The sequence below is a fragment of the Pangasianodon hypophthalmus genome, chromosome 26 (assembly GCF_027358585.1).
Source record: "Pangasianodon hypophthalmus isolate fPanHyp1 chromosome 26, fPanHyp1.pri, whole genome shotgun sequence".
Classification (NCBI taxonomy): domain Eukaryota; kingdom Metazoa; phylum Chordata; class Actinopteri; order Siluriformes; family Pangasiidae; genus Pangasianodon; species Pangasianodon hypophthalmus.
Window position 1 is genome coordinate 14,853,342 of NC_069735.1, and position 70,290 is coordinate 14,923,631.

Sequence of the window (70,290 nt, forward strand, 5' to 3'; positions counted from 1 at the left end):
TCAGGAGGATGCTGGTTCAAACCCCAGCCAGGTTGCAAGGATATGCGTAGCAATGCCCCGTCTAGTCAAGTTCCCTTGTGTTTGAATTTGTGCCAAAGAGAAGGTGAGAACTGATGGCTGTAATGCTTTAGCTAATTATATGTTGAGTGCTGATATCAGCTACTTGTATACTGAACAAATATTACTGTTTCCTGCTGTTAAGCCATCCTTTAAATCAAATGTGCATTATATGACCTCTACCTGTGTCCCTTGGTGTTGCTATGGTTAGCGTTGTCGTTCTTACAGGTGGCGGTTGTTGGGCCAAACTCCAGACATATTATTCTGGATATGTGTAGTGCCTCTAATTACTGTGTATAAAATATCTATTACTGATAATTAACCACATAAATATGTGCCTCCTAAAGAAAATATCTGTAACAAGCTGAATGACCATCTCTGTGTGAATAGAGGAAGCCATTTTAAACAGTTTCCAGAAAGCACACAGCTACAGCACAACAACTGGTCCATCAGTGATTTGGTGTGTGTTGCTTAGTGGTGTTCTCATAGCCACACTTTGTTACTGAGAGAAATTACAGGGGAAGTGATGAGCTAAACGTTAGTCGTGCACTGTTGTGCCGTGTATTAAGCCAGAAGTCCAAGAAGCCTTTATACCACCAGCAGTGTGGTGGATAGCAATGTGGTCTCTGGTGCTTGACGTCCCTGGTTCAAGCCTTTGCTTTTGCTTTAACTTTAGTTCAGGTGCAGTGAAAAGTGTTATAAAAGTAACTCCTAGCACGAGATCCTGTGGCTCTATTGGATGAGCTTTGCCTCTGGGTTGAGAGGTTGCTGGTTCGAACCCCAGCCAGGTCTCCAGGACATGAGCGTTAATGGGTCAGGCACAGTGGATGGTGATCGTGAGGTGGGGGGGTAAATATCCGGGCAGCTGCCCCCCCAAAGTCTGAGGAGGTGAACAGAAGGGGTTATGGAACTTGAAGAGAGTGTGTTGACTTAGTTTTGCATAGATCAGGAGTGCTGTAAAAAACTTATCACTTGCACTTTTCCTCAGTCACTCTTTCTCCACCCAGTCTTCTTTTCCTCTATCCATCATCACAGGGCCAAGCCTGATTCAAACCAGCAACCTCAGCATTCATAGGCAAGGCCTTTACCACAGAGCCACCAAATCCCACACAAATACAGTGGTTTTGTCAAACCTTTGTCTTTTAACATGACAACCACAAAAAAAAAAAAAAAAAACCCCACACCATTGAGGAAGGAACTGAATGTATATATTTTAGACTAGAGACATTAATGAAACAGGATGAAGCAGAATAAAGGCTCAACTAAACACTGAACTAACACGTCCAGCTTCTTGTAAAACAGGTCTACAACAATACCAGTGCGTGTTGCTGAATTTAGAATATTTCCATAGAAGGTTTGTTCACTGTATAAGATGTGCGTGTGTGCGTGTTTGTTTGTTTGTTTGTTTTTGTTTGTGTGTGTGTGGATGTTGGAAAGTTTGGTTATGACATGGAACTGAAATGGACTTAACTGGGATTTTTATGTCATGAATATAGACAAAATAGTCCATAATGCTAAAGTGGGTGGAAATCTATCTAGTTTGCGAAATTATTTCTTCAAATCTTTAGCTTGCTAATGAGCAATTACGTATCATTAGTACATTCTGACAGTAGCTGAGTTTATTGCTCTATTTTGCCCCCAAGTTCACCAACAAGGACTTTTAGAGATTCCTAATTCATTTGGTGGGTTGGATCCCAACCTTCATCAGGCTAGTCGTGGTCCATGGGCCATATGTTTGACGTTCCTGCTTTAAAGGATCTCCCAGAGGGACAACCTACAAACTCTAAACACTGAGGTGTGTAGCTGAAAGAGGGACGTGGATGGATTTTCTTGGCCCTTGCCTTGTGGCTTTGTAGTGTAGCGACAGTGTACTCTAGTGTTTCAGTTTTCCGGAGATTGCGTAGAGCAGGTGTGTTTCTGTACAGGTGCAAAGGGTTGATGAATTCAACAAACAACTTCCCGTCTCGAGGAAACAGGTTAACTGTGGGGAACTCAAGGCCACCTGAGAACAGAAAAAGGAGGCGGGTTTTATCCTTCAAGCCTTTAGTGTTGAGAAGAAAGATCTCAAGATGGGGGAAAAAAAACAACAACTCAACTTACAGGTAATATTTACTTCTTTCAAATAATTGAAAGAGAATATTTGTGATTCTGCAAACTCAGACTCATGTTCACCATCTCTGGCCTTCACCTTCACAAAGTACTGGTTGTACGCCGTATCCAGCAGCAGGTCAGATATGTTGTATCGAGGATACTTTGTACTAACAGAAATGTTTTTCCTGTGATGCCAATAAAGATGTACAAAGAAAACCAAAAAAGTTTGTGATAAGCCATTTTCCTCAGCAGTTTCAATATTCATACAATGTCTTATACTGCAAAAACTGACATCTTGGCAAGTGAAAATATCTTGAATATAGTCAAATGTATCTAGTATTTCCTATTATAAGACTAGAATTACACAAATATAACATTATTAAACCTATTCGGAGATATTTTTACTCATTTTAAACTCATGATTTCTTATTCTTATTCTATTGGCAGATAATTTTACTTCTTTCTAGAAAAATAAATGCTTGATGTATTAAAATGAGCAAAATTATCTGCCAATAGAACAAGACTTGAAAATTGCAAATAAAGTAAACCTAGAAATAGGGTTAGTAATCTTATATTTAGTTTATGGTAATCCTGTAAAAGGAAATACTACATAAATTTGACTATTTTCAAGATATCTGCACTTATTACGATGTAATTTTTTGCAGTGTATCATTTCAAGGATAGCAGAAATTGGGGAACATTGTCATTGTGAACTGTTACAACTCCTGTAATAATTATTAAAGAATTATTTAGTCAACTATATCATTGGTCTGTTTTTATATATGCTATATTAGTTTTAAATATGGACAGAAATAAAATCACTTCACGAGTGCAGACATGGGGAATGCCTCGGAACACCAGTAGAAAATCAGAATGACACAATAATTGAGACAAACAGAAACTTCACACTCTTCGTTAACATCCTGCATATATGATGATGTTTCATCCAAATTGTCTCTCGAGTTCTCTCTCTTTCAGTTCTACAATCACACCACATACCCCGACCAACATCTCAGGACAAAGCCACCTGCAATGATCATTTCTAGACATGGTCTGTAGACACAAAGTTTGATTCTGATTACTGTAAATGAATCAACCCTTCCAAATAATACTCCTGTGCCAGTGGCATTTGTTGTTAACTCTTCTAAAAAATGATATGTAAAATTATAAAATGGCCTGTTCTGATTAAAATCTTACAACACAAAGGTTTTATAAGTGGGCCATATCTCTGTCCATTCCCACGTCACGTGACCTGCGTTTGGACAATCCTGAGCATCTCGCTATAGTTCCAGTAGAGTGTGTTATACTCACCCGAAGTCTGGTTTGAGCTCTAACAGGAACTCAGCTTGTTCACTGAGACCAGCAGCCATCCACTCCACCACGACTCCATAACTGTCACACTTTACAGACACATCGAACGGAGCTGGAACTTAAAGTCAGAAAGAGACATTGAGAGAAAAATGTAAGACATCAGTCATGTTAGACAAGTAAAAATAATCCACGTTGTGCTGATGTAGGAAACTAATGAGGGGTGTGAATCGTGTCAACTCTGAAGTTGATGATTTTCCTATAACAGCATGTCCCGAAGTGTTTTATTCCTGATTTAAAATACTTTTAATGTACTCTTAATCCATTTCGAGTGCCTGGGATAAGTTACGTTATAGGAGCTATGAACAGATGTTCTCTCACTTTCTCTTAAAGTTATTTAGTTATTTCATTATTTAGTGAATAATGACGCTACTTACTGAGAAACCACAAAGCTCAACGTCCTACACATTTAAATGTACTTAATGAAAATCATCGTCTCTGACCGTTACACTGGAAACTCCTTTAATAAATGGTAAATGAGCATCTCCATACAGAAAACTTCATATCAAAGACTATATATATCTTTGTTACGGTTTTTCTCAATTGCTTACACACATTTTCTGAAAACTCATTTTTCTCAAAACTCTAAACACAAATATTCCATAACTCCAACAACAAATCCCTTGCAAAAGTAAACACTGCATTTAAAACAGTTATCTCTTCTCAAAAGGAACTTTTGTCTAATGACACACACACACACACACACAGACACACACAGACACACACACACCATCAAATGAACAGCCATTTCAGAAGAACCAGCTAAACACATGTGCTCAGGGAAAACACTATGCTGAGTGGAAAACTACTATGGTGATGTTATCAAGAGGCCTTCAGCATTTTCTTTGTTATACTACATACAGTACATACTGTAGTCTGTTGTAAAGTATGATGTTTTTACACTCAAAAAAAAAAACAAAACACGCAGGAATATGATTCCCTCCAAAATACTACAAGCATCTCAGCAAACAGTTGGATTTGTAACATGTTCTAGAAAGAAATTTCGTTTCTGTCTTGCCACATCAGGGGTCATGTCCTCCCTGGCCACGCACGCAGCAAGGGAAGTACCATCTGACATCATGATCACCACTGGACTCTCAGCTCTTCCTCCCTCATCGTCAGACTATGACTGACCACGTGGTCAAACAAAGTGGCCTGAATCTTATCAGAGATTGCTCTCCTTGCTTGTTATCTTGCTCCTCCTCCTCTGTGTCTCACTCCTCTCACTCTACCTCATCCATAGCTGGCGGTCAATGCACATGTAAGATCATTCATATTCAGAAGCGATAACACAAGTGACAGTCGAAAAAAAAAACCATACAATACACACTCTCTGCAATGTTGGCATCCATTGTTCTCACCATTTGTGTGTAAACACAAGAGATTTTATCAGCGAAGACTGTGCCAAGTGTTGAGAATTGCGTGTAGTGTTTTAGTGTTTTTGTAGTGGAGTGTGGAACAACAAGTGAGAAGCAGGAAGTGTGTTTTGTGTGTTGGTGTAGGATTACGTATATGAGTTTCAGGTTTTTGGTTATGGTGCGTGAAGTTTCTGTGGTAGTGTGTAAACAATCGAGAAAAACCGTAAATAAGATGTAAGCAGATGTTTTTTATTCTCTTTAATTTTGGGTTTGGATTACATGACACATCTGCCTTACAGGTCCCTGTGCACTAGTGTCAGAGCTGCTGTTGTAGACAATTAATCAACACCTTCTGATCAGTCAGATTTGAGAATTCAACAGCACTGTGATACATGGATTTTTGAATCATCCTAAACTGAGGAGGAAAAAGTAAAAGAAGGTTGTTGGTTTAAGGTTTGCATTTATGAAGAATAACATCTTATTTAAAAGATTATTTATTTTTCTTGTTACTTAAAATTAGTGAAAGTATGTACATAAATTTCTTAGAGTAAAAGATTTCAGATAGTCAGCTCACCAGCCAGCCACATGTACTTTACTGAAGCTGGAGGGGAACTTTGGGAATTTTTGTTACTATAGCAGATTACCACACACACACCCACACACAGACACACACACACACAGGTGACCTTGGTTCTGCATATATTGTGCAACATTAAAAAAAATCTTTTATATAGAGTATTTGTACAGGTAGAGAATCAATTGGGTGTATTGCTTATGTGCAGATAAGCATGAATGATGGGTTGGTCTTATTTAAGCACTGATGCCACAATATAAAACTAAAAAACTAGTGAAGTCTAACTCTTTTCTTCGTCTTTTTGTCTTTAGTGTGGGTTTCGTAAGCACAACAACAAATCCTGTCCAGGTTAGGAAATTCTATACTTCCTCAAATGTGTGTCTGTCAACTAGCGAAGTCTGTCATCGGTTAAACGTCTATAATCCATGTTTTGATCAAAACAGGACGCTTAGATTGGCAGAGAGGAAAAGGTTAAAAGATCCACCTAAGACGTTGTCATGTAACTAGACAAATTTGTTGCTGAACTTTTAACATCATTTAACACTGTCCCTACCCTGTCACAGAAAAGACTGCTTGTGAGAAATTCATTTAATCCTACACTGTATTTTCAAATGATTCTGGCTACCAAACCGATGAGGAAATAGAGGCCGGCTCTTCTTTTGGCCCCCTTTTATTATTGAAAGCCTCGATTTTCCTGTGAAACAGTTCATCTCTGTGGAAAGGCGGAATAAACCATTTACACCTTTAAGCGGGGGAGATTAACTCCACTAACTCCAGTAGGCCCTCTCTCAAATTATTCTTTAACACATGAAAAGCACAGACACTCAAACTATTTGTTTTGCTAATAGTATTATTATTATTATATGACTCTAATTATAGAAATCTAAAAAAAAACAATCCACACCAGGATTTCGGAAGGCTCCTGGTAGTCGGTTTCACTGAAGTGAAGTGAGTGGGTGGTGAAAAACACTCAGCAGGAATCTGCGTAGAGAGTGTAAGAAGCACGCCCATGTTGGTTTTTTGTTTGTTTGTTTGTTTTTTGTTTTTTTTTTGGTATCTGCCCTGTGCACATTTTTATATAACAGGTAGCAAATGTAATTTCCTTATGAGACACATGACACGTCAACACTGCCTTACTGAAAAAGGAAAGTATTAAAAGTATGTTAAAGAAGTATTCATTCATTCATTCATTCACTCATCAACTGGCCGATCCAAACATACCCTTTAACAAAGACCTCGGCAGGTTTGGATGGTTACTGATTATAATTTCCTGATTGTGTGCGACTTAGAACCTTTTCTATAAGAAGAACCCACTGTTGTAGAGGTCATTAATGGTTCTCCCAGTCGTACAATCTGAAGAACCTATTAGAATGCCAGGTAGAAGGGTAGTGCAATCTACAGAAGTTTGTCCACCATTATTCAGGGTTTGGACAACATCCACAGGTTTGTAGGCTAAATTCAAAAATTCATCTGCTCATGAATAATGAGCAACAGATCAATGTTAACATCATTATATCACTTGGATCGTACACCAGACTGCAGTATTACAGTATTAAAACCATCATCATTATTAGCACTGCGTAGTGTCCAGGGAGAAGAAGAAGAAGAAAGGAAACATTTATTTTAGATACACTTTATGACCAAAAGTATGTGGACACCTGACCATTACACCCATATGTGCTTGTTGAACATCCCAATCCAGAATTACGGGTATTAATATGGAGTTGGTCCCCTTTTTGCTGCTATAAATGTCTCCACTCTTCTGCGAAGTCTTTCCACTAGATTTTGGAGCATGGCTGTGGGGATTTGTGATCATTCAGCTACAAGAGCATTAGTGAGGTCAGGTACTGATGTTGGCGAGGAGGTCTGGGGTTCAGTCGGTGTTCCAGTTCATCCCAAAGGTGTTCAGTGGGGTTGAGGTCAGGGCTCTGTGCAGGACACTCCAGTTCTTCCACTCCAACCTTCACACACCATGTCTTCATGGAGCTCGCTTTGTGCACAGGGGCATTGTCATGCTGGAACAGGTTTGGACCTCTTAGTTCCAATGAAGGGAAATCTTAATGCTACAGCAGACAAAGGCATTCAGAACAATTGTAAGCTTCCAACTTTGTGGCCACAGTTTATGGAAGGCCCACGTGTGGTTGTGTTCCATTGTTAAAAGTGCTATACAAATAAAATTGAATTGAGTTGAATTGTGATGCTCCACATACTTTTGGCCATATGCGTATCTTATAATAAGTGTATTAAAATACTTCTTACCCCTATCTTTTATATGTGACTATTTTATTTAGTGTTTGTTTTGTTAATTTTCAATCTTTTAAAAATTATTTACTGAACTTTAAAAGACAAATTCTGTATCAATTGTCCTAATATTACCCTTACTAGAACGTACCCTACTATTTTGTCTTTACTGCTTTATATTTACTTAATGTACTTACTAATGTACTTGTTTTTTGTTACTTTCCTATGTATACTTTTTGCACTGTGCTGTTCAGTGGCTCTACTGATGCTATTTTCTTTACAGAATAATTAAGCAACCATCCATCCATCCATCCATCCATCCAGCAAGGTGTCGTGACATCATAAACATCGCAAGATTAGATATTTACTTAATATATAATCTGGTTTATGGATACATTGGACATCAAATTATTTCAATCCATCTGGATTCAAGATACAGGGCCAAGGTTAACAAAACAAAATATGTTCAGCTTTAAAGCAAAATGTTCCAAATATCCCAAATTAAATGTAAAATATACATTTTAAATATATATATAAAGTTTATATATATATAAACTTTTCCTATTTATGTCTTAGCTGTTTTATTACTTTACTGTTTTTACTTCAGTGTCATGTTTCTTTGCAATTTCATTTGTCAGTCAATCTCAGTGGGTGGAATTAGCTATTATCATGGAAAAGTAAGACCAAAATATCGTATCCATAATCAGTTTACTGATGGCATGGCTTGTTTATAATCTCAAGACCAAAGTTAGTTAGTCATTGAGTAAATATCACCGATGTGACAGAAGGACAGCAGTGAGTCACTCTGAACCAGGACTAAGAACATTCCTGGCTCATAAAGTTTCTATGTAGATCTCTACAACAGACTAAAGGTTTCAGTAAAGGTTCCCAGGCAAACCCAATTAGAAAAGTACAAAATCATGAATCATCCAAAAAAAAAAAAAAAAAAAAAAAAACCTAAAGGAATACACTTACTAAGAGCCATAAATCAATGATAAAAGTTAATCCTGCCAACGAATGTTGCCTGAAGGATGACCTTGCCATGGAATAAAACCATCGAGGTTAACATGTGATTAAACCAATAAAGAAATAAAATAGTCAGTCAAAAAAAATGTCACCTTAAAGTATCACCTTAAGTATTTATATCTCAATATTCACATTACGTATTCCATACATTCTGCACTTTCTACGTAGAATTTATGGATACATTTCATTTTGTTGAATTTGATAGATTTATACACTTTTGTCTTCTATAAAGTACAGCCTGATCACATGATCCAGGGTGATACTAATGTCTGAAGTCTGTCACGTCTTTCTTCTGTCTTGGAATGTGAGAGAAGAAATAACCATCAATCAAAGATCTCATTAGATCACCGTTTCCTGTACACGCAAAAATGTCCCTTACAGTTCAGTTCTGCTGCCAGGAAAAAGTAAAACCTGTTAGGCCTTTTTTTTTTTTTTTTTTTTCCTTTTGTATGGGCTATTTGATTTCTCAGTCTAGAGTCCTGCCCGCACATGTAGCCTAAAGCACGTACTACGCTTTCAGGAACAAACGTAATAAACTGTATACCAAATCAATCTCACTACACATTAATGGTATCTCACCACAGACAAGCAGAAGTACAGATAAGTACCTTTATTTTGGAGAGGGTATGTGCTTATTTACTGTACAAAGCTTTTTTTTTTGGTTTGGACTGAGTGTCATTCAATGAACCAGGATAGAAGTGTTTTACTAGTTATTATGAAAAGCCCTATAAATCACCTTCACACACTTTGCACATCAGTCAGAGGACTTGGGTATGTAAGGTTATATTCCCTGTGTATTTATACTGTTCATACTCCAGTGCTGCACTGACACTTCACACTTACTCACACGGCTTGTGGATATGAGGCTTTACTCACTTTATATCTAATACAATATTTGATCATTTTGTCTTGAATATATTTCTATTTATGTTTATGTTGAATTATTCTGAATCCTCTTGCTTGCACACTCTCCCTTTTGGACTGTTGGTGTGATCTTGGGATTAATAAAGTGATCTATCTCTCCATCTCTCCATCTATCTATCTGTGAAATCTGATTCAAATGACACCAGTTCGGACAGATTTAGCTCCTTGGCAGAGCTTTTCTGGGATGATTAGTGTGTAGTAAGTCTGATACTCACCAGCATGTGTAAGGCTTCTGAGTGCACTCAGGACAGTAAATCCAGTGACAATCCCGAGGATATGAAGGCGCATCGTGCCAAGCTGAAGCTCACCGGTACTCTCACTCAGGCATGGGTTCCTCTCATTCCACACTAAATAAATAAGCACGGATGAAGCGATGGCATTGTACTAGTTATCCAGAAAGGCGATCAGACTCAGAATAAATCCACTTGGCTTGGTGTTGAGGAGACGCAGACGCAGATGCAGACGCAGACGCAGCAGCTCTGCTCTCTCTCTCTCTCTTTCTCTCTCTCTCTCTCTTTCTCTCACTCTCTCACTCTCTCTTCCTCTCTCTCTCTCACTCTCTGTTTGTAAAGGTGTTGTTGATGATTGGTCACGTGTCCTCACTTCCGCGTGCTACCCCGCACATCACCGCACCCGGTAACGTGGAGACACTAATCTGAGCTCGTGTTTAATCCAGCACTATACCATCTCAACACCGAATCATTTTTAATAAAAAAACAAACCAAAACAAAACGATTTGATGGTTTCAGTCCAAGTGGAATCTCAGGTTCTAACCAACAGGTAACCTAAATGAAATGGCTCACCTGTGCGCATGCGCACTTGGATCACTCACGCCTGTGTGAGTCATGTGCTTATAATGTACTTACTGTAATGACATTTAATACAATACACTGATTCATTCATTCATTCACGTTCTGACTCATTTCGAAGTGATGAACTAGATTTATTTTTCTCCTGATAAGGATCTCAGTGGATCCAGAGCCTATCCCAGGAGTGAGAGGGGAATAACACACACACACACACACACACACAGCACCAATGCACCTACTGACATGTTTTTGGGAGGTGTAAGGAAACCAGAGAACAGGGAGGAAACCCATGTAGATATGTGCAGAAATGTGACACAGACTGTAACTCAAGCTCAGGATTGAACATAGAAAGTGGTGCCAACCCGTCGCAGGGCACAATCTCACACACACTACCGACAATTTAGAGATGTCAGTCAGCTTACGATGCATGTCTTTGGACTGGTGGAGGAAACCGGAGTACCCAGAGGAAACCCCCGAAGCACAGGGAGAACTAGAACCTAGACTTTTGTTTCAGTTTGATATCATAAATACAGTTTCAAGTAACACTTCTATTGCCAAAACATTTGTGTGGATGAGCATTTGATCGCCACTGATTTGTTTTCTTTATGATAAAATACAATATCCTGCATGGTGAGAAGTTCACTCGGCCAGTTTCAGTAAGCGCTCTATCCTGGTCAGGGTCACAGACATGAGGAGAACATGTGCAGAAACTCTGCACAGACAGTAATCCGAGCTCAGGATCAAAGCAGGGACACTGGAGCCATGAGTCAACAAAGCTACCCGCTGTACCACCATGCCACCATAATTTTACAGCCAGAAAGCCATCTTACTGCCGATAAAATTATGCACATGTGATGTTCAGCAGAGATTTAGGTCAAGTGCATATGAAAGGAGGAGCACCTTCCGTTTATCCTGCCACCAACTCAACCCCACCTAAGGAGATTGCTGAGGCAAAATTAGATAATGCTAAAAACAAGATAGTACTTCATACTGAAATGGATTGTTTCTTATCCTTTACTCTATTTTCAGTTGATTTAAAAGGGAATGATTGGGAGAGAGAAATATTAAGCCTCTTAAAGGATTACAGCAGCTGTCTGTGATTGGGGCAGATGTGAGGAGACACGAGTCTGGATGTGACCTCCAAATGTGTAAATTAACTGGTTCCCTCCCAGGTGTCTGTGTGTGTGTGTGTGTGTGTGTGTGAGTGTGTGTTTAACTGGAGACAGTTTTATCCTTATTACCTGAAATTCTAAAAATTCTGACCCAAAATATAAGGAGGTATTTGTCCAATGCTGAAACCTCCTGAACCACAAATATACTCACCTAAGACACAACAAACAAGGTTTGAATCATAAAGAAAGCCTAGAGTGTGTATAGGTTTGAGGTCATTTCCTGTCAGAAGTAGTCATATGTAAATTCAATGGCAAAATTTTACCTATATTTAGTTATAACATATATACATTCCTACTGATGTGTGCTACTATTAGCATAATTCCAATGGATCAATTAATAGATAACGTGTATTCTGTAAATACACACTGCTGCTTGCTGTGCTGAAAAAAAAAATACCCCATCAGTACACAATTTGGAATATGCATTTTGCATGTGGCTGCAAAATCCCCTGTGAGGGAAACAGCAGCACTGTTACGATGGGTCAAGGACACCAGAAAAGGTCAGAGCTGTTGGTTTCTCCATCCACTGAAAACCACCGCCAAATCAAATTAAAATCCCATTTGCTCATATGCTACAGATGAGCTTGTTTAGAATTAGGTGGAGAAGTAGGTGAAGGATTAGTTTGATTTAATTTCTCACCATTATCTCTAGCTAAAGGTTTTGGGTCCACATTGACTCAGTGCTGATGAGGCTGATGAGATGACGTAGAGCTTTTAAACATACCTGAGGTCACATAGCCAATCCCAAGCTGGAAACTTTAACCTAGATGGAGAGAAAATAAAAGCAATTTCCTGTGTGATGTGCATGTAGTGTACATAGACAATGTTGGGTTTTTACCATCATGCACGTTTGTGACGTTTTACGGGTTCATAATATTTGTTTGGGATAAAATATTGAAGTGTAACAGTCTGTAATGATGTAAATCAGGGGTGTCAAACATACAGCCTGTATCTAAACTTTCTAATTTAGCCCACTAGATGTGTTCTAAATTAAAGACTGAAAAAAGTGTTGGTGTCTGTTATTCCAATAGAGGGCAAACTAGAGCAATAAACTTGATGAAAGAGTAATTCTTCAATAGCAAGCTAAATATTTGACATATATTCCCAATTAACTCCATTTCATGTATAACCACTTAAATGAAGTCCATTTCAGTTCCAGGTTGTAGCATGACAAACTGTGGAAGAGTTCACGGCACTGCAAGACACTATATAATAAATATATAAAATGAAAAATTTGTAATGGATTGCAGTCTGTTCATATGTTTCATAAGCGATATACTGTACAGTATGTTCCATCTGTTTGTGCATTCAGAATGTAACCTTTGAGATAAATGCTGATAAATTAACACATTTAAGAGTTGATGTCTTATTACTCACTAAACTGATTTGTTTTGGTCCGACCCATTTGGGATAATGCACAAATCATATCGCAAATCAATGCACAAATTATTAAACAGTTATAACGTTCAGGCCAGGTGATGTTGATTCTGAGGCATAGTGGGTAGTTTTGGTGCCTGATGGCTCCAGGGTCTGGGGTTGGAACCTGACCTCCAGTCACTGTATGTGCACAGTTTCGCAATTATTTATCTTCAGTTTCCATAAAAACATGCCGGTAGGTGAATTGGCGTCTCTAAATTGTCTGTAAATGTGATTGGTGTGTCGGTCTGTAATGAAACGAACCCCACTCTTCTCCACTGCAACCCTACTCAAGCCAAGGTAACTAATGTAGCTAGCTAACGCACTTCATTTAAAATCAACTAGCTCATGTTATAAAAGCCTAATAGTCCATGTGCACAAACATTTTTTCATTGTCAACATGGTACATTTGATTTGCAGCATGGTTCGACAACAAGATTATCACACAGCTTACAAAGGACAAGCAACAATAAATACACATAAGTACAAATACAAATTAAGCTAATGAAGCATATTTACTGTACATACTTAAAAGGAAGCTATCTGTTGCTCCTGGCCCTAGGAAGTACGTCTGTGCTTTTGTAAGGCTACAAGGAAACATACACTGAGCTAATTAATATGTTCAAAACAGGAACAGTGCCATTTTTGGTGAATATTGTTGAGCGAAATGCATCTAGAGCAGTGAGTGGGGTTTAGCGATTATCTGGGCTGAAGTTTAGTTTTGTGGCTGCAGGCTTTCATACCAGCCACACAGGAGGCGCACTTGATAGCTGATAGAAGACCAAGGTGAACTGATTAAACAGGTGGAATCAGCTGTGGCTTCTGCCTGGTGGGAATGAAAACCTGCAGCCACACAGGCCCTTTGTGGATAAGACTGCAGACCCCTGGTATAACTGAAGGACAGATGTGGTACTTAGCTTGATGACTCTTCATGTTTTCCACAATAAATATTTACCCTGTTCCTAAGTCCACTAATCTGGTAAAAGCTCCTCCAACATCTGCTTGTTAAGGCCATGTGATTCCTAGACACACACACACACACACACACACACCTGAGAGGGTGCTTAGCATTTTGATTATCCTTCAGACAGTCGATTCCACGTGCTCTTGTTCATCATCGGTGCTCACGGTCGCTGTTGATTGATAGACAGCAGAGCCATCGCTCCCTTCTTCCCCCCTCCTCTTTTCACGCTTGACTAAAAGTAGGCCAGCTAGGCCAGCTGCAAATCCCTGACAGATGAGTTCGTCTATATATATTTATTTCACGCAACAGCTTTGGCTGATTGATGGCCTGGAAACTGTTGATCTGCACGTGTTAGCATGTGAGAGAGTGCTGCTTCACTCTCTCCCTCTTTTTTTCTCTCAGATTTGAGGCACAACCCAATAGCCTTCTCTCCTAAATCCCTGCTTGGTCATCAGGGACTCTGCGGCTCTTTTCTTTAAGCCGTTCGCTGTGGAGGTCTTTTTCTTTACTTGGTCTTGTTTTACTCAGTGAAAGAATGCGAAAGTTTCCAGAGAGCAGCTGGATGAAATTTGGTCCTGCTGGGAGAGGATCTTACGACTGGATGGCAGGATCTTCATCACCACCTCCTGAGGAAAAACAGCTGCAGGTAAACCACACTGAGAACCACTTTTTAAAAACAACAGCACGGGTAAATCTAAAGCTACAATTTCCCTACAGAATCTAGAAATAATTATATAATTGTCATTTTACATTCATCATTATTCCATCCCTATTTTCGTTCCATTCTTTCTTTTGTCTATATTACAATAATAAGCAACAACAAGTCCACACATAATACAGGAAATGAAGTAATCAGAAAAGCACATAATTACATACAAAAACCAAAGTGTGGGAGCTGTACTTTTCATTTTATCACTATATTTTATTTTTACTGCATCAACATGCCCTTGTTTCATTTGTTATTCCAGACACAAATAAGTATTAGTTACATTGATGATACCTACATGTTTGTGACGCATCAGGTTATATTATCACTTAGAGTGTTGGATTGCTCTCGTTCCTTTTTTAATAAAGTAAGGCTTTGAGAAGACTGCTGCTTTTGCGTAATATGGCAGTTAGTTGGTTTTTAAGTGAGGTTCTGTAGAACAGGTGAACCCATTTTTCAGGAATTGCATTCGTGAGAAGATCCGAAGATATTTATTGGAGGGATGGAGTGGTGGGAGACGAGGCACTGTCCACGGTGCTGAACTCACTCTGAATACTACTTAACACAATAAGGGTTTGTTATAACACTCCAATACAAGTGTTAGTTACACAATCTGTGTAACTCAATCAATAATTTGACATTATTTATAGGCATAATAACTTAACTAATGATGTGTTGTGGTTTCCACTCTACTGTAGGTTACGCTGCACAGACCCACACTGAGAACCATGGCACTATAACATTATGCTTTTTCTAGTACGAACGCTTGCTGCCAGCATAAAAAAATCATTCACAAGAATTTGCACAAGAGATCTCATTTTAAAAGTTACAACTGTTTAAGGAAGTTTGTTGTCATAGATTTACCTATGACCAACTTTTGTATAAACTGGCTCAGTTGCATTTGTGGTCTTTTTAAAAGAAACCATTAATTGAGATCCTTAACTCTCAACTGCTCAGATCTGTGCTTGATTCATTTCCTACCTCATTTATAAGTCATTATTTATGTTCTTCTTGAACAATGTCCTGAACATGTTTGTACTGGTGTATATACACATGATTTATCAACTCCTTTCCCTATTTTTCATACTGTCATTTGGGAAAAACAGGCCTGACGAAAGGTCATCTGATGAGACCACTAACCAGAGGGATTTCAAAGGATTAGCGTCTAATCTAGCTGAAATGCCGCATTATCTGATTAACATCAATGCAGACTGAGATATGCCTTGATTGATCCTGGAGGCTGAAGAGGAAATATTGAATGAAGTATTTTATTTTAGGATTCACATTTGCATGTTTGAAAATATTAGATATTCAATGTACATAAAACTTCCACGAGGAGGCTTTTATCAGGTTTATTGGAGGTATAAAATTCATTAAACAACAAAATTGACCAAAATGAAATGGTAACCTCTTATAAGAGAAGATACCTTTAAAAAAATTTTTAAAAAAATCATTTTGCCAAATGTTAGAGTTAATCTTATACTATAAATTGAAGCACTTGATGCCTAGATTCCTTCCGTCATTTCACTGAGGAATCCTTTTATTAAAGATGGTAGAATCTTTCCTTGAGATTCATGTTCTGAAATTAATACCAATGCTTTATATCCTTGTCTGCAGGGTTACCACTGGAATGAGCTATTAACTGACCAGGATGCGAAGACTGAGATCGTCTTGTACGTTATCCTCCCATTGGTGCTGCTCTTCATCTTCTGCCTGACAGCCTTCCTGATCTACCAGAGATGCTCACGCAACAAGCTCAGTTTGGCCAACATCATTGCACTGGACCTTCAGGACGCAGACAGCAGTGCTGAGATTCTTGCTTCGCTCACGGCCAATGCCGAGCGTCTGAACAGCACCAGCTCTGACACGTCCGATGGCGTTTTCCTGATGGTCTACCTTCCACCGCCCTATGAGGAAACCCTGACCAAGATAACCCGCGCTGCAAGCCTCACCAGCGGCAAAGATGTGGAATCCATAAAGATGGAAGATCTTGAGGCCAAACTGTGTCCAGAACTCAAATCCAGCGGGCATTACGTGTAACCAAGAGTCTCAAATATGTCTTTTAAACAGTGGAACAGTAAAAACAAGCCAGTAGCCTGAACAAGACGTGACGGTACAGTGATTGAGACTTTTAATCTAGAGTTCTGAGGAGTGAAAAAAAGTCATACTAGATCACATCTGTATTGTCACCATCATATAAATGTTTCTCTTTTGCCCTACTAAAGGAGAAGGCAGTCACTGATGCCTAGACAAACAAATAGTGGCTAAAGAATAAGATATAGAGTTGCATGTTGAATTGATTGAAATAAATGCATTGGTAGCCATCCAAAAAATAAAATAAAATAAAAACATTTTAGTTGAAATCTAAGGCTATCTTCTAAAATATGTATTGATAATATTCACATTCAATGTACATTAACACCAGTGTAAAACCTCCGTGCTTGTGCATTATGTGTAATTATCAAATATGATCATGTGAACTACAGAATGGATGTTTTTTTGGTTTTTTTGTATAATCAGAAAATACAGTTTTAAAAACATCAGGCCAAATTTAAATGATTTCATCAATCATCTTAAAACAAGTGTAACTGTCCTAGTGAGCTATCCACTCCAGCCTGAATGTCCATTTATCTTAGAAGTATTTATAATAAATGTTGTTTTATTAATCCTAAGCTTCTAAATTGCCTCCCATTTTCATATCCAAGTAAATTAAAGCTTGTATTGTATTCTGTGAACATTAGGCAGTATATAAAAAAGATCATTTAATATCACCTAATCAGAGCTTAAAAACTTCAAAACTTCAGAAAGTATAGCAGAAATAGTTCAAATGTTTTTAAAGAGGCGTATTAGTGAAAGGTTGCATACTGTGAAGTCTCATTGGACTCTTGCTGCACTTACAAAAATAATTAATATGTCAAAAATATAAAGGTTTTAAAAATGCTTTCATGTATTTCATAAAGTTTCAAACACTCAAAAAAAACTTTTTACCTTCTCTATTCTATCGATTCTTGCACGTTTAGTCTTTTATCTATTTCCTAGCTTATATGATAATTCACATTTACAGCATGTAGAAGTCACCCTTCCAGAACAACTACAATGTTATTAAATCATAAGAACACACAGAAGAAGGGCTTTTGGCTTGGTGATTTGGTTAAAAGGTAGGTATTTATTCTTTATTTGAAGACAGTCAGTGCCTCAGACAGCCAGGGGAAGATCTTTCCACCACCTGGGGGCCAGGACAGAGAGAATGAGGGGGTGTGTCCAGACAAACCCAGCGGTGAGATTGGTCCAGGCTGTTTGAGTCTTATAGCGATGGATAAAGCAGCCTCGAGCGAACAAAAGTGTCAGTGTTGAGTCCATTTAATGATGAACATTTTAGGAAATGTCTTCAAATCAAGTCAAAATGTCACAACACAATACAGTTGCCTCTCTATTTCATACTTCTAAAGAAATAGATTAGGAAATTATTTTCCTGAGACCCGTTTGAAACAGATACTGAATTGTTCCCTTGCAATAGGTTGGAATTTGCTTGTGGATTTTAGACGCAGAATGATAAAAATGCACGTTAAATAATGAATAAAACATCTGACTGGTTGTTGGGCTAGTGTATTAATTTCTCAACAGGGAGAAGACAGTCAATTTGGGAAAACCATGAGTTTAGCGGCAGAGACTGAGGAAATTACCATTACAATAAAATACTTTTTTTTTAAAACAGAAACATACTGTATGTGCTCACTGATGGTCGAAGGTATCGTCCAGGTGGTTATTAAATATACACTCGCTGGCTTCTTTATTGAGATCACCATATTAATAGAGCCTCACTTCTTCATGGCATGGATCCACAAGGTGTTGGAAATGTTCCTCTGAGATTCTGGTCCATTTCATCACGTAATTGCTGCACATTCTCCTGTTCTACCAAATTCCAAAGCTGCTTTTTTTTAGATTAGGATCTGGTGACTGAGGAGGCCGCTGTTGTACACAGAACTCATTGTCATGTTTATGGAAACAGTTTGTGCTTTGTGACGTGGTACATAATCATGCTGGTAAGAGGCATCATAAGATCCTCAGATAGGCTGTGGTATTCAAACAACGCCTCGACTGGTACTGAAGAGCCCAATGTGTGCCGAGAAAACATTCCCCACACCAATACACCTCCACCTACCAGAGCCGCTGACGAAAGGCAGGTTGGGTCCATGGATTCATGCTGTAAATACCAAAGTCTGACAAAAAAAAAAAAAAAAAATCCACAGATCCCTTGGCTATGATTCACAGACCCCACTTTGAGAACCACTGCTCTACACAACGTCTCAGTCCCTCTCTACCTCCCTCTCTAGCAACAATATGACCAGCACTGAGCTGATATTATTTCCATGGTGGATGTTACTATTGTGCTGTGAATGATCCATCACCTCATTATGTGCACTAACTTCAAACATCAACAATAAATAGCCAGATATTACATTATCTCCATGGCTGAAAGGTAACATTGTGCTTGAAACAATGAGCGCCACTCCCTGAAAGTGATATTTAGGCTTTATCTTCAATTCTGCTTCATGGTTCAAGACACAATTGTGTTACATACATTTTAGAGATTACAAATGCAATGTTTACCCAAAGTTAAAATAAAAAGCAGGTTGAATAATCAGGTTTAACCTCCTGAACTCCCCCGTAGAAGACATGTCCTCGAAGTTTTACCAGATATTCTGAATAATATGCTTTAGGAAAAAAAAAAAACAGTAAGTTAGAATTTAAAGGAATTAAAGTGTAGTCAAAGCAGAGCTGGTTGTGGGATTTATATTTAGATCTTTTATTTTTACCCCATTTTCCTTAGTACTTTTTATTCTTTATGTTCTTTTCATATTCCACAAAAGTTTGCACCATCATGGCTTTTTAATTGGAAAAAAACCCTCTATTTTAAAATCTATATAAATTTTTTATTTCTTTTATTTCTTTTTATTACTTACTCACACTTACTTAGTTACCCATGCTGTTGTTCACCCTCTTGTTGATTCCATTATGAAATAATTGAAGATGGTGTGTACTATAAAAAAATAAATGATTATTATTAGTAGTAAGATTAGTAAGATTTTTGATTGAGTTCAATGTCATCTTAAATGTTTTTTCACTTGTTGCTTGTCTTATACTTGCTTGTTTCGTAATCGGCATTATTTCCGACGCTTTGATATTCTTTGCTTTTTAATTCACTTAAACACTGTAGTACCTTTCCTTGTTGCTGGAGTGACACCCTCAAGGGTACAGCTTTTGTACCTTTAATATACATCTTTCACCTGGATACAGAGTACGTTTAAAGTTATTTAAGATACATAAATGGAACATAATTAGTTTATAGAGTAAAGCTTTAAAGGTAAGCTAGATATACCTTTCTAGATAAAAGATACAAACTAAAGGTACAGGTAAGGATACAACCCTGGCAACAAGGTATAGAATAGGACTTTTTTCTGAGAGTGTGTAGCACTTTGGGTCTTGAAAAGAGCATTATTATTATTATTGTTATTATTATTATTATTATTATTATTATTATTATTGTCACATTTTATTTCAGGCTCTAGTATTTTTTGATGCAGTAGATACTCAACTTATTGTTCCAGTGTTCTTTAGACAGGTGGACAACCAAAAAAACCTGAAAGGTAAAACCCTTAACACACATCAACACCAAGCAAACAGTGTTCATAATGGAACCAGCCATTCAAGACACGAGCCCAAGCGTTTCACACAGTAGACATCAAAGGCAGTTTCTGAAAGTCTCTTGTTGTGTGGAGCATGAAACTGGTATTGTTATGTGCCCTGTTGAGCCTCATACACTGAGGGCCTATAGTACACAGTCCACGTCATGCGGCTTTAGTTTGTGCAGTGTTGTCCTCCGTCACGCATCCAGCAGACTTGTACAATCATACAAGCTTTTGGTCTCTGATGCTCCACTTATATAAAATTAAAAAAATATATACAGAAAGCATCTATGATCTATTGGACCATATCAATCCAAAGCTTTGAAACACCTATTCAGTTTTTTTTTAACCATGTCCACGTTTTGCAATAAAAATATTAAACAAATTAGTAATATATTAGTAATATTGTAAATGATATTTTAGATCAGGGATCTTCAAAAAAAAAAGTATATATATATATATATATATCCCTATATGTAATACAAGAGCATTAGTGAGATCAGGCGCTGATGTTGGTGAGGAGGTCTGGGGTGCAGTCGGTGTTCCAGTTCATCCCAAAGGTGTTCAGTGGGGTTGAGGTCAGGGCTCTGTGCAGGACACTCGAGTTCTTCCACTCCAACCTTCACACACCATGTCTTCATGGAGCTCACTTTGTGCACAGGGGCATTTCCCAGTGAAGGGAAATTGTAATGCCATAGCATTCGAAGACACTTATGTGCCTCTAACTTTGTGGCAACAGTTTGGGTAAGAACTACATATGGGTATGATGGTCAGGTGACCACAAACATTTGGCCATATACAGTTGGTTCTTGTAGTTGACATATTGGATGCAGGAGAAATGGGCAGGCATTAAAACCTGAGCAAATTCGAGAGGGGCCAAATAGTTGTGGCCAGACAACTGGGTCAGAGCATCTCAGCAAGGCTCCTGACCTGCAGTGGTGAATACCCATGTACCGACAGTGGTCTGAGGAAGGACGAACCATGAACCAGCCCAAGACTCACCGATGCGTGGAAAGAAGACAAGCCGGTGGAGGGAGTGTGATGCTCTGCGCAATGTTCTGCTGGGAAACCCTGGATCTCAGCATTCACATGGATGTCAATTTCACACTTGCCACCTACTAAACCTACTAAACCTACTAAACCTACTACTCCCCGATGGCAGTGACTTCACTCAGCAGGATAATGTGTCCTCCCACACTGCACACACTGTTCAGGAATGGTTTGAGAAACATGAAGAGTTCAAGGGGTTGCCCTGGTCTCCAAGTACCCAGTCATCAGTCCAGGCATCAACACATCTTTCAATTTGCAAAACACATGCTTCAGGTGTGTCCAAAGTTTTCATTTCCCTTCTACTACCTTTGGGCTACAGAGTCACTGACCATTTTTAAAATCATATTAAACAGATTTGCTTGGTATTATTCTTACATTATTCTTTTTGTAGCTCACACTCTTTTCACACTCTTTTACTCAGTTGTTTAAAATAAAATAAAGTTTTTTCAATAATAAGGTCTCCAGTTACTGAATGTGTCATAAATATGAGTTTATAAATGTATTTTGTTGCTATGGACAGAAAGATTAACATACCATTAGCATATACTGTAAAGTCAACCTGAAAAGCTTTGCAGTAAGAGCTGGATAGGGATAAGTGTAAAATAATCGTGCAATTTATAAACTCTGATCTCTAAAATATTTTTAAATCAATAGTCAATATTCATAATCAATATTCTTAATAACCTTTCGAACATTTTATTTTAATGACACACAGGATTTTTTTAAAAATCTACACTGACCGATGACACAACATTTAAAATGCGCTTTCTTTGCATGTCTTTTTTTTTTGCATTTCCCCATTTCCCTCAGAGCATGCTCCAGTGCCGTGCCCAGGCCTTGTTTACAGAACGCAGCGACGCTCTGCTCTGAACATTTGCACATTTTCACACATTTGCATTCACTTTGCACCACAGACTCTCTCTTTGTGTGTGTTTTCTGTTTATCTGGCCCCAATATGTGTTCTATATGATGATGATGATGATGCAGACAAAAACCTTTATATCTACAAATTAAAAGTGATTTCAATTTGAACATGATCCCAAAAAACAAGAAAACATTTCAGCTTTGATTTAAATCTCATCCCAAGATTACAGGAATTTTCCTTCCTCAGTTATACTTTTACAAGTAATATAATTACTGTAAGTCTTGAAAATAGGAGTAATAAGATAAGAAGTCGACACAGTTGCAAAATTCTTGTGTGGCAGGCTGGGAAAAGCTCTCAGAAGTCACAGAGATCACACTTTTTCTTCATTCTGATGGTTGATATGAACAGAAGCTCTTGGTTCTGTATCTGCATGATTTTTGCATTGTGCTGCTGCCACATGATTAGATAACTGCATGAATGTTCAGGTGTACAGGTGTTCCTAATAAAGTGGGCAGTGAGTGTATACATAGACACATACACTCATACAGTCTGAGCTCCATGAAGACATGGTGTGTGAAGGTTGGAGTGGAAGAACTCGAGTGTCCTGCACAGAGCCCTGACCTCAACCCCACTGAACACCTTTGGGATGAACTGGAACACCGACTGAACCCCAGACCTCCTCGCCTAACATCAGCGCCTGACCTCACTAATGCTCTTGTAGCTGAATGACCAGAAATCCCCACAGCCACGCTCCAACATCTAGTGGAAAGACTTCGCAGAAGAGAAGAGTGGAGCTTATTATAACAGCGAAGGGGGAATAAATCTGGAATGGGATGTTCAACAAGCAGACATGGCTGTGATTTTCCACATAGTATATATAGTGAATAAGTCATAAATACATTAGTAGCCCATTGAGCAAGTAAAAAACTATGTGCTCCAACGTGACTAGGCAAAAATTGTAGCTAATATAATAAGTTCATTAATGTAGAACGATGTGTTTTAATTCCAAAAGACTCTTTGTTTCTTTTAGTCCTTTCTATGTTTGATTCATGAGTTAAAAAAGATTCCGAGAAGAATCCTTTGTTTGCAGAACTAAGTCATAGAGAGTGACATTCAAAATCACTGGAATTTGTTTTTCTTATACTTTCTTTTTTTTTTTTTTTTTGGAGGGCAAGTCTGCTTGTGCAAAGTAGCACGAGATCATTTTACATCTTTTTTGCATTTCACATGACCTGCGAGCCTTTGTTAAGCCCAGTGACTCAGGACACAGACTCAGAATAAATAGACACACACACACACACACACACAGACTGCAGCATGGGGATTCGTGTCGAGATGGAGATGTTGGCGGTTCTGCTGTTGCTGACTCCCATTGTAAGTGATGGCTTGGTGGTGCCCAAGTGCCAGCTGGTGGATCAACTAATGTTCACTGTACCTCCAGATGTGCCAGACCGTGAAACCCAGGTGGCAAAGAGTGAGTTCAAGACTAAAAAAATCTATCTTTGACCTGTATTTGCCCTGATATAATGATAATTAAGCATGACAACTTCTACTCTTATAACTACTACTGAAATGCTTACGATACAATTAAGTAAAAAATGCTTATTATACAATTAAGAGATACCAGTACAAGCATTTGCTCTGTATGTTTGAAAGGAGGAAAAGGAAATGTTCTCCTTACTGTAGATTCTATTTTTTTAAAAAAAACCCTACCACATTAAGTATCTTGTTGAGTTACTTCTCATTGATTTGTCTTCTTTATTCTGACCTAAGAGAATGCAAACTATTGCACTTGGCTGTAAATAATATATAGAAAAACTAATGCAATAAAAATTTATTCTAGCCTGGCCAAGAGGTGAAAAAAGTACAGAGAAATTGTTCTTAAGTAAAAGTATGGGTATCTGTCAAGCATCCAGCTGAAAGTAGAAGTACAGAGCTAAAAATCGATGTCTGAAATCTAAATTTATGATCCAGTTTGTGATATGTAAATGATATATAAGTGTTTAAATATAATTTTTTCCCCTTGACATTATATAAATCACCAAATTTAAATGCAACACTGTTGTACTGCTGAAAGTTTGTGAGCAAGCTTATATATGGTGATACGTATCATATATTGCAGTAATGCCTTCAATTATTGTGATATATTGTGATACATTGTGATATATTGTGATATTTCATCACATCACCCATTCCTAGGATCCATATTTGAACATATTCAAGTATTTAAAAGTATTATTATAAGCTGATCAAAAATGAACAATGACAGGTTTTTACAGTTTTTGTTTGTTCTGTTGACAAACCTAGAAGTACTTTGAGGGATAAAGTGAAAAATTAGCGAGGAAAATTTATGCTACTGCTCTTGTAAATTTGCTTGAGCACTAAGACAAGTATTCACTAATACTTGAGCAAAGTACAAATTTTCCACAATAGTACTCAAATACACTAACAAAGTACAATTAATCAACTATTTTCTACCCCTAACAAAAATAAAGCGAATAATTTCATTTCATCCATAACATTTTAAAATGGTAGTGCAAGAACAAAATTAACCGTAGGCTTATTGTAAAAGGAAGTTTAAAACAAATTCCTGTGGCAATCTGTGGCAAAAAAAAATTAAATACTTTTGCCAGAAAAGTGTTGCAGATCATTTAAACTTAGGAGCTGCTTCACATTAACACACCTAAAGCAGCTTCCTAGATTCCATTAAAGGAATTAATGCATTAATGCATTAAATTCCTTAATACCTTATGCTCAATCTCTATTCGTTTGTTAACCTTTTATTCATTTCTAAATGAAAAACGTAAAATTTCAAGCACCTTTTTGTTTTTGCTTGGCCCATTTCTTTGCCCCAGAATGTCGTTACTGGCTTTTTTCCAATGTAATAAAGACCCAAAAGGCTTCCTCACAAAGTTCTTGAACAGTGTGGAACACAGTTTTCTACTGTGAGATGGGAGATATACTTAGATTGCGATTTTGAAAAACACCCCATAGACCTTAATATTTTCCCCTTTTCCTTCCTTTGTACAGTCGCGTGCCATGCGGATATAACTTCGCATTTTGACACCAGCATCGTCAACGAAGTTTCTCCACAGGATGTCATTGGAAAGCGCAAGACCAGAGGTGCCCCCAAAATTAACAAACCCCCTAAAACCACTAAACCCCCTCCTAAATCCAGCACTAAACCCCTCCCAAAAACCACGCAGAAGCCTAAAGCCCAATCCACAACCCTAGTTCCAAAGCTTCAAGATGTAACTCGTGAGCCCATGATCAACAAGACCAATCTACCAATTCACCCCCAATCCAACTATTCGCATACTGATTATGCCATGGCTCCACCACCTCCTCCCAGTTTCAACTCCACATACATCGATCCCCGTGATAAAAGAGGTGTCAGCGGACTGTGGAAGCTATACGGAGTGTTCCAGTTGGCTGATCGTGTTGCCTGCGCCTCTCCCAAAAAACCCTCCTTCAACATCTGCAACCTGAGCTGCGATAGTGAGTACTCATCAGAAAACATGCTGCTTCATAAATAAGCCCAATGCTCTTTTTTGTTATAGCTTGACATTTCCGCAACTGAAACCAACACATTTCCAGCAATCGGTGACTAAATGTCTATTTAATCACTTTTTAAAGAGCTGATTGATGATGACATCACTGATGACATCAACTGTGTCTTGACCATCATTAAGAGCAAGTGAGTAATCAGTGGTCAAAAACACTAGTTATTCAAATTAAAGCATAGCTATTTACCTACACTATTAGCATCACATCTTTATGTTGTTTGTCAGTTTACTTTTATATATTTAATGTATAGTGAATAATAAGGTTTTTTTCTCTGCTAAGGCCCAACAGGAAGACAAATCCTGAGGGTCAGGAAGAGGCTAACAGGCTCATCAGGACAATGTAAGTAGAGAAAATAAAAAAATAATAATCACGTACCAAGCACCACAGGTATTTTTAAGGATATACTCGAGTGTATTCCATAGTAAAATTTGGACTTGGATCCAAAGTGAACTCTGAAAACACTGACAAGCCTAGCTAGCAAAGCTAGCTAATTTGCCATGGTGTCATTCCACCTGCCCAGTTACGGCATGGTTAGCTATAAATCATGCCACATCTGATGGTCTTTCCACTTGGCCTTTCCTGAAAAACTTCATCATAAACATGCGAAATTCTGAGACCTCAAAAATAAACTGATTTGTTGTTGTGATCCGTAATTGAAAAGTTTAATAGCATAATAATAGAGACAGTCTCTGGGAGATATGTAGTGAAGGTTTGAGCATCTAGATTTACACTTCATATTTTTGCGTAAATGCGTAACTGTGTTTTTTCCCTACAACTGTGGTATCTGATGCTGCTGCTGTTTAGCAGTTAATTTGGTGTGTCTATAACAGGAAGGAGAAACTGCGCAACTTGATGATATAATATTGATATTGTGATAAACTGGCAACCGGCAACAAATAAACAATTGCAACTGCTCTATTTCTAACTGTTCCACAGCACTGGCACTGGAGACTCCTTCCACAAATGAACAAAAATCTTCTTAAAGAAAACTACACCATGCCAAACAATAGCACATTTTTAAATCCGTTTATGTGAAGATTCCTCATGGAGGTCCCAGTGAAGGATCTGTTACTGCTGAAACGATATCATATCAATATAAACGTGATTTATCTTGTCAGAGCTGCTGGGAAATTTTGGAAAATTAATCATCAGCTTCTGACCAGTCAGATTTGAGAATTCAACGGCCCTGGGGTATAAAACATCGCTTTTATCTGACTATCAGAGTTTTAAAAAGCAGGGATTTTAAAAACCTTATTTTAACTGATTTCGTTATATAGCAAAACTCCAAAAGCAGAGTGATTTCCGGTTTCTTGTTACAGTATACTGTCATACTGATAGCTCGTGATGATCTTGTGTTTGAGACACTCACCAGTCATTATTCTGTCTGTTCTGATCTTTATTTTCCCTCTTGCAGGAACGACATGTTAATGAGCACTTGTCCCAACATGGACTACACTCAGTACCTTGCTGAGTGTAATGGCGAATAGTCGCAACACGCTACACACTCAGACACACTCAGATTTCTTCTTTGCCAGCGATGGGGCTATTCTGGGCTTCTCTCATCTTCTCTGAACGAGGCTAAATCCTGTTGCGAGTTGTAAGACTGTAGTAAGACTGTTGAATGATTGTATATGACCTGTAGTGAATACTAGAACGTGGCTTGTCTGATTTGGTTGAATTATGTGTTGGATAATTGTTCAGTTGCAATATCAAGTCAACCCTTTAACTGTAAGAGCTGATGCCAGAACACTGATGGTAGTGAGGTATATTCAGAACGGAAATACTATTTTTAATTTCAAACAGCTATTATTGTTTTAATGCATGCTTTCTCAAGGAATAAAGAAAGTTTCATATTCCAGCTATGATACCAGAGATTAATATCTGATTATTAGATTTCATATATATACATTTCACTGGGAAAAGGATGTCTTTCGCTTTGGCTAAACAAGATAATAAACGTTGCTGAGTAGATATCCAAGTAAACGGTCCTCTTGTCTTGTATTTCATTCTCACAGCAGAACTTTAATAACTTTAATAACATTGTTCAAAATTGAGCTCACTGGATAGTTCGGAGAACACCATTCGGATGATTGTCATACATGCCATTTATTCTAACAAATCTGACCCAAACACTAATCTATATAATCGTAACCAGCCTTTCGAAATGAGCTGACCGTTTAAACACCAGGTTTCCGAGAGCAGGGACACTTTCAGTGCTTGGAAACCTTAAAGTGCTCCATTATTTTCAATCATGTTAATGGAGAACAACATTGTGAATTTGGAGTAATAAAGAAATAAACGATGTTTTCTAGTGTTAAAGAATAGAAAAACAGCACTGTGGATTTTAAACACTAGTTAAATAAAAGAACCCCAGTACATGACCTGCTTGATGCAGATGAGTAAAAATGCGTCAGAAACACTTTCTGGTGTGAATTGGTTTAATTTCTCTAATTGAGTTTTCTTTTTCCTCTGCGATCATTGTTCTTGTCTCCAGCACTTTGCATAACAAAGTTACATCCATAAAAATGACTAAAGTAAGAGAAAATAGGTAAGATTAAATTACTTGAGTACATATATAAAATTAAAACAAATGAGCTAGCTATGTTAGCTAGCTAGCTGGTTAACTTAGTGAAACGTTTAGCAAGGTCATGTTAATTTGTTAACTTTACAGCCAGTTACTGATTATTTTTTAGCTTTATCTTAACATAACAGACACGTCTTGGCTTTAATACAAAACTTTAACAGGCCTGCTTATACAGAAAAATGAAAAGATGTGGATAGCTAATCAGTCAGCTAGCTAACTTAATGGCTTTCCTCAGAAAGCTTCCGTCGCTCGGCAGTAAACAGAGATTACCATAATCCAGGTTGAAGTATTAAAATTACCTGATGTATAAGAGACAGAAATAGTCATCATACACAGCATCAGTTACCTCAGGATCCACTTTCTCTTATTCTGGCACATTATTTGGCGCCTAAAGCGTAGATTACATTTTGATTGGCTAGAACATGTATCTTGCTCTCATTTGATTGGTTTACGGTTTTTGTGGGTTTATGCCGCCTCCTTGGTTTCATGGGAAGCCATTACTACTCTTCATGAGCATGGATCTGTTTTGGTGCCATCTTCCTGACATTTTATACCAGTGTAAACTTTGTGTGTGTGTGTGTGTTTAAATCTGTTTAAAGTGCTGGAAATCACAACCCTTTCTTCTTGTTGTTGTAGTTATTAGTCTGTTTAACTGGTCTCTTGAATTAAATGGGTTTAATCCAAACTGTAATAACTGGAAAAACAAGTAGCCATAAATAGTGTCAACTTTGACCTAATGTGTGCATGTTGGTGGAAAGTTCAGGAATAAAAAGCACCAATAAATAGTAAGAATATTAATGTACGCATGTGAATAATGAGCCTAATTTCTGAAGAACATAAATGTGTGCAGAGGTTTTTTTTGTTTTTGGTTTTTGTTTGGTTACTTTTTTAAACAGCAAAAGTGGTCCCTGGCAGAACAAAAAGAAAATTACGCCTATATGGTTCAGTTACTACTAGAAAATTAAGTAATTACCTACCTGTCTTTTTCTTGGCAGTGTAACAGGGTAGGAGTCAGCAGCTTGCTAAAGTATGAAAGTTGTTTGAAAGTGCAGACTTGTACTAATGACTGCAAGATACATTTAAGTGCAACTTTTAGGACGAGAACTCATACATTATGATTGCATAGTAAGGTTGCATTAAAGTATGCAAATTATATTATATAAAAAGCCAGTAACAAGTGTATTTGTGGCAAAATTGACCTTTCTTGGCATTTGGCGTAGTTTCAGGCACCAGCCGAGAAAAAAGTCTCTAGCTGTCAGTTCTGGTCTATAGGATATAGATCATATTGGTCTTACCAGGCAGACTTGGGCACTTTGTTGTGGAAGTCAGATTTAAACCCTTAGCACACCAAAACTGGTCTGTTTTTTCTCTCTCCATGTAACACACAGAGATAAATCTAGTGAGCAAGGCTCTTTGTGATGGGGATGAAGCCATGATCTGATCACTAAATTGCTCTGTGCTGTGGAAGTGAGCGAAATAACACTTCTAGCCTTTTTAAAAAGGTGTTGCCCGTAAAGTTCAAAACTATTTCTTGACCTGTGGAAATAAGATATTTAAAGATAATATAGATATCTTAGAAAAACTGATTTGCAATGTTGCCACACAGTGGATGTCACCATCTTCTTCATTTCATGCTTATGTTGACACATTTCTGGCCCGGAAAGTAGCTCCATCCCCAGCTAAAACAGAGCTGCTTATCTTAAAAGCAGGAACTTACATGTTATATGCAGCTGTAACACGAGTGAGACTGGCAGAGGGGAAACCAAAGGCATGATCATATTTTTTATTCCAACTGCAGTTTACCTGGACAGCATCAGGTGGCTCTGAAACATTAGAAACTACACCTGATCTTAGTACTTTAAGGAAGTTGGCACTGACTGCACAAGCACACACAGGACAACAGAAGCAGGTCCAATACTTTTTGCAAGCAATTCAAATACATAAAAATTATGAACAAACATAATGAATAAAATTAGGCAAATACTTGCAAACTAATGATTAACCTAATGCTGTGTCAAATAGAAATGAAAAGTCTATAACAAAACACACTCCATATAATATTAGATTTGTATAATACACAGTGGAGGAGCAGAACTAAAAAACTGAACAAAGGAAACACATTTTAAAAAAAAAACAACAACATTGTGATGCTTCAAAAGTGCAGCTGCCAAATGATTGGAGTGCAGTTCAATGCAATTTCAGTCAAGTTCAAAGTGCGTCGTTCTCCTTCTGCGGTCTGCCCTCAAATCCATCAGGGGGCGCCAGAGGGCTGAATCGGAGCAGGGGAAGGTCGTGGGCTGCACCAGCCAGGCGGAGGGGTGGTGGAGGAGGTGGGGATCTGGAGGTACCTCCATCATCACTTGTTCCTGAGTTAGGATTGTTGTTGATGTCGTTGCCCGTGAAGCTGCTGCTGTGCCGGCAGCGAGGTAGGAATGTCCCATGGCGGTAACGACGATACATCACGCCCAACGCCACCATCAGCAGCACAATAAGGAAGCAGAGCAGGAAACACACGGCATAAAGGAGTGTGGGGACTGAAGTCCTGCTGCAGTCTAGACACAGAGAAAGAAAGAGACTTATTTTATATAACATATAAACATATTTTTAATTATAACTGAGAATGTCGGAACAAATCAAACAGAAATATGAATATGGTATAGATTTAAAAATAATTTAAGGGACAGTACTGGGCAAAAGTCTTAGACACATGCATAGAAATGCTGTAATGAAAAGATGGTGTGTTGCGTAATATGTAATGTTTGGAAATATAAAATGGTTTTGTACTGACTCAGTAATACAGAAGTCATAAGATAAACACAGTACTGTACATAATTACTGTGTACTTTTGCACAGTACTGTACATAATTGTACCTTAAGGACCGCTGACGTACCTTTAAAGCTTTACTCTAAAAGCTAAGGAAAGGTATAGCTTTATTTCCGAGTGCGCATCCAGGCATCTCGCGATGATTATTTCACCCGAAAATGAAATCACTGAATCTGCACATGCTCTAAAATAAATAAGATCACAAAAGGTGCCCTGATGTTACACTCACCCCCTGGGAAATGTGGAGGTTCAGTCACAAGTCTGAAGTTTTGGACTGGAAGAGATTTCTCTGTGTAGGAAAACAGAAAGTCTGAAGAAGGTTGAAGATGAATGGCTGTGAATTTTTGAATGAGCAGGGTTGCTAGGTCTTAGCAAAACATCCAGCAAAAGCATATTTAAAAACCACACACACACACACACACACACACACAAGAAACTATTCTAAAGCATTCAGCCATCTTTGTCTCAGTCTTTGCATTTGCATGGGAAACAAGTTTCTGGTTTATCTGCAATACTTTATCATCTGGTCCATTATCTGCTCCATAATCCCCCTTTCCATTGCAATATATCTTGGTTCTGTACATCGTAAATACACTCTCCGCACTTACACTTTCCCTTTGTTTGACAGCCTATATTTGTAGAAATTGATTTGATTTTTTTACTTCCAATTATTTGCTTTATATATATTTTTTTACATTTTAAATTTCAATGAAATGAGAACTTCCAAAATACAACAAGGCACGAAAATTACGTCTTTTACAATGACTAGTATTAAAAATCACCTCAAGGATGATTTAGGAGCCAGTCATTCAGATTGAACTTAAAGTCAAACATAAGGAAACTGTTTTTCTTTCTTCACTTCTATTCATCCCTATTGGTCTTATTATAATTCTCATGATTTGTATTAATTACCTTAGATTCATAGAAAGAAGCATTGTGGTGCTTTAGCTTACTTTAGAAGCACACAGTTCTCAAAAATAAAACAACTTCCAAAATTATAAAAAGAAGAAAATGCTCATTTGGGGCAAGACACTAAATGTAACAATTGTTTCCCTGTTCTTTTAAAAATAACCACCGGGTTTACCAAGTTATTAAAACATGCATACAGTACCTTTAATTCCGTGAGATTGCTTCATCTTTTTTGAATTTGGCCTGTTCTCCACAAGACCCCCAACATGCTCTTCAGAAGCAGCCTGCAAAGCTGTGGCACCGTTAGTCTTTAGCATCTCCATGGAAACTGCACCAACATCTTCAACCAGTGGAGTTGATGGCTCTGTGATCTTGGCGTCAGTTGGATCATCAGGCGTTTGAGAGGCCATTTGGCTGAAGTGTGTAACCTCATTTTTGCTCACAGTAGCTGTCGTGGTAGATGACTGTGCGAGAACCGGTTTTCTTTTTGGTGCTCTCTTTTTGGTATACCGTGTCAGTGTGGTACCAGTGGATGAGGAGAAGGAGTGTGTGGTGTAAGTGGGAGCCAAAGTGTGTGGGCCATGTGGCCCATTATCAAACAACATCGGAGTGTACTTCTCGACTGTTATCCAGTTTGGTATTCCTGTCGGCACTGAAACCAACTCATCAACGTCATCCTGAGGTAAAGCACCATGAAAGGGTACTTCTTGGTTCTTGGCTCCGCCTCTGATCTTCCGGATCTCTCTGAAAGATCCTGTAGTGGGTGTACGAATCTCATTCAGCTGAGGGCTGATGCTGTGGCCGACTCCTATATGCTCAACATGAGCATCGTCAACATTTTCCTCTAGTCCATTTGAGAAGCTTTTCCGTCTAGGGATCTTTGTCACTGCATCTTTGGCTTCCGTTTCTTCCACTTTGACTTGTTCTTCCTCCGATACGTCCTCATTTAGATCTCAAAGAAGGAACAAAGAGGTCTAAGTAAGTGTCGTGGAGATTAGATTCGGATTAGATTAAACTGTCAGGAGTTCCTTCAGTCTACAATTAGCCTTAACAAAAAGACATTGCTAAGCTACTCCCAGTCTGAAGTGAACAAACATGATCATCCCACCAGTGCTGGCAAAAGATCCACAAATCAAACACTTCTCAAAATGTCAGTGTTTATGTAAGTAAAATAGTCTTCATGATAATGAACAATTATAATGATAATTACAACAGCCAAAAGAAAATGCACAATTTTTCAAGATTGATAATTATAACATATTTGGACAGCAGCAAATTGTTGCCTATAAAAATCAAAAATGAAATCTCCTCATGTCTGAGCCACAGTATTAATTCAGACAATTCTCAGGGTAACTTCCTTCTCATGACTTTCAAACATTTTTAGGTTTAGGCTGATTATCTTCTCAGATTATTCAATCTTAACCCCTCAGATCTACTCACAGTCCTCTCATGGCCAGCCTCATGCATAAAAAACCAATAACTAATGTATGCTGATCTGAACTGATGCCTTCTGTTTTCTCTTATAGTCTAAACTGGATCATTCCTTATCTCGGAGATGGTCCCCTTTTGGATGTTTAGTATCACTCACCTAGAAAAGTGCACGTACTGCACCTTTAAAGATTTACTCTGAAAGCTAATCACACTCCTGTCATGTTTGTTTACTAGAAATTTTGCAAGATCCCAGAGTTGGGATCACTGGTCAAGATCTGATTCATAAGTATAATCATGTGGTGTTTTATTCTGGGCAAATTTTTGGGATGTGTGAGGATTTGATGACTTAAGAGCAATCCAGGGAAAAAAAAAAAAAAAAAAAAAAAAAAATGCACCTCACAGATCACAACACTGTCCATAAACCCAACATTAACCCAAGGCCACATCCTCACCTGGAGTTTGTGGCAGGCCAAAAGCCTGGTACGCCCCGTAAAACCCCCGATGTGGTGGGTTCGGGTTTGGGCGGATGAGCTGCACCACATGCACCGTGTTTGAGATGGATGTGTACATGCTACTCCTCCAGCAGTGCTCCAGGATGCGGCTCTCTCCAGCTGACACCGGAGACTCATCCAGGTGGATCTGATCGGTCTTCAGGTGGCACACGTGCTCTGGTGTTAGGTCCTCTAGATAGACCTGCACACGTTTCCCAGGCTGCACCTGGATGGTCCAGTTGCACCAGACCGCGGGGTTCGAGCACAGGTAGTCAGGTGAGAAGAATTCGCCGCTGTCGCCGTAAAGGATCTGGTGGCAGCTTCGCAAAGCATAGAAGGCATTTCGCTGGTGAGATCCTTTCACAAGGACGCCAGGGGAACATAGAGGGGAAGAGGAACATATAAGAGATACACTAGTATCACTTTTATATACTCAACCAAAGCTTTTTTCACAGATTAAATTGGTGGGTATCTGTATACACAGTCAAGTGCAAATGTTTGTATACCCTTGAATAGTACAAAATAAAAACTAATTCAATTTATAACAAGACTGTTGTTCAATCATATGTAAGAGTGGCCTTTCTGTGAAACTAAACTACTATTTTATATATATATATATACAGCTTTTGGATCCTGTCAGTTGTAATATTCTTTATTTATTAGCATATAAATATCACAATAGTGGTATTTTTTCCTTTCAAAATTCAAAGGGAGATAAACATATGCACTAAACTATAGGCCTTCTTGGCCATTTTAAATGCCTATTCTCTTAAACTGGTCAAAATGTTCGGTTTCAGAAAAAGACTTCTAGCACTAGAGAACACTAATAAACATTCATTGTGTCAGTGGTAATAAATCATAAACGGGGTAGAGGGTAGGATTTTGAATTTTGCCTGTTGTTGTTGTTCTGGTTTTTTTTTTCTTCAAGTTTCAGTTTCAAAATAAAGCCAAAAACACAATCTATCTCTTATAGCTTACCTTTTGACACTTTATATTAACAAAATATGGTTCAAACACAATGCATATAGTAAAAACAGAAAGCCAGAATAGTGCAAAGTTTAAACCAAAGAAAGACATTTTTACCTGCAGCCATGGGGGCATCATGTTCATTTATCTAATAAATAAAAACAGACAGAAAGTGAGCAGTGGAATAAAGTAATCCATGTATTAATCCCACTACAATAAAGTCCACTGTAGAATTTACCATATGGCATTTCACCACAGCCTCAATGTGGATCATTAACAGGGTGCAAACTGTGCACAACAAACAGCCTCCAAGCATTTTCAACTGATATTAACTGTTATAATAAGCAAAACAGACACAGTGTGCATGTGGATGGTAGTTTAGTTTCACAGAAAGGCCACTCAGTTGAAATCACCTGCCCTATATTGGTAATTAGTGTACTGCGCATGCGCAACAGCATCCTGCTCTGCTACCAGCAGGGGGCGCTGTGAGAGCGCATGAGGGGGATGATCTGACCAGGCTTTTGTAACCACGTTTCTACCAGCTCTTTTCTCCTTCATTGTTTTTGTGTAGGGTTTTAACCTAACCCTATATCCTTTCAATTTGTTTTATACCATCTGATTGGTCAGAAGGTGTTTATTAATTTTCTATACCTGCAGCTCTGAATGTAATTTACATCACAGGTTTACTATATTAATGCATCACTCTTCATAGGTTATCATTTCTACTCTAACAACTAACACATGGACTTAGAAATGGAACAAAAGTTACATTTATAGCCTAAGTTTTCTGAAACGTTTATCTAAAATTTACGGAAGGAGGAAGAAGGATCATATATTTTGCTAGCTGATGAGCAGATTTATGAGATTTATGAGAATTATCTAAGATCTTTTTCCCCCTGAGCCAACAGAAGATAAAAAGTGCTCAGGAAAATAAACAAAAAAGACACGCACATGACAAAGTCTTGGATTTCTTGGAGTATCCCATGAAACTATCAATACGCCTGAAAGACATCATTACTGATAACATGGAACACAAGTAAGGATAAGGACATGACAAAAATAATCATATCACAATATTTCGATTTCCTTTTCAAATGAATCGTTCCTTTCCTTTAGTTAACATTTCTGGAAGGAGTCTCCAGTGTCAGTGCTTTGTAACAGTATGTTTTCAGAAAGGAGTCACACCACCCGGTCGTTTATTATTTTCCTGTAACAGCACACACCATGCGTTTTTATTCCTTAAAAAAAAAAAAAAAAAAAAAACACTTTTCCAACTTTCTCTGGAAAGTTCTAGCCTCTAGTATTTTCTGAAAGGGAAACTCACTTCTACAGAGAACCTTAGAAAGAACCTTTCAGAAGTTTTACACTAGACGAGTGTAGAAATGATTGTATTTGGGTAATATGTATTGAAAGGACTGAAGAAAAATTGGATTTATTACAAAACAGTTTATTTGATTAAAACTCATTTCCATGTGTTCAACACATCCACAGTGTACATTATTTTACTGGTCTGTAATGTTTATAGTGGGATGATTAGGAAGGAGTTAAATTAAATAAATCAAACTTTTTCTGCCTCCTTTTCCATATTTTTTCAGTAAGGGGGGATTTTGCATGATGGTACACACTTTTGGAAAGTTCTCCTTGGAAGTGTTTGTGAAAGTGCTCTGCTGTGATCGACAGTAATTATACTCACCTGCCCACTAGATGACAGTAATCACACTGTAAACACACACACACACACACACACACACACACTCACGCTTAATGGCGATTTTGTGTAGCTGTTCCACCTTCCCGCATTTTTGGGAGCTGGGAGGAAACCTGAGAACCTGGAGGAAACCCAAACCCTGTCTTGATTTTTTTTTTCCTATAACCAAGTATTTCTTATTAAATACTCACACTGTAGAAATATCCATGTTGCTTTTATTCCTTAAATGATAATATTTTCATTTTTTTAGAAAGATATATTAACAAACACAAGTACACAATGGAATTTTTTTTTTATCTTTTCGAGTGCAAAACCAAAAATGTTACAAATGACACAACGCACCAAATCAACAATCAGACAAGTGCGTGCTGAGACAAACAGAAGGATGGATAAAACGGCGTTCGTTTCCAGTGATGTGTAATTTACTGCTGAAAACAGTGACTGAGTTTTGCATGGTTTAAAAGGACATAAAAAGATACGTTATCGTATAAGATAAACACAAAAGCAACACAATGCAAATAAAATGACATCTTACAACTGAAAATATCTTGAAACTAGCCAAATTTATCAAGTATTTCCTATTTCCAGTTGTAATGAAAATGGCAATGAATGTAAATATATGATTATTAAACCAATTTCTAGATTTTTCTTTTAATAATTTCAAGCTTGAAATAGTCTTGTTCTATTAATTTGCTATAATTTAAAGCATTTATTTCTGGAAAGAAGGAAAAATACCTGTCAATAAAATAAGACAAATTTAATCAATTTAAAACCAGGATTAACAATCCTAAATCTAATGTAAAATAATTTTTTAATAAGAAATATTTGTTGAATTTTCCCATATTCAAGATATTTTCACTTGCTATCATTTCTTTGCAGGTTTTTTCAAAAAAAAACAAAACAAAAAAAAAAAAACAAGACACTAAAATACTACAATTTAATACAGCAGTTCAGAAAAAATATATAGATTTTTTTCTTTTAATGAAAAAAATTGATATAATGTAATCCTGAAATGGTGAAATGCAGTTTGTTTAAAACAGAGATAAACAGAATCTCTCTCACACATAAACACATGAACACAATTCATAAAAATGCATAAATACAACAATATTCAAAATGTCCGAACTGTTAAATAATAACATTTAAAAAAAGGCTAAACAATTTCTTTATCCACACACACATCAGAACTAGCAATATATAAATTATTAAGTTTGTTCCATACTTCGCATATTAATACACTATTTAGGACAATAAGTTTATGGCTTTTGGTCCCTACACAGTGCACTTGGGTGGAGATTGATCTAAGTCCAGATCTAGTCTGAGACCAATCTGAATTAATTTAGGATCCTTACGCAGCTTTACAATAAAATTTGTAAACCTCAAACGTGCAAAGTATCATGAGCGTTTCCACAGACTAATGAGGTAATCTCTGTTCCAAAGTCCCGTTCCAGTTAACAGATTATAACGTACTGTTTGCTGATTGTTACCAACAAATTTTGCTTACATCATATAGCCCTTATGCTTGCTATGATGACAACATCCATCATTATAAGAAGACAATACTGTAGTTTACATATCATAAAAATAATTAAAATCTTTTTTTTAAAAAATCACTGTTAAATTGTGAATTACCTTGAAAAACGAAATCAAAGGAATGTTTGCCAAGCATTCAAAACACAAAATCCTATCTGTAAATCTTTCTCAAACCACATTTAGTAGTTCACTGATGTCATACAGACTGCCGAGCTGATTCCGATCACAGTGTGACTTCCTGTCATCTCTTAATATGTACAAAACTTCACAGTGTAGCTGAACACTGAAATGTTATCGAGGCGGCCATCTCGGACAAACAGAATTTCCTTAGCACGATGTGCCCACTAGACCTAATCGCAGAATTGTACCGTTGTAATGATTACGATCGAGTTTTGAACTAGTTTAACTACAGCACGAATGCCTGTGACTTATTTAATAACTCCTTTTATTTAATATTTTATTTCCTCAAATGATATTAGCTAATTACCAGGCCAGTTTGCTATTTAGCTATTAGCTAATGCGGTGACAACTCTCAGTTTGTAATAAATTGTCTTACAGAGCTGATAGCTAACTAGCTAGTTATGTTTAAATTAATGTACTCAAATGACAGTCTTCGGTTGTAACAATGTAATGTGACAGGCAGATAGTGTTTAATTATTAAAATATTCTGAGCTTGTACTTTTTAAAACAACTTTGTGTAAGATAGATTGCTTGTTAGCTACATTAGGCGTGTAGCTTGAGCTCCAAACAAAATGTGTAGTTTGATACAGACACATTGCTAGGCAGATATCAGATCATATATTTTGCTAGTTGTTAAGCAGATTTATGAGAATTATCAAATGATTTTTTTCCCCCTGAGCCAACAGAAGATAAAAAGTGCTCAGGAAAATAAACAAAAAAGGCAAGCACATGACAAAGTCTTGGATTTCTTGGAATCTCCCTTGAAATTATTATAAATTGTTAAAAAATAAACCTTTAAAAATGAGTTTGATGTTATATAATGTGTATAAAAATGAGTTTGATGTTATTTTAATGTGTATAAAAATAAATTAACACTGAATATCAGGTAAATAAATCTGCATAAAAGTGTAAATGTTTAGGTTTGTAACTGTTACTTTAAAAATATATTAAAAATTATAATTAAAAAAAAAGATATTAAAAAAGCAGTTTGATACCACATGAGTGAAGCAAGACATTTGCTGCACAAGTTGAGAGCCAAGGCTGAAGTGCTTGCTCTTAGAAGTGCACTGCTACTAGCCCGCTAACTCTTTCACTTAAAAGTTTCAAATGGAATACCTGACAGACGATACGATATTAGCAATCCTATCCTGCACTCATCTGAAGTTCAGTCATGGGTCACAGATTGGAGATAATAATAACAACTGAAGACCAGAAATTCTGAAGATCAGGATCTAATCAGATGTTGGTCCTCTACAACAACATCCAGACCAGCAGCTGATCCAGCATCAGACTTTTATGACCCTAGCAACTAAATTTATCATCAGTCCATTTAACCACTGTCCATTTAACCACTGTCCAATCTCACTGGCACCTCAGCCCAGGGTCGCTAATCCAACCCCAGATTTTAATCATCTCCTGCGGACTCCTGGGATGCACCAGCACTAAATTTTGGTAGGCGCATGCACTCTCTCTGTACTTTTCCTCTATGTTAAAAGTCCTAAATCCTTGGTGCTTCTCGGGCACCAGGCCAAGTTTCTGCAGGCACATCCCGGTGTAGACGTCATCGATGGGAAAAAGCAAGACTTGCTGAGAGATGTTTCTCAACCGGATCGCCACGTCAGCAGAGTACAGGTAACCGCCCCCACCTGCGTATGGTGGATAAGGCCCAACAAATACACTCTCAGGGATGTAGTACTTTAGCCTCTTGTCCCGGTGTGGCCTAGCTTCACTGATCACGTCTCCGACAAATAAATCTTGTGCCTTGGTCTCTGAGAGTCCACTGAGGAAACTCAGGATGCTTCGGGTGTTCACGAAGACGTCATCATCACCCTTGAAGATGAAGCGAGCTGAGGGGCAGCGCTCGGCCATCCACTCAAGGAACAGCACGTCTTTCAGTGTGAGGTTGAAGAACGTGTCGCGATAGTCCCATTGAAGTAGGTCTCCATGCAGCGACGCCTCGTAATGAAGCATCGCTGAAACATTCGGGAAGTAATCACTTCCTCCTGTCTTGCCCAAGAGGAAGACGGTGGCTACACGGTGGTTGGCCAGGATCCCAGCGCGTCCCCAGGACTCCCGGATAGCCTGGCGCCGGTCAAAATGAGGCGTCAGGGACTTCACAGCAAGCAGCAGGAAAGGTGCTTCAGAACACACACCTGGAGCATCTATTAGCATCGGGTACGACCTACACTGCATATACAGCAGGAAATCTTTGAAGCGCTGAGGCAGGGAACTGTAATCCTTAATCTGTGTGGTCACTGTAAAGTCTGGTTTGCAATGGTCTGTCTTGGTTGTGTAGTTCGGCTGACTGGAGGACTGCGTCGCCTCTGTGAAGGACACGATGGTGGTGCCAACACTGGTGGGAACGATTAGTGGGTTGTGAATGTAGCTAACATGCTGCTGCTGGCGGTTCCAAAAGGCCTTGCTGAGTTCAGGCTTTTTCCAGAATTTCTCAGATGGTATGTGGGGCTTCGTGGGGTCCCATTTGCCATAACTCCGTGTCATCTCCACCAGAATGTAAATCAGAAAGTTGACAATCATCATCACTCCAAGGAGCTTGGTTCTCCTCCAGCTGGCATGCATCCTGGGTATACGCATTCCACCTAGGAAAACAGTTTCATCAAAATATTATTACTACATAGCAGTACAGATATAAGTTAGTTCTTTCCATACATATCAATGTCAGTTTAATGTTTAAAATCTTTGTAAAGTCCCCACAGCACTGTACAGTTGTTTCCTTGCTCTGACATATGTGAGCTGGCCCAAAATAAATTGACCCTTCACACCCCCAGCTCTGTGATGCAATATGATATTAAGCAGGGAACACTTTAAACTGTGCAGCGCCTCATGTCTCTCTCAGATAACCTGAGTTCCATAAAACATGTTCCCTGACCTGAGATCAGCTCTTCCTGAGATTTAGAGCAGGCTCCAGAACAAGTGGAGAGTCAATAAAGAAGGCTCTACAGTGGCAGTGGTTTGATTTCTCAACACGTGTGCGTCATTTATTATGTTTATGCCTTGGACAAAAATTTGGCTACGATTTCATCAGTAGCATGTCCAGGTTGAAGCAAGATGGCAGGGCGCTCTAAGACGTGGCACAACCGAGAACTACAAAACTGCATTTGTGGAAAATCTGATTTGATTCTTGCTACAAAATGAATAGCCTCATTATGACTTCTCTGTATTGGCCTAATGGAGGCTGTGTAGCTCTTAATTCTCAAGAGATTTGGCTGAGTGTTGGTCCGAGTTGGTGTGGCAAGGCTTATTCCCAGAGTGGCAACTCTAGCATTGCCACTGTGGGATTATAAAAAAAGAAATGAATAAACAAATAAAAAACTTGTACTGTTTCCTTTGCTGTGCTACTCTCACACTAGCTCGAATGTAACAGGGAGTTAGCTTTATGGTATTCTCAAACTGTTGCCTTTTTTGTGCTAGCGTGAGGAGGATATGTTTTTCAACAGAGACCACAATGCACTTACGTAGCATCTTCTTAAACCCTGTAAATGTAATGTAAATAATGTAAATAATTCACACTGGACTGTTTTGCTAAATTTTGTTAGTGTCTTGCCTTTTTTTAAAGCCAAAAGCATTAGCCCAGAATCTGTGCAGTCTCTGGAGTCTGGAAATTTTACAGCTTCATTTCTGAAAGGACTTGTCAAGCTTTGTCGTTTCATGCTTCAATTAAACAATTTAAAAGAAATTTGCTGACATTTATTGTCGACATTATGATTCACCATTGCGGTGACTTCGATCCGTACAAGAGACCGCTACAACACCAAATCTCAAATTATTAGTAACAAAGCAAAGGACATGATTCTGGTTAGCACAGCCACAAAAACACAATTAGACCTCAGAGCGAGAGATGGACATCATCAGCGGTTCTCTCTTGACACAGCTGGCTTTACTCACAGCTGGAGCTGGAGCAGGGTGGCCCGATGCTGAGCTCCATGAGCGAGCTGGAGATTCTCCACTTGGACCCAAAGCGCTGGAGAGTGAGGCTGAGTTCGGGCCAGAGCGGAGACGGCACGACCGGCTGCATGTCAAGTTTTTCATTCCTGATCTCTCATTCTTTTCTTTCTTCTCCTTAAACTGACCATGTCTCACGCTATTAACTGATATTATCTCTGTAATCACCCATTCTGTCTCACGGCCTTGGTGTTGATATTTTGCTTATCTCTTGGCTTTCTTCGTCTCATACGTCGTACGTCTTTTCTCTCTCTATCTGTCTCTATCCAGAGCAGAGCAGTGTCATGTGTCCCTGATTCTGGTGACCTCATGATACCTATTATAAGTTTGCATTCAGTGTCTCAGACTCGGAGACAGATAGAGAGAAAGCCATAAAGGTCACACATATAGCCACACACAACACCCTGAGAAACACTCTGCACTGCTGTGTATATCTCAGTGTGAAATCTAAATTCTTCATATCAAATCATACATTACAGAAACATTTCCTAGTTATTTACTATTTACTCATATCATCATGCTGACAGGATTTTTTTAAACACATTTTTTCTACAGTATTTTATTTATTGTAAATTTATACTGTTATTTACTGTACTTAATTTTACTTTCTTTCTGTATGCAATTCCAGTGTTTTTGTTCTATGTAATCTACTGTGTTATTTATTTATGTTATACATCTTTATTTATTAGGATTCATTTGTAGGTATTTCTCTAATTTATTTGTATTTTTAAATTTTTTTAGCTTTTAATGTGTGGGGGGTTTTTTTGTGGACAGTGTAAAGCTATAGATGACTCAGAGTCCTTTCATGCAGTGTGGTTTTGTGAAAGTAGAACAGAAGTAATGTATCAGGTACAGAAAGGAGTGCCATACTCACTTTTCATCTTTAATTAACCGTACAGTTCTGTGCAAACGTCTTAAGCATATGCAAAGAAATACTGTAGTGCAAAGATGCCTTCAAAAATAATGAAACTAAATCTTTCTACATTAAAAAATACTATAAAGAGCAGTAAACATTAATCAGTGAAATAAAGTTGATATTTGGTGTGACGATCCTTCGCTTTAAAAATAAAATAGTAGTCTCACTTACAGTGTGTGCAGTTTTATAAGGAAATGAGCTGGAAGTGTTACTGAGCATCTTGCAGAAGCAGCCACAGTTCTTCTGGAGACTTTGACTGTCGACTCGCTTCTTATTTCTGCAGCGAAACCCAGCAGCCTTCATTATGTTTTTATCTGAAAAGTGTCTCTTATGGAATCTGCTGCTTTATTACTGACATACAAACATTTTTCTGTAATGTTTCATTCTGTCCTGGAAAACTCATGTTTGGAATCTAAAGTGTTTTTGTACTGAATCAATAATGTAGAAGTCAGAAAATAAAAATCTATAACAAAGTTTGTATTTTTAAAAAAAAAAAAGACTTTTGCACAGTACTGTATTTAGTAATTTATTTAATCATTAAAGTGAACTTTCACAACATTATGGTCATGACTATAGTCACCTAATATCAGATGACCTTTTAGCCACTGATTACAGAAAAAACTTCATCCATCCTCAATAAGTTGTCTTCAGCCTATATTTATGAGAATCTGCTTCTAATCTGGATCCAAAATTGATAACAAAAGAAAAAAAAATCAGTGATTCAGATCCAACATTTTTTTCTTTTTTGTAAAATGTTGGCTGTGAAGGTTTTCATTCATTCAGGTCAAGTTTCATCTTCGGTTATGAATATTGCAAGAGTCCAGAGCTGTGACGTTTCTGTCGGAGTGTATCGCTGGGCTTGAAATACACCACAACACATGATTTTATGAGCACATTATTTCCTTTCTTACGTAACACAGAAGAGGATCTGAATGTTACTGTACATGATATTGCTTAACATGAAACATGTAACTACTTATAAGCTAATTAGTGATGGCAAAACATATAACACACTCACTAATCAACTCTAACTGGACTTTAAAAAAAAAAAATTTAAAAAAAATTATATTATCCATATCCACTGACCAAAATACAGTGTGTTTGTGCCTCTTGCCTAGACATATTTATACATTCAAGATATTTCAAATATTTGGATCCTTGCGTCAGGGACTGGTGGTGATATCAGATGTGAAGGCTAAAGTCTAAAATCTATAAATACCTCGACACTGAAACTATTAGGGTTAAGTATTGCTTTGTATAACAAGGTCTCACTGATGACAGAATAGGAGTGATAATATGATCTCACACACATATTTAAAGAAAGACAGGCAGCTGCATTCATTATTTCTGTCAGTTCTGAGTGTTGCAAGTTCCTCTGTACACCAGAACTGAAACTGTTCAACTGAAAAGCTGCAAAAACAATAAACTTCTTTATTATCTGTCTTTTTGTGTCATTTGCTCTTTGATTGGACAATGTGTGCTTAAACACTTATAGCTTCTCCTCCAAACGGAGTTTGTGGGAAAAACAGGGAGATTATATTTCACACGTGTCTGTCAGTGAAAGGCTGCAGGAATCAACAGTCTGGGTGAGAAAGAAATCAGCCCCAGACTCGCTTCTGACTTCTTCAAGCGTTCGTGGTGCTGATTTTTGCGCTCGGTTCCACAGAAGTCTAAAATAATCCACCAGAAAACATTTGTTACCAGCAAAGAACCTGATGTGGATGACAAAAATTAAATCTTCTATTGATATCTTTTATCTATGAAAGACAGGTTGGGCAGGGCTAAACGCTGCTAGAACATTTACACCAAGAGTTATAAACCTTTAATCTTGTACCTTTGTACTTTGCACTACTTATATTTATGGCCCATCATCAGTGCTCTTTATTGTCCCTGTATGTATGCACCAGTTTTACCCAATCCCCTTTCCTTATTAGTATATTCTGCCAGGAAGAGGTAGTAAAAAAATCCCACAAAATCATATAAATCATCATATAAAAGAGCTTACACGCAGGCTTACACGCAGGCTTACACGCAGGCTTACACGCAGGCTTACACACAGGCTTACACGCAGGCTTACACAGACTTCATAAGATACCTAAGAAAGGATCTTGTGTCGGGTCTACTATCTGCACTGCTAACTCTGTGACACAGTCTGATCTCACACACTGATTCTTAGAGTCACAACAGAAGATAATCAGAAGGCCGACTTTGAGGCTGATTCTCCTGTCAATCACAAAAGGTGTCCCACTGATGAAAACAATCATCTTCTCAGATTATTCTGCAGGGTTTGGTGTGGAAAATTCAGCTCACAGTCCAGTCATGTCTCCACTTTAACAGGAACACCTGTACACCTGTTCGTTCCTGCAAATATCCAATAGCCAATCATGTGTCAGCAGAGCAAAATGGGATTTTGATCGTGACATGGTTGTGAGTGCCAGAAGCTGCTGAGCTCCTGGGATTTTCACACACAACAGTCTACGAGCGTAGACAAAATAAGTGGGCACAGACTCACCCAAAGTGGACAAAGTGGAAAAAGACCAGGTGACATTTTCTCCAAGAGAGGCAGGCTAGACCTTCCCTCTCTTTTAATAAATAAATAAACAGTTAAAGTTTTGCATTCCATATCATCATATAAAGCTAACACAATTGACTAATTTGCAGGACTTTTTTAGCTGCACTTTATTTATTTTTTTATATATAACAACTAAAATAAAAGGATATTCTGTTACTTCCAGGTTTATGAACAAATATCAGGGAGCAGGTGGAGCAAAGTGAAAATGCCCTGAGACTCAGACCCTGTGCAACACCTACAAACGACCAACACGATGTCACGGGACACCAGTGACATGATTAAAAAGCAATGCACTCAGAAGCGCGTGAAAGACCAGACACCACAATTGCACTTTCTGACCATGTAGTACACAGTTCCTCATCTTTCAACACCTCTCAGGGAGTTTTTCCTTGTCACCGTCGCCTCTGGCTTGCTCATTAGGGATACAATTATAATGTATATATTTCTGTAAAGCTGCTCTGTACAGTAAAGGGGCAGTTACTGATCAGAAGGTTGGGGGTTCAAGCCTCAGTACTGCCAAGCTGCTACTGTTGGGCCCTTGAGCAAGGCCCTTAACCCTCTCTGCTCCAGGGGCGCCGTATCATGGCTGACCCTGCGCTCTGACCCCCGATTCCTAACAAGCTGGGATATGTGAAGAAAAGAATTTCACTGCGCTGTAATGTATATGTGACAAATACAGGCTGCTGCTGCCGCTTTGTGACAATGTCCAAAAAACAATATGCAGATTTGTAACAACATGCAGATTTGTGCAGTGGTGAAATCACACAGCTGTGTATGCACACCTGAAAGACTAGGAGACACGCACTGGAGGACAGAATAGAAAGGCAAATGAACTGACAGAGGAGTCAAACATCAACCATCACATACTTAAAATGCCAAACTTGTGGTTTCACACCAACACACACCAGTGCACCCAAGTATCCTGTTACTCTTATCTCTTCTGATGCCAAAGGTGTGCAAAAAATAGTGTTTGTATGGAGGAGATTTCCATTCAGTACAAATGATCTCTCTCTCTCTCTCTCTCTCTCTCTCTCTCTCTCTCCTTCTCAAGCAAGGTCTACTCAAGATTCATAATACACATGAGCACCAATATGTAAGCATTATCTCCAGATTTTCTGCTTTTCTGATTTTTAGTTAAAGCAGTTCATCTACTCACCTTATGCTGTATTTCCAGTCTCAGAACATCATCATAGAGCCTCTTTTCCCGTTATAATTAAGCGCAATGACTCCAAAACGCTCCAATAACTTCTACTCCTCCCTCTTATTATTATTATTCATATTCATATTAATACTATATTATGATTATTGGTAGTTGATCAGTTTAGAAGCTCCGACTTTCCTCCAGGGTACAACCTGTTCAGTTGGGGGGAGAAAAAAAAAAGAAGCTCGATATTTAAATGGAAGGAAATGGTCGAGAGCCTTACACCCCGCACACTCCCGCACCAAACTGTGTGAAATGTCAAAACGCGTTAGGAGCCTGAGTGGGCGGGGCTTTTTTTATATTTACGCCCCCCGGAGGCGGAAGTAACAAATAAAAGGCTCAAATCAGACAACATACATGAGAAAGGGAAATGAACCTACATGAATTATCTGATAATATAACTAATAATAGGGATATAATAGCTAAATTAATATCTAATCACTGGATAGTCCCAAGACACATGTTCAAAGTTGTCATTATGTCATTTTTAATACTTCCCTTTGTTTTTAGCCAAACACAATCAGTGGCACAATCTTATATATATAAGATTGTGCCACTGATTGTGTATATATATAATTTTAAGGTGTTGTGTGTATATGTGCGTGTGTGTGTGTATATATATATATATATATATCAAGCTAATTCATATTAAATTGCTTTACATGTCAATTTACTTGGAGCTTTCCTTGTTTCTTAGCTTGTTTTTTTTTTCTTTAGATTGTTGTGGTGCATTATTCTGACATTATATCATGTTTTTTTAACAGACAGAATGTCATTATAACGTTTTAAAAACTCAGAAATACTGATAATCTATTAAACTAGCCATCATTTGATATCAGTTCTCAAAAAGTTCAACAAGTTAAGCTTCAGTTATTGAAGCTAAACAAGTTTATATCCTGCATGTACACACTGCTCATTTAACTTAGCTAGCTAGGTTTATCTTTGCTAGCTAGGTTTCACTAGCTTGATATGTTGTGTGAATTATTATTATTATTTTATATTTTAACAAATTGCTCTTTTTAAAACAGTGTAGAGCTGCATCACTTCTCCTTCCTGATTTTGCTAGCTAGCTATGACATTAGCAGGCATCTGTTAGCTTATGTCTGGGTTTGCAACTTAGCTTATTCTTTTTTTTTTTTTTTTAAATTGTTAAAAACTTTATCACATCTCAATTTTTGTGGTCTTCAAATCACACACATTGTTCATCACATTCCTTTTAATCAAACAACAGCTGTTACAAAAGATCATTAGTAAACAATGATAATAAAATTAGCTTTTTTTTTTAGCAACTCCATTTTAAGACGTTTGTTTTGGATATTTATTTTCATCATTTCATTGCTGTAGTTTTTCTAGAAATAAAATGAATTGCTAATACTCTAAAATATGAATTCTTTTGATTTTTAAAACTTTTAAAAGTCAATCTTTGCTTATTTGAGTAAAACAAATTTGTACGCTGGATTTACACACTGATCGTGTCACTTAGCACTTGCCATTGCTAGCTAGCCTTAGCTCTTGAGTGTTGTGTTGAAAAATAATAATAAATTAAATCACACCTGCATTTTTCCAAACATTATTTAACACTTTATTTTACAGGGTTTTTTTCAATTCAAACACATTGTTCATCACAAAACAACGGCTGTTACAAAGGTCACCGTTAGATAATGATAAAAGTAGTTCCTTTTAATGCATGTTTATTTTGTATATCTATTTCATCAGTACATTTCTGTAACGTCCACCATTAGCATCAAAATTTCACAAATAGAGCATGAACAGAGCAGTAAAGTACTCGGACATGATAGTGAGCACACTGTAAGGCCTTTGTTACTGGAGCCTGACCGTCCATTCACTGAAGCAACACTCCTGTTAAATAATTGATGGAGTTTATGTTTTTGGAAGCTGTGGCCTTTTGCCTGTTTGTTCATGGCCCCTGCTGACATTAAATATTTATATCACAGCAACTGCCTGCTTTTTAATAAATGCCTATTTGATTCAACTAGATGTCTAATAATAATAATAATAATAATAATACAAAAACATTTAAATGGCCCCAGACACACAGAAGCTGTGCAGGAGATATCTGAGACGGTTAATGGAACAAGCTGCCATGAGAAACAGATGTGTCCACTGCAGAGCGTCTCTGAGGAACAGCTGGAACATCTGAGGCGGCACAGTGTATCCTCACGGTGGAGAAGTTGCAGCACTACCTTTCTTGACTACTACATGTTACCAAATGTTCTTCCATGAGTAACTTGCAAAAAAAAACCATTTTTCTACCAGTGACATCAGATTAAATAAACATGATTGCTGGTAGGAATCACAGACCTGTTGGACATGATATAAATATAAAGTAGGAATTTTTACAAAGGCCATAAATGCATTTTCATGAGGAAGTTCAGTATGAAACAACAATGTGGTAATCACTGAAGCCAAAGTGCACAAAGACACACGCGCATGCCCACATTTTCTCTCTCTCTCTCTCGCTCTCTCTAGCTGTGGTGCACCACACTGTCAATGCTTTCTTGAATTTCAGCCATCTTCTTTAGCACATGGTTAATCTTCAGTTCATCAAACTCCAAGCACACAAACTCTGACTCCTGAGAGGGGGAGGGAGAGAGAGACAGAAAGACAGAGATAGAGAGATACTTTTTGACTTTTGACAGTCCTTTATTTTAACCAGTCATGATGTGCCTACCATAGTATTTTCAAATGGCAAAAATAGATTTTTTTTTAAATAATGAATACTTTAAAGACTTAAATATTTTATTAGATAAATAAAAAATAAATAGATAAATGCATAAATAAAAAAGTTAGGCAAACACATAAATGTACTAATTTAAACACAATAATAAGCTGAGTCCTGAGAGAGAGAGAGAGAGAGAGAGAGAGACAGACAGACAAGAGAGGGATACAGAAAGAGAGAGACACAGACAGAGATGTTCAGAGAAAGAGAGATATTAATGAAGTGTAAACATGGACAGTTTTATATCAATAAACGAATCTCAGTATTTACAGTATCATCTTAGAATGCACATCATGTCGAACCTTGAGGCTACAACAGCAGAAGAACACAAGCTCTTTACCTGTATCTGATGAATGGCTGATTGGATACTGAGCATGAATGAGCAGGCATGCAGGTGTTCCTAATAAAGTGGCCTATATTGGTAACATACTAGATGAGATTAGATTTTTAGTTTAATGCTTGCCATCTTCTCAATTATATATTAGTCTTTTTTATTTTTTATTTTTATATTCCCTTGCTTTTATGTTATGTCATGTTACATCTGACAGTCCACATTTTCTATCCCTGATTTTTTTTCCAGACGTCAAGGCGAGTGCGTGTGAAAATGAACTGCAGCACGTGCGTAACCCGACTCTGAATACGTGTAACTTTCCCAGTGTGAATACTGACGTCATCTACAGACTGATGTGTTAGAACATTATATCAGTAATTAAAATACAAATGCTATTTTTAAGCATTTATTTAAAAAAAAAAAAAAAAAGACCCAAACAGTTCTGCAGTACAGCAGTTTTCCTGAAACGGAACAGTGTTTACACACTCCACAGAATGACGACTTCACTCGTAAAAAAGTCTGACCTGTGTTCTGTGTGTTGTCTCACTGAGATCACACTGTTGATAAAACATGTCTAATGTGCAGATAGGAAAAAAAAAATAAAGTGGAAATAAAACTTGAATCCTTGATGGATACTAATGCTGCTAATGCATCCGAGTTTCCTGTAATGGCTCCTTCAGCATTACGGAGGAAAAAAACACTGTAAGGGATGAAAACAGCGAGTTAAATCATCATCATTAAAATGTGGCTGTGACTCAGCAGAGTCTCACTTGGACTACGGGGAGTGTCTGCGTACAACTCACCCTATCTGGAAACGCTGTAATGCTGGGAAACACATAAAAAAAAAAGGCTTGTGAAATAATAAAGCTTAAAAAATTTCATTTCACTGAAAATGTCTTAGTGACATGAGACACCTCGAGAGAAAGAGAGAAAAAAAAAAGGCCGGGGATGGAACGACTGTTTATACAATTGGACAAAAAGTACATGTTGGTAGTTCTGGTAGCTCTGCACCCCACCACCCTGTCGCTGATTAATTTCTCCATTCTCAAGCAACGTTAGCAACAAGTGTACCTCTCGTCACTCTTATATACACGTGTGGGTGACTTTCGCCTCTTCTCTTTCACTCTTCTGGCACCAAGGTGGTGGAATGAACTTCCCCTAGATGTCTGAACCGCTGAGTCACTGGCAGTCTAAAGACTTATCTCTTCATAAAGTACTGAAGTTAGCACTTACCAATAAAAAAAAAAATGTCTGAGCACTTGTCTATTACCTCCCCAACAGAGGTTTGGACTGATGGTATTCCTAGTTTGTGACCTAGTGAGCCAGTATCACAATGTATTTTTGACAGACTTCAAAGCACTATTGTAAGTCGCTCTGTACCTGGGCGTCTGCCAAATGCCATACATGTAAATGCCAGTTTGTGTGTGTGTGTGTCTTTGTGAACAGGAGCTACAGAAACACACATGCACATAAAGCCAGCACAGATGAGCAGGAAGGAACACCCAGAGGTGTAAGAATATAGAGGAAGTGGACCAGCTACTGCAAGAATCCAAGACCCCAAAAGAAACTGCTCATGGAAAACACACTCTATTTCACATACTTACACACAACTGCTCCTCGGGCGCCGCAGCAAAAAAAAAGGCTGCCCACTGCTCCGGGTGTGTGTTCACGGTGTGTGTGTGTGTGTGTGTTCACTACTGTGTGTGTGTGTGCACTTGGATGGGTTAAATGCAGAGCACAAATTCCGAGTATGGGTCACCATACTTGGCCACAAGTCACTTCACTTCATACTTAAAGGTGCAATAGCTGATGTTTTTACATTTCTAACCAAGACAAATAACCTGGAAAATATGTAGAACATGATAAAAGAATAATGGATTAAGCCGTGGCTTCAGCAAAAGTGTATTATATGGCTGAGGAAACCTGGCTGAAACTGCCTTATGGTCTGTAGTGCTTGTCTGTGGATGGACGAGCCTCCTGTCAGTCATTTTATAGACATTCCCCAATGTCTCTTCACTCCGCCCACATCTCAGTCTGAAATCGGCAAGCGCCCTACACAACCAGATAATTCTCCCATGAGGAAAAAAAAAAAAAAATCACGCTGTACTCCCAAAAATACCCAACTTAACAAGAAATGCAGTAAAACCAGAAAAAACGGCAGCACTTTTCCAAGACAGAGTAATTAATTACTGGTGAAACTGATGAAGCTGGATGCAGAATTAGCAAAGTTGCTCCTGGACAGGTCCAACGAATGGCCGGCTTTACATAACAAACCAAATATTTATGTACAGACAGGTCCGGAAGTATTTGGACAACGACAGAGTTTTTGTGATTTTGCCTTTATACAGCACCACAATGGATCTGGAATAAAACAATCAAGATGTGATCGAAGTGTAGACTTTCAGCTTTATTTTAAGAGGTTCCACAAAAATATGGCATTTACCATTTAGGAATTACAGCCATTTTAAGCAAAGTACCTCCATTTTCAGGCAAAATCACAAAAACTCTGTCATTGTCCAAATACTTCCGGATCTGACTGTATAAGTATACATATATATTTTTTTAATTACAAAGAAAAAAAGGCCAGCGAAGGCACTCTTGACCATCCTCATAAATCATCAGCCAAATTTTGTGTGTTTATAGTGTTATAACTCGGCTTTAATAATAATAATAATAATAATAATAATAATAATAATAATCTTTATTTATATAGCACCTTTCATACAAAAAGCCATTCAAAGTGCTTTACAAAATGACAATTATATAAATCAGTAAAAAGATAAATGGCAAAGGATGCATCATTTACTGCAAGAAAATCCTATGTAGAGCATTAGAATATTAAAAGATATATGATTAATAAATATCTAATTAAAACTGAATTAAAACTGAACATATGAGAATACAGAAGGGGAGAGCGAGGGAGTTGAAGGAGTATGCTTGAAAGTAATGTCGTACTAGTCCTCGATAATGCTCACACTAGTTAGCAGGCTAACTCTAGTTGAACCGCAGTAGATTCTGGGGGAGGAGCTTTATGTACATGGGCGGGAAAGGGGCAGGGGGGGCAATCTCAGTGAGTTAAAAAAAAAAAAATAAATAATTCAAATCTTATTCAACTCCACCTACTTAACCTTTAGAGACAAATCTCACCTACTGCACCTTTGACTTTCATACTCACAGCAGCGTTACAACATTAGGCCACGCCCACTCAGGTCGCTCTCATTAGTTTGTTCAGCTAGTGTTTTGAAAGGAATTTTATCACAGTTCTATATGTTTTATTTCAATTCTGTTGAATGTTTGATTAAAAATCTAAATTTTTTTTTTTAACATTTTACATGCTGGAACTTTAAAAATTAAAGTGAGCGCATTAAAGCACAGGAAACGCGCCTGTGTATGCTGAAAGTTTCACTGCAATGACAGACAAGAGGAAGCTGTGGTAGAACCCTGCAGTGGGCTAAACTTCCTGAGTGAGTTTCCTGAGCTGTCTGGATGTTTAGTCACACAAAGTTGCAGGTCTTGTCACAGCAGCACCAGCGAGGGCTGGTGGTTTTTGAAATAGGGCAAGCACAGCTGTCCTTCAGCAGACCAGCACGTCCAGCAGCACATGCACTCGCAGCTAAACTGTGGGCTAAGCTAGCTAAACAGCACCGACGATGGCAGTGACTAGCTGGCTAGCTAGACCTATACATAAACAACAAAATTCCTAAACGAACACAAATAATCGAGCATGACTTTATTCTTACAATTTATTTACAATTTTTAAAAATGATGAAGATAAAATAACGTTATAGTAGTTATGGACCGGTTACTGACCACTAGTGCAGTTCCGAGCGCTCAGCGAGTCTGACTGGCGCAGAAATATTTAGATTTGAGTCATTTGTCAGTCATGGTCATAACCGTGTCAGTGTTTTGCAGTTGGTCACAAGGTTCTGCCCCTTTTGAGAGAGCTCCAATCATAATAAGGAGGTAATGTCCAATAAACGATGAGATTTTTTTTTCTATGAGAAACCCACCCACATTAAGACTGACTCCCACTGAAGCCGTGCATCAATAGAGGCCTATCAGTGGGGCTTGTATGGACATTTTCACACAGGCTGCGCTGTCCACCGAAAACAGTTTGTGTTAAATGAACATACAGCGTGATACTGAAGTGAGATGTGATCATCTGATTCACTAAAATATTCAACTTGACAAACACTGCACTTGAATGAAATTTTAGACGAGGCCATGTGAGAAGCACTGCAGATGTTTAAGAAGTTCTCTAATTCAGCAGATGCAGAGCTAAACTATCTTTGCTAAAGTGCTGACCATAGTGTCATTACGCAAACGTACAGACTATACAAAACAGGAAGTGGGGGCATGGGACAAGAAATGAATAAACAGAGCATGTGTTTTCTTCTTCCAGACAGTCTCTGTCTTATGATCACCACAGAGAGCTGTTTCAAGGCCATTTATGGAAGTGTTCAGCATCGAAGATGGACGTTATTAGCGTTCAAATACATGCCTGTATTTATGAGAGAGTTTGTTAGCGGAAAAGCTGACAAATGAATCAAGAAAATACAAAATAAACATAACTATCTGTGGTAAAAAGTGTTACTGAATAAATTACAGTGACAGATTGCTGTAAAAATGATCTAGAGCTGCAACTAAAGATTATTTTGATATTCGACTGACCTGACGCTTATTTTTTCAATGAATCAATCAGTTGTATTTTTCGATGTATTAAATACAAAAAAAAATTTAAAAACTTCATTTGCAACATTTTAATCAACACAACTACAGAACTCATTAATTAACTATTAACTACTTGATTTGTTCAAATTACATACAGACAACTTCAAAATAAATGCTTCCCCTCACTGAAATTAAGTTTGCTTGCTCTGTGTGTGTGTGTGTGTGTGTGGCGCGAATCATTTTCAGTGTGTGGAATCGACTCCAGAGTTCTGCAGTTGATTCATAGTTTTCATTGCCTGGAATCAGTGAGTCGACTTTTTAAAATCAACTTCGATGTGAACCGAAAGCAGGATGGAGACTCGATGACCCGATCCAGAAGACATAGAAATATAGATTGTGTATGCTAAGGACATACAGCAGTTTATAAGCGATACTGGGTCGGAAAAATAGTTAATCTTCTAACTAGCTAATTGATTCAAACAACATCGCCACTCGCTGCCCAGCTCTGCATGACATGAGCTGATTTTGAGGTGAGAAAATATTAATATTGCAGACTAATCTTGACCATAAAAGATTAGAGAAAGTTGACCATAAAAAGTGTGATACAGCTAGAAAAGCAGATAAGGGTGAAAATCTCAGTACAGGGGGATCACGCTTCCACTGTTTCTCACAAACGAATGATAATATTACTCACATTAAAACACAAGTTATGGCAGCATGTACTGGAAGGTGTTTGCGTACTGTGGAGAAGGTCGTACTGTTTTCTCTGTGCTCCGCCATTTCAATCACACGTGTTTTTATGAAGTGAAGTAGCTTCATAAACATACACCAAAGTGCCGCAGCATGCTTCACAACACGGTTCAACTACTTGCTACTGATATTCTTAGGCAACTATTTTTATTACTAAAACCATAAACGCTGATGAGGTAGCAGTAACAACGCCTCATGTCATGGTGGATCACAACCCCATTGTTGATTATTTTCCTATAAAAGAACCCCAAATGATTCCTCACATGCCACTAAGGACCAACATTTCTGACAAAAGACTAGCTAATTCAAAAACTAAACTCTTTGACTCTCACCTGGCCGTTCCGTCCCAGCTCGAGCTCCACCAGAGCCACAGGGCTGTTGGACGTCTGCCCCCTGCTGGTGGCGGTCTGCAGGTCCACCCTCCAGCTCAACCCCCTGAGCGCAGGCTCCCAGCGGCTCTGTGCCAGCAGGCTCTCTCGCACCCGGGCGCGGTGCCCCTTCCAGAAACGCGCCAGAGCCGCCGCCTGCTCCGAGGTCATACCGCCGCCGCCGTGCTTACGCGTCTGAGCGGTCAGAAACGCCTCCAGCTGAGCCTGGTCCATATCCGCCACAGCTACAGACTGAGCACAGGACAGAGGGAAGAAGAGGAGAGGAGTTTTTGTTATAGACTTTACTGCTGCTTTATTGGAGACATTAAGGGAAAAAAGCTCTGAGACATCACTTAACCATTATTAGTAGCAAAAAATAAAATACTCCACACAATTCCACATGGCCCACAATCCCATGCCGAGCTCCTACCCAAAAAAAAAATATACTAAATAAAAACTGGATGAAGTCATTCAACATAATTTAATCCATACAGACTCCAGTGGGATGAAAGAAAACTAAGCACTGCTATCTAGCAGCTAATGTTTGAAGCACACAACATTTTAGAGCTTCAATAAGCATTTATTTTTTTAAGGACAACTATGTATGCTACGTTGCCTTTAGGTTCCTGTAACTCACCAAATGAAAATTTAGGACAAACACATCTCTCTGATTGTGCTATACTCAGCGAAAAAAAAACAAAACAAAAAAAAACATTTCAACAAGCCTGGCCCGGTACAAAGGGGCGATCCTCCTGGCAAGTCAACTGTTTTGCACAAGCAGCAGGAAGCGGTGATGCCTCACAGCTCCATGTCCCGGTTCGATCCTGAACTCGGGTTACTGTCTGTGTGGAGTTTCACATGTTCTCCCCGTGTCCCTGTGGATTTCCTCCGGGTTCCTCCCAAAACGTTGCAGAAGGTGACCTGGCTACTGAGTGTGTGTGTATATGTGTGTGTGTGTGTGTGTGTGTGTGTGTGTGTGTGTGTGTGTGTAGTGCTCTGTGATGCACTGGTGTCCCATCCAGGGTGTATTCCCACCTCATTCCCAGTGTTCCCAGGACAGGCTCTGGATCCACCACCAGCCTGAATGAATGAATGAATGACTGTACTGAGAGTGATTTGGTGAATAAAAAGATTCAGGTGAATTTCAGTTCTGATGAATTAGATGTGTACTGTATGATATTGTATGATATTGTATGATAATGTATGATATTGTATGATATTGTATGGTGTTACTTAATATTAGAGTAGCTCTGGTCCTGCACAGCAGTGTATTTAGGAGTGTTTTGGTGTTGGACTGGTCTTGTCTTGATCTTGCTGTGTGCAGTGCATCCTTCATTCTTTAGCAAGTAAACACTGCTCAGCTGAAACACATGTCAGTGTAGTTTATACTGGAGGCTGAAGGAGAATACTGCTATCATTTCAGCATCATCACTAACACAGCTCGCCTTAGCCAACCTGCGGCTAAATCCGTTAGCTTCAAACCTGTAGTTTATACCTTTAAGAGGCCCCTCATTTTGTCGTACAGAGCCCGGAACTCCTCCTGAGGCACCCCGGGGTAAAGCTCATCCTTCAGCAGCTCCTCCGTGATCTCCGAGTTCCCGTAATAAACCCTCTGCGCGATTCCATTCAGTAAACCGCTCAGCGCTTTCACAGCCTCGGCGTCCGCCATGTTGGCTGTTGACCGGAGAGTCATGTGACCCCGAGATCACGTGACCGGGGCGTGTTTACGTCAGGGTGTGTCGCTATGTGATTGGACAACCCCTCTTTTTCATGCTGGTTATTTCTCACACTTCTTTTTCTTTTTCATTCTCCCTTTTCTCTCTTTTCTTTTAGTTTTTCACGTGTCCTTCTTTCTATTTCGCATTTTAGTCCTCTTTCTGTGTTCGTTACATTCATTCCTCCTCTCTTTTCCTTTTCCCCTTTTCTTCTTTCTTTCTTTCTTTCTTTCTTTCCTTTTTTCTTTCCTTCTTTCTTTCTTTCTTTCTTTCCTTTTTCTTTCCTTCTTTCTTTCTTTCGTTCTTTCTTTCCTTTTGTCTTCTTTGCATCTCTCCATTTTTCTTTTCTCCCTTTCTTTTTTGTGCTTTATAGCTCTCCATTTTTCTTTTCTCTTTATTTTCTTCTTTATACCTCTCTATCTTTATTTCCCTTTTTACTGTCCTTTTTCTTCTTTGCATCCCTCTATATTTCTTTTCTTTTTTTCCTGTTCCATTTTCTTCTTTATATGTCTCCTTTCCTTTGTCTTATTTATTTCTCCATCTTCCTTTTTCTTTTCTCCCTTTCCTTTTTTCCTTCTTTATATCTATCCATTTTTCTTTTCATTTTCCACTTTCCTTTTTTCTTCTATATATCTCTCTGTCTTCCTCTTCCTTTTTTCTTTCTTTACTTCTTTTTTTATTTTTTCCTCTTTCATCTTCTCATCTTTAACTATTACTTTAGATGATTTGTATTTTCACTTCAGTGTAATTTACAGTTTTTCTTGATTGCTTAAACACATTTCTTGAAACTAAGCCTTGTATTCTCAAAACAGTAAACACAAACCCATAACGTCTCACCCAATTCCCCAATCATCCGATTTTCAGGTCAAAATGAAGCTCTACACCCAAAACCATTCACTCTTGTTGAAAAACCAAACTTTGCCCTCAGACATCACACACAAGCCCTCAAAAACACACAGACTACAGCGTAGTCTTACACACTGGTGCAATAAATTCAAAACATTATTTCCAAAACTGGTAAGTTATGTTGCTTGTGGTTCCCCCCCCCTCCCCCCCCCCCCCTCCCCCCCCCCCCCCAAAAAACCTTTTCACATGATGAACACAAAAGACACAACCAATGTATATATTTTTATTCATTCATGTACTACACAGTACAACACACACACACACACACAAAAAAAAATTATTCCGCCTCCGTCTTTGGTCTGGGTCAGGCCAGAGAATCTCGTCCACATCACTGGCTGTATTGGCCCTAGCCAGGCAGCGGGGGTAAAATCCTCTTGCATGCCTGATCCACCCCTGACACGCATCTACTGATACGTCTAGGCAGGCTTCTTCCATGGCCTGGAGGAGGTGAACACGGATATAAGGTTCTCGGTCATACACTTTCCACCGCCATGCTGAAAAAAACTCCTCTATCGGGTTTAGAAAGGGAGAATATGCAGGCAGAAAGGTGTTTAAAAACCTCGGGTTATTGGTAAACCAGTCATGAACCAGAGCAGCGCGATGGAAGCTGACGTTATCCCAAACAACAACGTAGTGAGGCTGCTCTGGCTGTGCTGGTTCCCTGTGGTCCAGCTGGAACATACGCTCTCTTAGACCGTCAAGGAAAGTGAGGAGGAGCATAGTGTTATAGGGTCCTAGAATGGCATGGCGGTGGAGAACCCCTCGTTGGCTGATGGCTGCGCACATAGTGACATTCCCTCCACACTGACCAGGGACATTCACGGTAGCCCGATGGCCAATTATGTTCCTCCTCCTCCTCCTCCTCCTCTCCCTCCTCCACCTATTCCTTCATTTCTCTGTGGATCCATTGTTTCAAAACTCAATGAACAGATTCGGGCCCTTTTATCTATCTATTCAAGGATCTGATTGATGTGTGTTCAGTTTTGACTCTTAGTGTTTTCACCTGGGGAATTGTGCGCTAATTGAGCTCAACATGTGCTGACTTGAGTGAACAGTATTGTATGCTAGTGCTTTCAAAATGACCACGCAATAAGAAATTAAGGGATTTGTGTGTAGAGTTCTGCAGTGACAGCTCAACAAATCTGACTCGTGTGTAAAAACAGGGGAGTAGTGTTTAGAGTTTAGGGAATTGGGGGTGTTTTTTGATAAATGGCGTTATGGTTTTGAAATTTTAGTTCAAAAGCCTGGTTATAGTGATTTAGCAATCGAGAAAAACTGTATGATCTTTTAAGGTCACAACCACTGATGATATTTGTGGAAATAGTGCCTCATATTTTCTCGTAAGATTTGTTTTTTTCACTCCTGCCACTTATCAGTGTTCTGCCTGTTGACGCAGATCATGTCTTTTGATCAGTAGCAATACTCCTGTAATAAAACTGATGAGAGATGAAGGAAGTGTCCTTGTGACTGAATCACCTCTGTGTAACTCACTTACTCTCTGTAACATGATTATGAGATTATATATGTTATTAATATGTTTAGGAGATATTTTATGTTCATTAGAGTAATAACGTTTAATTCTGACAAAATGATTTGTAGTGTTCTTTACTTTTAAGTAAATAAATAAATGTGATTTTGGCATGAAAATAAAAGCTGGAGGAAGAAAAATCTCTTTCTGTACAGAAGTAACATAATTACATAATAAATATAAACAGGACAAAGTACATGACAAAAAAAAAAAGAATCCAAAAATAGTCTGTTTCTAATCTGACATTACATTCCTCATCTATAGGTCTGATTTCGTGTGTGTTAGTTATTCACTGATAGCGCACACTTTTCCGTCCATGTTTTATGGTGGATCAAAGTCTAACACTAAGATAAATCAGTATTGGAGGAACAAATGCGTTGCTGTATTAAGTAATAGTACCACATATAACCACATATAAATACCACAGTGTCAGAAACAGCGTCACTTCATTAGAGCAGCCGTAAAAAATACCACTATCACAATTCCCTGAGCGTATGACAACAGCTCGACTGGTCCATGTTTAATTAGAAAGCTCCATAAAGACAGTGTAAAATGTGAAAATCTAACCAAGGATTAGGTCTAAGTGAATGGAGAAATGTGTATTATTAAATGTTTAATGAGTTAGAAATGTCAGAAATGAGTTTTTAGAAAAGTCCAAAACTCCAATTCATCACTCCGATTATCCACTTTAGGAATGGAATATTCTTCAATGGCCAAGTCAGTCGCCTGATCTCAACCCAATAGAGCTGCTTTTCACTTACTGAAGACAAGACTGAAGGCAGAAAGACCCACAAACTAGCAGCAACTGAAGGTGTCTGCAGTGAAGGCCTGGCAAAGCATCTCCAGGGAGGAAACTCAGAATTTGTGTTTTGAGAACATGGGCTCCAGCTTCATTGACTGCAAAGGATTTTCATCCAAGTATTAAAATTATGGTTGTATTTACAATTATGTCACTTTGTCCAAATATCTTTGAGCCCCTGAAAATGGAAGTACTTTCTTAAAATGGCTGTAATTCCTAAATGGCAAATACCATATTTTTGTGGAACCTCTTAAAATAAAGCTGAAAGTCTACACTTCCATCACATCTTGATTGTTTTATTTCAAATCCATTTTGCTGGTATATAAAGGCAAAATCACAAAAACTCTGTCATTGTCCAAATACTTCCGGACCTGACTGTATGTAAGATATATGTTATATAACTCCTTTTAGTAAGCTGGAGAAAGGCATCAGACTGTATGTTTTGTCATACATTAACAACTATGAAAGTAAGAAAATACCTATTAATAGAAACAAACACCCAAGCTAACATTAGCCCTACACTATGACTTTATTGTAAGACTGAAAAAAGCAAAGAGTTTTACCGGAGACGCGAGATTTGTGCTATATTGAAACGGAAACATGTCATAGCCCTGAGTGCAAGTAGCCCACAGTGTCACTGTGATTGACAGGGGAGAGACAGTATGCACCTCCCACCCAGACACCATGGCCACTTTTGTCTTTAATAAAACACTCATTTCGAGTGGCATTAGGATCTGAGAGTGAGCAGTTAATAAGTTCCACACAGATTCAGCTTTCCTTATTTAATCTTAAGTTTTCTGGACAGGGGGAGGAAACCGGAGAACCTGGAGAACACCAACGCAACCAGCGAAACGGGGAGAACATAAGAGGAGAACTCTCCGCACAGAGAGTATCCTGGGATCTGGAGGATCCTGGGATCTGGGAACACTGGAGAGTTGAGGCAGCAACGCTACTCAGTGCACCACTGTGCCGCCCTGTACTGTACATGAGGGTCAAAATCACATATAAAACTTGACAAATATAGTTGCTTTATTAATTTGGTAAATATTTTTAGACAAATTGAATAAGTAACAGGTGAGGGGAAAGAAACAACTGAAGCAAAGAGCAGAGCAGTGACACTCAGGACAGGGACTGGTGGTGATAATAGATAGGAGGCTAAAATCTAATATCTGTCAATAGCTTGGCAATAAAACTGTGAGAGTTGAAGAAGGCATTGTAACACAAGGCCTCATGGCACAATAAGAATACGCAGCTGCATTCGAATGTAGCTATAAACAGATAAAAAGTATGACAGTGACTCTGCTTCATCACACCACCCCAGCGCTGATTATTTTCCGGTGACAGCATGACTATAAGTTTCTATTCCCTAAAACACTCACACACCTTAGAGCATACTGTAAAACTGACATTTACTGGGCTCTGAGACCTTTGAACCTCGCATACTGTCATTACAGTTTATGATGAGCAGTGCACTAAGAGAGATAGATAAAGATAGAGAGGGAGGTGTGTGTGTGTGTGTGTGTGTGTGTGTGTGGAGGGGGGAGTAGATTATGGACAGCCTAGATTGCTGTATCCACCCTGTACTTTTTCTCACATCTCATCTGAATTGTGAGGTTCACTCGGCTTGTGAGACAGAGGAGACACACTGGTGGATGATATGAACGTATTCTGCGCTCTTCTGATTCTGGCCTGCGTGTGTGTTCACACCACACAGGCTGCCATTGGTAAGTCACTTATACCTGAAGCAATTAATATTACTACGCAACCTGACTGTGTGACATTGTGGTCTAAAAACAAGCAAGAAAGCTTTTTTTCACTTCAGTTGTGCTGTTTTTCTATGGACTTGACTGAGTAATATTTAATGAATATCAGTAAAATGATATCAGTAAAGCTTTAAATAAAGGTTCTCTCTACTGACACTAGGCCACGAACCTCAGCATTAATACGCCATCTGTAACGTTAACAAAAGGTGTACTTCTGTAAGGTGTAATTTACATTGATTGGTAAGCAGGAGTCGCCTTAACCGATGGCCATCTACCAAATTTTAAAAGCACTGACGGAAAATTCTGAAGGCCATCCGTCATTTTGGTGGATATTCAATCTAGATGTACATGGTATCGGACACACAACAGCTAGCACCAGTGGCAGAACTGCACACACACTTCTACACGATCGTTCAGCTGGCAAATTAAAAAAAAGATGATGGATTAAAATAGACGGATTAAAATGGTAGAATTTTTACGGCCCTGTCCGTCAATGCGACAGGTAATGACTTACTGTAACGCAACCTGAAGCGATACCATCAACTGTACACCTTTAGTACCTTTAGTATCTTTGACCTAAAAAGATGCAAGTAGTGTATTTTAAAGCTTTTTTTTTTTTAAAACTACACTCCAGGTGAAAATACATATTAACTCTTCTTACCAGAGGCCCAAAAATGGAATTTCCGCCTGGCTGCCGTTGTTCAGCATTGAATATATTTGTGTTTTCACACTCCACAGTAGTGGTTAATGGCTCATATGAAAGTAGACACTCAGGGCTTTAAGAATTTCCAGCGTTTCATAAGTATTTCTTGGTTAACCTAGCATACTAGGTTTAAATATTATAAATTTATTGTGGCAGTTATATACTTAATAAACTATGATATTCGGTCTTCCTCTCTCTCTCTCTCACCCTGCCTTTCTCATTTGAAGCTGAATATAATCACTTGGAGATGAATGTACAGTAAATAGGAGAGAAACGTAGCGTCTGGGACAGAGAAGAATAAATACGTGGTTAATTTATCAGCTCTCTGCCTCCTCAGGTACCTCAGCGATAAACTGCGCAAGTGGAAGTAACCAGAACGTGGGTTCTACTACAGAGGGCTTTGAAGGTAAAAGAATATACAAGTCTACGAAATGAATGTATCTCTCTATAAAGACCTGCAAAACTATTCCATCGTTGTGTTATTTCTAATATAACAGAATGAAATTGGGCTACTAGTAGTCAAATATACAATGATTATATTGCTGCATTGTAGCTAGCTTCGTTAACGTTTCCCCTGTCCATCGGTTCATGTGCAAATGGACATCATTTGGGTCCAAGCACTCTTTTCGAGAGATCAATTTTATAGGAGGAGAAACAAATAAATATTTTACACATTATGTAAACAAGCAAAATAAAAATCTTATTGGTTCTTAACGGTTTCTGGTTTGGTTTGAGGGAAGGAAGGAATACGCTGCAGGAATATGGACCTTTGGTGCTTGGACCCCTAATTAAGCATTAGCAGGACGCTGTTACACTGCAAAAGTGTTATGTTAGCAATTAAAAATATACATACATTCAACTAATCTTACTCTTTATTAGATTATTAAGCCTATTTCTAGACATTTTTTATTCATTTCAAGCTAGAAATGGTCTTGTTCTATTGGTAGATAGTTTTCCTAATTTAAGCATTTATTCCTAGAAAGAAACAAAAACTATCTGCCAGAAGAATAAGACAGTTTAATCTCGACATTAGTAACTATGTCTAGGCTTAATGATTTTATATTTGTTATATAATAATCTCATAATGAAAAATCTTAAATAACTTTTCATCCAATGATCTCTTCAATCACTATCATTTTTGCTGTGTAGTTAGATAACTACTATAAAAAACTTATTCACAAGATATACACGTCCCGTGTTTTTTCACACAGTGCTTTATTTAGTGAGCAAGCTCAGTGCTATCTATTTCATCAGGCTACGTAAAGTAGGCTAACTAGCTAGCTATGTTACAGAATGCTTTGGAATGACTTTTGATAATATTAAAGCAGGTAAGAAAAAAAAACTGATGATTTTCTATGTTGCTTATTTGATTGAAAATGTACCTACATGATGGTCTGATGTGAGATTGGTGTGAATCGGCCCACAGGAGATGTGGAGAGCCTGACTAACATCGGCCCCAGTGATAACCTGCAGCTGGAGGCTTACATCTTCCCCATCGGCGTGACCTTTGTGGAGCTGGTCCACGTTCCTGGAGCTGCGACTGCCACCATCAGAACCACAAAATCTCTCGATGCTGACGTTCTGAGCGAGGTCTCCACTCACACTCCACTCACTTCTGTTGTATATACAGTATAAACAAACCTGAAAGCTCTTTAACCCCAATACACCTGACCACTTCTTTGTGTCCTGTATCTGGATTGATTCCTGATAAAATTTTAACCACAAGCTCATTACATTTTACCTGTTAGTTGCTTTCAGTAGGTTTGTTACTAAGATATAAAAAACTGTGATAAATCATGATTTTTCCGTGCCGTCTTTATTCCTCCTAACATCAAATCAGCATTCACAAAGCACATGCATCACTTCTTAGGGCTTTTAAGTGTCAAATGGGATTTGGAGAGATGGATGTATAAGATGTAGTTAAAATACATCTTACACCTCCTGAATGATCAGATTTAAATCTGTTTAATATTTATTATAAATATTAATGTATGTATAAATCTAAATACTAAATTCTTAGGTCCATTTACACAAAGTTTATCTTGCATGACTATTTAATGCCTGCTGCATTAGTGTCAGTATTAGTGTTGGTTAATTCTTTTCCAAAATGAAATGTTACAAAGAATTTTTTTATTGCAAATAAATAAAGAATAAAGAATAGTTTATTGCAAATATTATTCAAAATAAATCTAATTATTTAATGAACACTGGTGTATTTCCTCATACTGTGTTTAATGAATAAGCAGTAATCCTAATCGTTAAGCCATTTTACTGTTCATGGACTGGTCTAATCTATGCCCCTTATGTTGCTTAGCAACCAAAGCTTACTGTTCATGAAGTCCATTGTTTGGCGGAGGAACTGTATTAGTAATAAATCAAATGATTTATTGAACACTGGTGTATTTTATCATGTTGTTTTGTCCATAAACAGTTTGAGGTCCTGAGTAAAGGTGATTTAATCAGTGTTTTTAGGTACAAGGTGAAACATGAGAACAGTAACAAGTTCTACAAGCCTAGAAAAACCTTCCAGGCGAATTTTCTTAAAAAAATTGCACGATTGCGTAAGAAAATTTACACAGTTTTAAATGCAAAGGCAAACTCTTATTTATATTATTTTCACTTTTTTTTTCCTGTTAAACACCTCATTTTACTCATTACTTTGATATTCAATTCATTATTTTTTGAAGGTATCTTCCCTTAAACTTCTTTTTCTTTTACACAGTATGTTGAATAAACACGGAGTGATATAAATGCTTTTTTTCTCCCTCTAGTCTGGTGGAGTTCTGTACTATTCAGTGACCTGCAGAAATACAGGAGTAAGTGACGAAATATATACATATGAAATGAAATATTGATTTTAAAAAATGTGGTTTTAAAACAGATTTTTTTTTTTCATCATAGCTTAAGAACATTCGGACCCTCCAGGTTGTGGACATCAATGACAATGGACCAATTTTTGAGGTGTCACACTACACGGCTAACGTGTCTGAGGTGAAGTTAGTTTTTCATATTTTATTCTATCGTTTTATCATTAGCATTTCATTCCCATCTCTCTAAGGATTTGGTTTAAAGTTCAGAAACTAATACGCACGTTTTTGTTCAGATTGAAGCGGTGGGTTTCCAGGTGCTGAAGGTGCTAGCAGTCGATGCTGACGTTTCACCTGAAAACAGCATGTTGACTTATTCCATACTGGTGAGTTTTAATAGCACTAATGTGTTAAATGCTGGTTTAAAGGAACCCTGCAGATTTCACACTGTATTTCAAACAGTAACATCATCACATTTTCTCTTAAGTTAATTAAGTCCTCTTTATGCAGTTGTCAATATGGTAAGGTTTTCCGCAAGGATATGTTGTTGTTTTTTTTAACATTTTTGGAAGGAGTCTCCAGTGTCAGCGCTTGTAATGGTCACAAAAAAAAATTGTTAGAATTTCCAAGTTGCTGTTGTATAAGAGGAATAAAACACTTCTGGATGTGCTATTATCGGAAATTAATCAACTTTGGGATGCTAATGGCATCACATCACCTTGTCGTTTACTATTACCTCCTCTAACAGCACACCTCAAGTGTTTTATTCCTTACTTATAAATAGTCTGAATAACTGATTAAACCAATCATGCCCAGTATTCATTTATTGTTAGCTACGTTAGCATTGTTGGTTGAACTTGGTCTAACTTGGTCTTTTGTCCAGCCTCCAGCGCCGAATGAGTTTGAGGTGCGGAACGATGGGAGCATCAGACTACGCCAACAGCTGAACTACAACACTGGCAGTCTGTACAGCTTCACTGTGAAAGCTGAGGTAAACATTAACCCTGTGAACCAGTTATCTACACCATATAACAACTATAGTACCTCTCGGTAGCTGTAACAGGAAGTGTTTGATAAAGTCAGATAAAGTGCACAAAGATCCCCTGACAAAAACTCATATCATGTGTACAGGTTTATGTGAATATAGTCCAAAAACAAAACAAGATCTTTCTTTATTATTGTGGTGTATAACAGAGGCTCGTCAGAAGTTTGGCCAGGGGATGTTTCACAAAGTAAGAACTGTTATGGAACCAAACACTGACACACTTTATCCTGAATTTCTCTGTACTAGATCTGACTTTGGGCCTCTTTTAGTTATATATCACAGAAATGTCATCTCATTAAATATACTTCCCGACATCTACAGAGATTTTTCTTTTATTGCGTCACAGAACATTTATTGAGCTTTTTTAACCTTCCTTTCATTTATACCTGAATGTCTTGATTTCAAATAACTAATTGGATAAACGTGGTTAATGAACCAACTAGTGAATAAGATTAAAGTTTAGGAAAATTACTAAAATTAATGTCAGTTTGGGTGAGATTTTAGGTTAGAGAAACCATGGGTGGCTGATATAAATGACAAAGACTTTGATATAAGGTTGTGAGACTTTTCTGTGTTTACTCTGGACTCGTCTCTGGAATCATCTGTCTTTACTTGGGATTTGACTCTGGACATGACCCTGGACTTGTCCGTCTTTACTTGGGATTTGATCTTGGATTCATCTGAATTTACTTGAGACTCGACCCTGGACTCATCTGTCTCTACTCTGGACTTGATCCAGGACTTTGTCTCTTTACTTGGGACTTGACACGGACATGTCTGTTGTTACTTGAGATCTGAAGCAGGTTTGTCTTTCTTGAATAGGGACTTGACTGTCAAGACTGTAGACTAATTTGTCACTCAAATTTTTTTTGTTACTTGTTTCTTCCTTTATTGTGTTCCTTTACAAAAATGACACAGTTGTGGATTTGTACAGCTGCTTTCCTTCTGTTCTCTGCAGGATCGTGGGAACCTGTACAACACCACCTCCGTCACCATCAGTGTGCAAGACTTTGACAACATGAACCCGTATTTCGATCACGCTCTGTACCAGGCATCTATTCCTGAGAATCAGGTACAGCAGTCACTTACACTTTCTGCACTTTCTGTCTGAGAATAAACACGAATGGGTTAAAAATACATCAAAACGTGTTTCGATACATAATACAAAATACCACAATGTCAAAATTAAGTACTGCAACTGAAAAAAGGCTAATAAAATACAGGATTTTGTGTTTTAACATATAGAAACCCAATTTATAAGAGCAGTAACACATCATAAATGCTTCTTCAGTTGAAGGTAATGCTAATGTTCTGGTGGGTGATAGCTAATGCTAATGCTACAGAGCCTATCCTTCAAAATCTCCACCTGTGAATCACGAAGCGTCAGTCAGTTCCACCGTCTCTGTGGTTTCTAATGTACTATTGTAATGTTTACCTGCTGCTCTTTTTCCTTCCATGAGTTAGCTAAAGTTCATATCAGATCATAGCAGCTTCACCTGTTAGCTTAGCATCTAGCTTGATAGCTAATGAAAAGCTGATGACCAAACATCCAGCTACGACAGTCATGATTTTTATTTATTTATTTTTGCGACATGCTACACAGAACCTGTCGCGTCTCCTCCCTTGTTATTTTGTCAGCATTTTTAGCCACTTTATAGATCATGACACAATATAAATTCCACACTATATTTTTCTCTTGTCTTCTCAAATTTCAAATATGTATTTCAAATACACACATCAGAAATGTTACCCAACCCTAAGTGGTGATTCTCATGAAGGCTTTATGAACAAAATCATATTTAAAAGTGAAAGACAAAAACAATAGATTATATTTTATTTATATAAGTATAAAGAAAATGAGGCGTATTTGATCTGAACTTTTAAACATTCCTCCATTTTGACCTCATTTTCATAATATTTAAACAAATTTCATCCCTGAATTCGTGTCCAGATGCATTCCTCTATGGTTTGTTTGGATTTTGCTAAAAGTACTTTCTTCATGCATTATTAATGTATTTCTTGAACTCTGCTCTCAGGTCGGACCCTTCAAAACAGTCACGCCAGAGGCTATAAAAGCTCAAGATGGAGACACGGGAATCAATCAGTCTTTAGATTACAGCATAACCTCCGGTACAGTATCTCACACTCTTCTTCCTTCTACAGTTTCTTTTCCGAGTTGGGATATGGCTGCGTGCTGCTGCTGCTAGAACGATTAATTGATAAACTGTGACTGAGAATCGATTTTTGGCTTTAGAACAAGATTGTGATTGGAAAGAGCAATTCTGTGGATTTGAGTCAGTTTAAAAATAGTCAAAGATCTTGCTTCAAAGCTCTTAAGCGAAATTAAATCATATCTGACATAGACAAACTTATGGCAAACAAAGTTAAAGTGTAAGATCACATCAGGAGAGTGAGTTCCAACAGAGTAGCGAGGCTAGTAATCATTTCTTATACGCGTTCCTTCTGATATACCGTCAGAATTCAAGGTGATGGTCTAAATATGAAAGAAAATATTGCAAAGATTGGGAGAGGGGGAAAAAGGAATTATGGAGAGGATAATATCTGTAAGTGGCGATGATTTAAAAAACATGGTGACATATTGAAAGAATAAATAGAAGAAGATATAATAAATAAAAAGAAAACACAATAAAAAGAAGACATATTGCGGATACAGGATATCAGAAATGCGTGCGCACCACAGTGAACAACGCAAAGAAAGAAACACGTCTTCTTTTTCCAATGCTCAAACATTGTGAGTTAGTTTAAGGTCTTTTGATGAGATTTAGCTGGCCTGGAAATTGTGCTGCGACCTTGCAAAACCTTGCAAAAGTTTGCATGTATATTTTTTTAAATTCGCAAAACCATAGGAGGTGCAAAATTTTGCACCGAACTGTAGCTATTTGATTTTTTCTGATACATTTAAAAATCCCCATCCATGTTTTAACTTGTCTTTTAAAGAGATTTAAAGGTTTATAACATGTCATGTGAAACTATTTTCTGTCAAAGTGCAA

At 38.1% G+C, this 70,290-nt stretch overlaps 7 protein-coding genes across 10 annotated transcripts in view; 3 read left to right on the top strand and 4 right to left on the bottom strand.

Moving 5' to 3' along the window:
- The window catches only part of ifngr1 (interferon gamma receptor 1), a 14,636-nt gene extending 4,222 nt beyond the window's left edge, over positions 1 to 10,414 (bottom strand). The window contains exons 1-4 of the mRNA XM_026932028.3: positions 9,855 to 10,414; positions 3,460 to 3,577; positions 2,158 to 2,333; positions 1,899 to 2,059 (exon numbers count right to left, since the gene is read on the bottom strand). Coding sequence (XP_026787829.3) covers positions 1,899 to 2,059; positions 2,158 to 2,333; positions 3,460 to 3,577; positions 9,855 to 9,927 — 528 coding nt within the window. The 5' untranslated portion in view covers positions 9,928 to 10,414. The remainder of the gene's footprint in view (positions 1 to 1,898; positions 2,060 to 2,157; positions 2,334 to 3,459; positions 3,578 to 9,854) is intronic.
- A 4,048-nt stretch (positions 10,415 to 14,462) lies between these two features.
- Positions 14,463 to 17,320, top strand: LOC113537710 (small integral membrane protein 28). The gene is made up of 2 exons (XM_026932337.3): positions 14,463 to 14,646; positions 16,324 to 17,320. Exons 1-2 carry the CDS (start codon positions 14,536 to 14,538, stop codon positions 16,744 to 16,746), a joined length of 534 nt encoding a protein of 177 aa, XP_026788138.1. The 5' UTR covers positions 14,463 to 14,535; the 3' UTR covers positions 16,747 to 17,320.
- Positions 17,321 to 23,595: 6,275 nt separating this feature from the next.
- Positions 23,596 to 29,214, top strand: LOC113537648 (uncharacterized). Its single transcript, XM_026932251.3, has 5 exons — positions 23,596 to 23,782; positions 25,339 to 25,806; positions 25,945 to 26,005; positions 26,155 to 26,214; positions 27,290 to 29,214. The coding sequence occupies exons 1-5, from the start codon at positions 23,626 to 23,628 to the stop codon at positions 27,360 to 27,362; spliced, it is 819 nt and encodes a 272-aa protein (XP_026788052.3). The 5' UTR covers positions 23,596 to 23,625; the 3' UTR covers positions 27,363 to 29,214.
- A 1,013-nt stretch (positions 29,215 to 30,227) lies between these two features.
- On the bottom strand, positions 30,228 to 35,493 carry zgc:66455 (uncharacterized protein LOC393502 homolog). 2 transcript variants are annotated; one of them, XM_034300025.2, is made up of 6 exons: positions 35,319 to 35,493; positions 35,198 to 35,228; positions 34,076 to 34,471; positions 32,395 to 33,144; positions 31,513 to 31,593; positions 30,228 to 31,011 (listed from the first exon to the last, which is right to left on the bottom strand). In XM_034300025.2, exons 1-6 carry the CDS (start codon positions 35,394 to 35,396, stop codon positions 30,668 to 30,670), a joined length of 1,680 nt encoding a protein of 559 aa, XP_034155916.2. In that variant the 5' UTR covers positions 35,397 to 35,493; the 3' UTR covers positions 30,228 to 30,667. The 2 variants fall into 2 exon arrangements, with proteins under 2 accessions (XP_034155916.2, XP_026787919.3); XM_026932118.3 differs by having other exon boundaries at positions 31,513 to 31,572; positions 35,319 to 35,492.
- Positions 35,494 to 36,986: 1,493 nt separating this feature from the next.
- Positions 36,987 to 47,404, bottom strand: b3gnt2a (UDP-GlcNAc:betaGal beta-1,3-N-acetylglucosaminyltransferase 2a). 3 transcript variants are annotated; one of them, XM_053230177.1, is made up of 3 exons: positions 47,109 to 47,404; positions 42,408 to 45,050; positions 36,987 to 41,101 (listed from the first exon to the last, which is right to left on the bottom strand). In XM_053230177.1, exons 2-3 carry the CDS (start codon positions 42,535 to 42,537, stop codon positions 39,864 to 39,866), a joined length of 1,368 nt encoding a protein of 455 aa, XP_053086152.1. In that variant the 5' UTR covers positions 42,538 to 45,050; positions 47,109 to 47,404; the 3' UTR covers positions 36,987 to 39,863. The 3 variants fall into 3 exon arrangements, with proteins under 3 accessions (XP_053086152.1, XP_026787444.2, XP_053086153.1); XM_026931643.3 differs by lacking the exon at positions 42,408 to 45,050; XM_053230178.1 differs by lacking the exon at positions 47,109 to 47,404 and having other exon boundaries at positions 42,348 to 42,550.
- A 1,305-nt stretch (positions 47,405 to 48,709) lies between these two features.
- Positions 48,710 to 57,722, bottom strand: commd1 (copper metabolism (Murr1) domain containing 1). Its single transcript, XM_026932393.3, has 3 exons — positions 57,509 to 57,722; positions 55,978 to 56,265; positions 48,710 to 49,747 (listed from the first exon to the last, which is right to left on the bottom strand). The coding sequence occupies exons 1-3, from the start codon at positions 57,704 to 57,706 to the stop codon at positions 49,640 to 49,642; spliced, it is 594 nt and encodes a 197-aa protein (XP_026788194.2). The 5' UTR covers positions 57,707 to 57,722; the 3' UTR covers positions 48,710 to 49,639.
- Positions 57,723 to 62,506: 4,784 nt separating this feature from the next.
- The window catches only part of LOC113537613 (protocadherin Fat 4), a 21,892-nt gene continuing 14,108 nt past the window's right edge, over positions 62,507 to 70,290 (top strand). The window contains exons 1-9 of the mRNA XM_026932194.3: positions 62,507 to 62,685; positions 63,765 to 63,833; positions 64,854 to 65,017; positions 66,199 to 66,243; positions 66,329 to 66,418; positions 66,531 to 66,620; positions 67,118 to 67,225; positions 68,238 to 68,351; positions 69,316 to 69,409. Of these exons, the coding sequence (XP_026787995.3) occupies positions 62,619 to 62,685; positions 63,765 to 63,833; positions 64,854 to 65,017; positions 66,199 to 66,243; positions 66,329 to 66,418; positions 66,531 to 66,620; positions 67,118 to 67,225; positions 68,238 to 68,351; positions 69,316 to 69,409 (841 nt within the window). The 5' untranslated portion in view covers positions 62,507 to 62,618. The remainder of the gene's footprint in view (positions 62,686 to 63,764; positions 63,834 to 64,853; positions 65,018 to 66,198; positions 66,244 to 66,328; positions 66,419 to 66,530; positions 66,621 to 67,117; positions 67,226 to 68,237; positions 68,352 to 69,315; positions 69,410 to 70,290) is intronic.

What these genes read in the sequence shown, in the direction of transcription:
- LOC113537648 (XM_026932251.3), top strand. Translation starts at nt 23,626, where the DNA reads ATGGGGATTCGTGTCGAGATGGAGATGTTGGCGGTTCTGCTGTTGCTG. An exon ending in TGAAACCCAGGTGGCAAAGA is followed by an intron (nt 23,783 to 25,338) that starts GTGAGTTCAAGA and finishes TCCTTTGTACAG; the next exon opens with TCGCGTGCCATGCGGATATA. An exon ending in CTGCAACCTGAGCTGCGATA is followed by an intron (nt 25,807 to 25,944) that starts GTGAGTACTCAT and finishes CACTTTTTAAAG; the next exon opens with AGCTGATTGATGATGACATC.
- commd1 (XM_026932393.3), bottom strand. Translation starts at nt 57,706, where the DNA reads ATGACTCTCCGGTCAACAGCCAACATGGCGGACGCCGAGGCTGTGAAA. An exon ending in AAATGAGGGGCCTCTTAAAG is followed by an intron (nt 56,266 to 57,508) that starts GTATAAACTACA and finishes TCCTGTGCTCAG; the next exon opens with TCTGTAGCTGTGGCGGATAT. An exon ending in AGCTGGGACGGAACGGCCAG is followed by an intron (nt 49,748 to 55,977) that starts GTGAGAGTCAAA and finishes TCCCCCTCTCAG; the next exon opens with GAGTCAGAGTTTGTGTGCTT.
- LOC113537710 (XM_026932337.3), top strand. Translation starts at nt 14,536, where the DNA reads ATGCGAAAGTTTCCAGAGAGCAGCTGGATGAAATTTGGTCCTGCTGGG. An exon ending in CTGAGGAAAAACAGCTGCAG is followed by an intron (nt 14,647 to 16,323) that starts GTAAACCACACT and finishes CCTTGTCTGCAG; the next exon opens with GGTTACCACTGGAATGAGCT.
- b3gnt2a (XM_053230177.1), bottom strand. Translation starts at nt 42,537, where the DNA reads ATGCAGCCGGTCGTGCCGTCTCCGCTCTGGCCCGAACTCAGCCTCACT. An exon ending in ACCCTGCTCCAGCTCCAGCT is followed by an intron (nt 41,102 to 42,407) that starts GTGAGTAAAGCC and finishes CTGTTTTCCTAG; the next exon opens with GTGGAATGCGTATACCCAGG.
- zgc:66455 (XM_034300025.2), bottom strand. Translation starts at nt 35,396, where the DNA reads ATGCTTGGAGGCTGTTTGTTGTGCACAGTTTGCACCCTGTTAATGATC. An exon ending in TGATGCCCCCATGGCTGCAG is followed by an intron (nt 34,472 to 35,197) that starts GTAAAAATGTCT and finishes TCCTTGTGAAAG; the next exon opens with GATCTCACCAGCGAAATGCC. An exon ending in ACCTCCACATTTCCCAGGGG is followed by an intron (nt 31,012 to 31,512) that starts GTGAGTGTAACA and finishes CTCTGTGTCTAG; the next exon opens with ACTGCAGCAGGACTTCAGTC.